The sequence below is a fragment of the Desmodus rotundus genome, chromosome 5 (assembly GCF_022682495.2).
Source record: "Desmodus rotundus isolate HL8 chromosome 5, HLdesRot8A.1, whole genome shotgun sequence".
Taxonomy (NCBI): domain Eukaryota; kingdom Metazoa; phylum Chordata; class Mammalia; order Chiroptera; family Phyllostomidae; genus Desmodus; species Desmodus rotundus.
Genome location: NC_071391.1, coordinates 158,506,844 through 158,578,932, shown reverse-complemented (window position 1 = coordinate 158,578,932; position 72,089 = coordinate 158,506,844). Strand labels below are relative to the sequence as shown.

General features: G+C 41.8%; 2 protein-coding genes across 2 annotated transcripts; both read right to left on the bottom strand.

Annotated features, from left to right (window-relative positions):
* Positions 1-21,582: 21,582 nt before the first annotated feature.
* RDH14 (retinol dehydrogenase 14) lies at positions 21,583-26,015 on the bottom strand. The gene is made up of 2 exons (XM_053925282.1): positions 25,540-26,015; positions 21,583-22,290 (listed from the first exon to the last, which is right to left on the bottom strand). The coding sequence occupies exons 1-2, from the start codon at positions 25,918-25,920 to the stop codon at positions 21,673-21,675; spliced, it is 999 nt and encodes a 332-aa protein (XP_053781257.1). The 5' UTR covers positions 25,921-26,015; the 3' UTR covers positions 21,583-21,672.
* A 2,999-nt stretch (positions 26,016-29,014) lies between these two features.
* NT5C1B (5'-nucleotidase, cytosolic IB) lies at positions 29,015-49,060 on the bottom strand. Its single transcript, XM_053924488.1, has 11 exons — positions 49,028-49,060; positions 47,174-47,263; positions 46,611-46,844; positions 45,932-46,069; positions 43,964-44,245; positions 43,685-43,891; positions 43,217-43,384; positions 41,434-41,563; positions 38,915-39,037; positions 38,336-38,520; positions 29,015-29,347 (listed from the first exon to the last, which is right to left on the bottom strand). Exons 1-11 carry the CDS (start codon positions 49,058-49,060, stop codon positions 29,015-29,017), a joined length of 1,923 nt encoding a protein of 640 aa, XP_053780463.1.
* Positions 49,061-72,089: the final 23,029 nt, after the last annotated feature.

Sequence of the window (72,089 nt, the reverse complement as noted above, 5' to 3'; positions counted from 1 at the left end):
AAGGCCTCGCCAGCCCTGGCAGAAGTAATGGGAGAAGCAGAATGCACCGGGGTCCCGGAAGAAGCATCCTGGAGCAGGCATCGCCTGGGAGGGGCATTCTAGACAGAAGGTCCCACAGCACCAGACAGAACAAGGGAAATTCAGAACACAGTGAATTTACCACCGCCCCCACTCCCTGGCCTGACCCAAGGTGGATATTTAGAAGAGATGGCAGGTAGAGTTAGAAAGGACAATTAATTAGGTCTTTACCAGGTAAGACAGTAGTTTTCAACTTAAGATGAGCCCTAGTATCATCTTTTTGAAAATACATATCCCCATCCCCAGAACTCCTGAATCAGAATTTCCAGCATGCATCAGAGCCATTGTTATTATTTTTAAATCCTTCACAATGACTTTGATGCTGAATAAAGGCTGAAAATCACAGAGAAAGGAAGAAAGACTTCCTAAGGCAGAGCCGAGTCCCAGATTTAGACTGATGAGTCCCGGATTTGAGTTCTGGCCTAGGCATGTATCACGCTCTGGTTTGGAGTGAACACTGGTGTGTGCCTAGATTTTCTCCTTTTTACAATGGGAGCAGTGATAGGACCACCTGCCTCCTTCAATAGGTCATTATGATGAAAAGCAAAATGTTGTATTTGAAAGCCCAGTGCAGTCACATGCGCCCAGGAAAACCTAGGTAGAGGCGAGTTGCTTCTCAGAATGGGGAGGTGGAGCAGGTTGCGTAGGAAAGAGTTTGGGGCCAGCAGGGCACCCAGGGAGGGCCACACACTGAGGATTGGAGGGTGCTGGGGGGTGGCTAAGGCACTGACTCGGGTGAGACTGAGCCAGCCCAGCAAAGGCAAGGCCTTGAGGACATCCATGCGGCCACAGGCCAAAGCATGCAGATTCTGTGTGAGTGAAGGGCAAGGCTGTTTTCATGCCTAAAAATAAAACAGGCCTCTCCCAACATTGGACTGGGTGCCTTGAAATACTGGAGGGCCGTGAGATGCAATTCTAATTTTATGACAATCATCTTTTTTAGTGCAAATTCGGAAGCAACTTTGCTGGGGAACAATGTCCACATATTGTGTCTTTCAGAATATTACCAATGATCCCAAAGAGATGTCAGGTGCAGGAAAACTGAGAGGCCTGTCAGGCGGGAGGTCCTGGGGCCTCTGACACTAGCATCTTCCAGCAGGGAGGGGAAAGAAGAGGGAACCAAACTCAGAAGGTTCAAAGAATTCCGATGTGTGATTCAACACTCCTCCTACTCCCACTTTGGTCTGACTCGGGCCTCTGCATCAATTCCCTCTGATCCCGAAAGAGTTACGGCCCCTCTGGTGGGGCCTGGCTCCCTGTCCCCCTTCTCTGGCGGGGGCCGGCTCCCCATCCTCCTTCTCTGGCGGCTACAGGACCCATTATCTCATGAACTTTCTCATATCCCTGGGAGATAAGTACTTCCTTATGATAATGATTGGGATCTTCATTTTACAGCCCAGCACGTGCAGACAGAGGGATGGTCCTGAAAAGAGGGAGACATTTTCTTCCCTTTCTCTGGACTCTGTCAAGTTCAAGTCATAAAACGGAAAGCACAGGAAACATCTCTGAGCATTTGCAAGCCCGAAGTAGCAGGGAGCAGCGCGGGGAGAAGGCAGGCTTGGTGTGGGTTTGCCGTGCTGTACAATGTATGTTCAGTTTGCAGGGCGGTGGGGGAGGGTCGTGGAGAGTTCCGTTTTCTTTTCATATGCCCATAAAAAAGATGGGGTTCCAGGAATAATCTCACATAGGCTTCATTTTGCATATGAGGAAATGGAGGTCAAAGAGGGGACTTGTTAAACAGGCTGTGGGGAAGAGCTGCCCCCGCCCCCAAATCCTAGTTGCATTTTTGTCCTGCTGTCCTTGCCTAAACTGTTACACATGCTGCTCCCTGGGTCGATTCTCTGGGCAGGCAAAGCCACATCCAAGGGTAAAGCTGCCTTTCCTCAAGGTCATCGTGAGAGCCTGGCTGCAGGCCGGACTTATCTGAAGAGTTGGAGAAACATATTGAAATTATCAAGACTTGGAACAAGGCCTTCATTTGCACTAAGCTTTCACCACCTTATCGAGTTCCTAGACTTGAACTTCTCAAGGTTCAGTCAGTCAGTTTTATTTGCCTCATCGGAAGCCCTGCAATCATAGCATAGGCTTATCCCTCAGGCTCGGGGCGAGGATTCTGGGAGGTGTGGGAGCCATGCTGTCTCCACGGCCCTCCAAGGACTGAGCAGGGAGAGGGGTTCTGGGAAAACTCCCCCAACAGAACACAGCCCCCGGGCCTGGCATTGGGAAGGGGCACAGCCTGGGTGGGAAGACAAGCCTTCAACACAGAGCTGTGGGCCTGGGTTCCAAGAACCAGCATGGGGTTGAGTACAGGGGGGGCCCCTTTCTATGCAAGTGATTTAGTACTAGAGACTTCCCACAATCGCCAATTTAAATAATTCAAAATTATTTTCTCATAGGCCTAAAGAAGGAAGGATGCATTTTGAGACTTATAAATGTATGAATACCATAAACAATTCAACTTTTTGTTGCTTTTGAATTTACTTTTAAAACAATAACTTCATCTTATGTAAGTAAAGACTTCCAGGAAACTTAAGAGATGTTTGTTCAGTGATGCTTTTTCTTATCTTGAGGTGAGCTCTACTGCTTTCCTAAATCCACTCTAAATCAACAGCTCGAGATATCCTGTCAGATATCTGGTCATCTTCATAGTATTTCATCCCATCTAATGTATTTCATAATGCTGGTATTCTCAGGAATGTTTCTCAGCAGAAGCACTATCATGGCCACTTAATGCACCCTTGGGTGGCATTGCTAGAAGCTATAGAGAAAAAAAATGTAAATTATAAGAACTCAGAGCAGCGAAAGAAATGGCAGCGAGAGTCCCCCTGCGCCACCTTCTTGGATAAACGACGGGAAAAACAGGGAAGGCTTTGCGTGTGCTGAGGAACGGAGCATCACTATGGGGCCGTGGTGAAAACTCGGTCCCCACCCGACTCAGCCCTACTGATCATATGCAGTTCTTAATTTTTATACATTTTAGAGATTCGAGTCACTCAAAACTTCATCATCTTCTGTGCTATGTTTAAATTCATCTAGCTTTCTGCCATACTGTGCAATATACAAAATCATGTAGAAGTTCAGAGACAGGAGTGGGAAAAATAAATATTAGAATCAGGAGTCAAACTCACAACTTTTGCTTGTGGGCAATTACATATATGACTTGTTGAGCACTGCACCCTCTAATAACGTGCCATTCTTACATTCACTGCACATCCGGGACGTCCCCATTGCCTCCGTCAGGGAAGATCACTGCTGAGAAAGCATCGTATGAGGTGTCCTTTTATTCGGTTCTCATGGCAACACCAGGATGCCAGTGTCTTTATGAAAAGCGGACACTGAGTACTTGTGCCATTTCTTTGAGTTCCTACTCTCTCTGAAATTGTGGCCTCGTGAGTTCTGGTTGCTTTGGTAGTTCCCAATTCCATTGTTTCTCTGCCAAACCCCTTACGATAGCCTCTTGGCAACTACCCTCTGCCAGGCCTCCTGGCCACTGTCCCTGCACCAAGAGTTGACAGATGCACCATATCAAGCTGTGTTCAAAAACCTGGGCCCATATCCTAGCTCCGTAAGTCTTGCTGCTTCAGTAGCTCTCTGCTGCCTTTTACTTTATCTGCTTTCTTTATTGTTCTCACCTACAACGGTGGTCTGCTACAGCTACTGCCTCATCACCGGAAGTGGAAGTCAGTATGCTTCTGAGATTTGTAGATAGAAATCTCAGTCATTCTTTTTAACAGATGGATGGAATTCACATATATAGTGCATTGTATTTATTCATAGGTGACGTTTGGGTGTGTTTCCAGTTGTGCCCTGTTACACATCATGCTGTAATGAGTATTCTTGCTGTCTTGTGCACATCTCTGAGAATCCCTCTAACACAGATGTCTGAAAGTGGAATTGCAGAGCCAGAGAGGACAGTCACTGTTGACTCCATTGCTTTTCGCCACTTTGCTTTCCAGGGTAGATGGAAGCATCTCTTCTGGTTTCCCCAGCAGTGTGTGAGTGTTTCTGTTTACCACCAGCTTTGGTAATGCTTGATTGTGAGATCCTTTATGTTTTCCTCACCAAATGAAAATGGATTTGTATATCCTTAATTTGATGTTAGTGGATTTTCAAGTTCATTTCATTTGGGGGTTCCTCTTCTAGAAATACCTATTCACCTCTCTGGTTTACTCTTCAGTTGGGTTTTCCAGCCCATTGGACCACAGATCTGACCCACGCCGGCAGTCCTTGCAGTTACAAATCTCAAAGGTGACTTCTTCCAATGGGCTCTGTGGGAAGCCCATGAGTGCCCTCATCCCTTCAGATATTACTACTTCTTACTGCTCTCCTATTCCCTTATCCCAACACTCCAGCCCGTGCTCATTTCTGACCTACTCCAGGAAGGCTTTTCACACAGACGTCATCCACACAGAGCATTCCCTCCTCTGAAATCTCTATCCAGTTTTCAGTGTGTGCTGCTGTGGTACAGTGTAGAACTGTGTTCTCTCCTTTCCTGCCCCCCAGATCAACTCAAAGCCCCACGAGGCCAGGGCACTGGAGTGCTACAGATCCTGGAAGCAAACGTGTCAGACACGTGGACTCTACCCTTACTAGAGTGTGACCTTGAACAAGCCACATAACCTCTCTGCACCTGTTTCTTCATCTGTAAAGATCGCAATACCGACCTCAAAGAAATACTGTGCAGACTAATGCCTTGACACCTTTATCGGAATGCCTGACCTAATATTCACTCAAAAAACTTAGCTATTTCTATAATAGTTATGATTTTGTATTTTTCTCCACCCTCGGTTCCTGAAGGGGAATTCATACATGCTAGGTTGACCTTGACTCCCATGGAAGCCTCTTATGTATCAACGTTCACGCTTTGTCCATTACCTCCTGACCATTGGCTATTTGGTCCTCTCACTCTCGTCCCTGGACTGCATGGTGGTAAATGTGTCCTAAGATTTGGGCAGTGCAGGTAGGGAGCATGTTTGAAGGTGGTGCTTCCAGGAGTCAGCATGGAACCCATAAAACTGAGATGAGGGATCCCACTGCCTTCTGCCTGCGTATGAAATTCTGGGACCCCCAGGCTATGACTAGCCTGGTTCTTGGCTGCTGCTCTAATTGTGCCAAGTTTATGAAGCATATTTTCCTTTCATCGGTTAACCCAGATCAGCAGCTTCTGAAAGTCCAAAGCTTCCATGAGATTATTTGCTTTGTAACCGTAAGACTCCCATATACTGTATAGCACTTTAATGTGCAAGGTACTTGCACGTCTAAGATGTCACACAGTCTCCAAAATAATGCTCATAGGTAGTCAGGAAGCATTAACCCCATACCACGGATGACTCAGTAAGGGGACTAACTTCCCCAGGTTCATAAAACTCAGAAGGGACAGGAATGGGCTTCAATTCAGGGCTTTGAATCCAAATGATGAATGATATCATTAATATTCGGAGTTCTCACTGTGTGCCACACCCTACGTTGAGTATTTTACTCATGTTATTCCATTTATACTCATTTCGCATGCCAATGAGGTAAGTCTACAGAGATGATGGGACTTGGCCCGGGTGCAAGGCTAATGACAGAAGAGCGAAAACTGAAACTAGAGCTCTGTGGTCCTAGAGCCATTGCTTTTACCCACACACCATGCAGCTTCCACGTCTACAGGTGATAAAGCATCAGAAGGCAGGAGGACACCTCACCTCAGGACATCTTAGATGAAGTGACACGTTCAGTCTTCAGAGAGAAGGGACATCCCCATTCTTGCCCTTCACCTGCTCCCCAGCTACCACCTCTCCCCTGAGTCCCAGGCTCTCTGCAGGGCCTGGTCTAGCTCTCTGGGAGCATCCGGCCCCTTGAGGGTGGAGACCTGGGCCTGAGCAAAAGGAATGTAAATTCTTGACAGTGATACTTATGCCAGCTTGGACATAGGGCCATCATTCCGGAGCATGCTGGAGAACTTTTAAATGTTTATCTGAGTGGTCTTCATGATGATACCCTCTTCAATGACATAAATTGTAAAGCACCATTTTGGTGTAAAGGAAACTAAAGAAAAAATCATCAGGAAAAAGCACCTATAGACTCCTCTTAGAAGAGCCTATAAACCCCATTCATTCGCACATCTGTTAGGCTGGGTGGTACTTGTTGGGCTGGGCAAGGAGACCTTTTTAAATGTTCCTCAGGCATCAACTACTGGATAGAAAATACCCTGATTGGGGGGGGGGGGTGAAGGAGAGCAAGGCCATTAAGACACGAACCTAGCTACGACTTCTGACTAGCTTCTTCTTGGACTGGAGCACCAACCTCCTAACTGGCTGTCTGCCAGCACTGTCTGTCCCAACCTTAATGTTACCCTTGTCCATGTGATTGCAATCCGTGTGATATACAGAGCTAACCGCGCCATTCATCCGCTGAAAACCTCCAGTGACATCCATTGTCTAAAAAACTGGGTCACCGTTACCTCCCATATGTGACCTTCGCACCATTCATGATTCCTGTCTCATCCGTCTCCCCGGTGTCTTCTTTAGTTTCTTCTCTCCTGCAAAGTCCCTGTGCCTCAGCCTATGCTTCTCCTGCTGCCTGTAACACCCTTCTCTCCCTTTTTACCCCAGGAACCCAAGCTCCCCAGACCAACTCAAACCCACATGCTTAGCCAGAGCTTTCCCACCCACCACCATTCGTTGTCCTTTGAGCTCTTTATCACAGACTCAATGATTTGGCATTACAGCTACTTTGTATGCATGTATTTATCTATACTGGCCAGACTGGGAGTACCTTGATGAGGAAAACAATTGGTCTTATTTGTCAATGTATCATCAACACCCAGCACAGTACCTAGAATATAACAGACACTAAAAAACAGTTAGTAGAATGTTTCTGCTGCCTAACATGTGCCAGGCCTAGAGATACACGTGCATTTGACCTACAGACAGATGGGACTTACACGTGTGTTAAGGGCTTGACTGGAGGGACCATGTGAGCTGGGACTCGTCACGCAGGTAGTGATTTTACAAAGGAAGTGAAAAGCAATTCCTTGCCTGTGCAGGGGGAAAACAAGGGGAAGAAGCATTCCTAGCGGAAAGAAGTGGCCCAATTGGAGCAAAAGAAGGCGCAGCCAAAAAAAACCTTCACAAATACTGAAGGCTGAAGTTTACTGAGGAGTAAGTATCATTTGCTGAGAGTGTTCACGTTGAAGCGAAGGTTCTTGGCTTGCAGTGTGGGTCACCTGCTTCCATGAACTTCCAGATAGCAGAATAAAAGGCGAGAGTCCACATATGGGATGACTTAAATTGGTGCGAGGGAATGTGCGTGTCACTCTGATCGGGGGTGGTACGTGCTGCGTTATTAGGCCCAGGCCGAGGCCACAGTACAGTCATAAATCAAGAAGCGGGTGTTTAAAAACCAGTGGAAGTGTTAAGGAAACATGAAGTGGCTGACCTGTGGGGCTGGGCTGTTACTCCCTACAAGAATTTCGATGACTAATGATGTGGATAAATAAGTGCTTAAATTTCTCATAACCACACGTGTAATTTATTTAATTCAGGGGGTATTATGCAGTTCTGGGAGCCCTTTAAGACAACGGTGAGCTGTTAGTTGGAAAAGATTTTCCACTCTTCAAAAGAGGCTGGTGCCTTTTTCTTCCAAACAAGATTTTTTCCCCTGATAACAGGGATTAATGTATAGAAAGATGGGATTTAGGAGTAGCCACCCATCCTTCTAGCTTAATTTATAGTTTTTGAAGTTCAACCCATAGATGATCATTCAATTGGGTCTTTGAGAGCCTTTAAAAAAAATTAAAGTAGTAACTGAGACAGAGGTGAGTCACACCTAAGGATTTATTGGATCACATTGACAGAAATTCAGGGCATTCTGCTGAGGGAAAGGCCTACGCCTCCTGAGAGGGAAGGAAGTCAAGTAACCGAGGTCTTAGACTAGCTGCCCAGCATGCGTTTAATCGGCTGTCACACCCCTGAGCCTCAATTTTTTCTTCTGGAGAGAGGGGCCAATCATAGCTACCTCACAGAGGATTGTGAAGGTCAAAGGGAAAATTCAGACGCCTACTTCCATACATGATATGCTGCTTAGACGTGTGTGAAAGACAGATATATTTCAGGTGAACAAGCAACATAAAAATATCATAAGGAAAGTTTGTTCTCGGCTCATTATAAACTACAAAATCCCTAACTGAAACGTACTGTTTTGATAAAAATCTTAGAAATAATATTTTAGCACTTTATGTTCTTTTATAAACATATGTGTAGAAATATATGTGTATATATATTTACTTTACTTTAAAACTGAAAAAAAGATAATGAGCTTAGGTCCAATGAATATATGATTGAAGTTATAGGTTATTTGCTTTCAGAACCCTCATACATTCATTTGACAAACACAAACAAATTAGTATTCAGTACTTGGCACATTAGTCTCAAATGTGTTAGGATTACGAGACGTATGTTGATTAACCATTCTCCTTGTTTTAAAATGTCAACCTATTTAAAAAAATATTGATAAAGCGCAGTCAGTATCCAAGTAAGTCCCCAAACACCGCAGAATGTGGACGATGCCCCCAAACACCGCAGAACGTGGACGATGCCCCTGCCCACAGAACTATTAGCTGGCAGCAACACTGTAGGGCCGGCTCAAAGTTCCTTTCATTTGTGGTGGCAGAAGTCTAAATTCAGCATAGAGCTGTGTTTTAAGGGTCTTAAAGTAAAATATAGACAGTGAAAATGTTGAAAACCACCAGTATTATAACTAAATGTTTTGGTTAAGGCACCATCCGAATCTAAGGGAATACTAGGATTGGGTGTCAGAGGGTGGTGGCGGAGTAACAGAAAAAACCAAGCAGGCCAGGGGGGAGTGGAGTCCTGTTCCCAGACACCAGGCTTCCCCTGAGAGCCAGCTCAGGTGCAGGATGAAGATGCTTTCTTCTTGGGGCCCGTTCTTCTCTATGTCATTCTCTACCATAGAATTCCACAACTCCATGTTCTCAATCAGGGCTACATGCACCAAAACACTTATTAGTTTGGAGATTGTGCATTTTAAAAATCATTTTAGCGGTCACTCTGTATTACATCATGCATCCTTGACTTACCAAACTTGAATACCAATCTTCACTTTTATATTTCTCCTGGATAACCAAAAACCTTTAGAACACGTGAACTAGTTATCCTTTCTTGGTTTCTATCTAAATGTTATCAGGTATGTTGTCTATTATTTTACATTATGATTTTATACATCTTACTAGTTTTATATGATGTTTATATACTTCTTCTTTTCTAATATAACTATCAGCTTTATATTTACTCAATAGTATTTTATTTGATCTTAATTATTTCCTGTATCTCAGAACTTCCATCTGGAATTACTTTCCTTATGCCCCAAGTGAATTGTTTAGAATGTTCTCTGCTATGATCAGCCATGACCAGCTCTCTTCATTTTGGTATGACTGTGAACATTTTTATTTTACAACCAGTCTGGATATGTATTTTGCTTGAGTATAGAATGCTGGGTTGGCGGTTGTTTTCATTCAGTCCATTCACTACCTGTCCCATATGTATGTATTTTGTATGTAGCCTTTTTAGATTGGCTTCTTTCACTGCGGATGTAAGGTTCCTCCATGTCTTCTGATGGCTGGATAGCTCATTTCTTTTTATCACTGAATAATAGTCTATTGTTGGATGTACTACAATTTACTCATTGATTCATATACTGAAGTGCATCTTGGTTGATTCATATACTGAAGTGCATCTTGGTTGCTTCAAAGTTTTGGCACTTATAAATAGAGATGCTATAAACACGTGTGTGCAGTTTTCTGCATAGATTTAAATTTTCATTGTTTACCTTTTCAATATTCTTGTTCAGAATTGGGCCTGTTGAAGTTGCGGATTATTGTTTTTCGTCAGATCTAAAAAATTGTCTTTCATTTTCTCTTCAAATATTGACTCTGTCCCAATTCTCTCCTTCTTTTTTTTCTATAATTCCAATAAAAATGTATTACATACTTTTATTCTACCTACCACAATTCTTAACCTCTCTCCTAAAATTTCCATCTTTATGTCTCTCTCTGCAGCATTCCGGTTAATTTTTTTCTGATCCTTCCCTCTAGTCCATTTCTTCTCTCTTCTGTTGTGTTCAGTCTGCAGTCAAATCCACCCTCTGAGCTTTGCATTTGTTATAGTGTTTTTCATTTCTAGCAGTTACATATTATTCTAAAAGCTATCACTTTTACTGATTTTTTTTCTCTGCTGAAATTTTCAAGTTCATTTAAAAAAACTTTCTTATTGATTTGAGAGAGAGAGAGAGAGAGGCAGGAAGGGGGAGAGAGAGAAAGAAATATTGATGGAAGGGAGAAACACCCATCGGTTGCCTCGCTGCTACCAGGAATCAAACCCACAAGCTAGGTCTGTGCCCTGACTGGGAATGGAACTGGTGACCTTTAGGTGCACTGGATGATGCCCCAACCAACTGAGCCACATCAGCCAGGGCTCAAGCTCATTTTTATTTCTTTAAACATATTAAGGATAGTTATTCTATCATCTATGTCTGATGATTCCTCTATATGAAATTTTGGGGACAGTGCTGCTGGTTCTCACTCCTGGTACCTGTACTTGTACCTTACTGCTTGACACTGCCCTTGACAAAATTATTTGCAGAGGTTTCCCAAGCCCTTTCATGAAAGAACCTTCTTCTCAAGAGAATTTGGGTGTTTTGTTTGTTTGTTTGTTTTTGCTGCTGGCCATCCAGGATATTACTAGTTCCTAATGATTTTAGACCAAATTGATGACTTCCGTTTTCTTGGATTGCTCTGGTGAAATCAGTTTGCACTTCTACATGGGGACCAGGGCTTCGTTTATAGCTTTCCAGGGACAGGTTTCCCTTTTTTTTTTTTAAATTTTTAAATAGGACAATTCTGAGGTTTAATCAAAAAATTTTACATGAAAAGCCTTCACTGGGCTCATCAAGCCCTTCCTTTCTAGAACTCTCTTTTGTTTTTTGTATCATCATTTTTTTGCATTTTTTCCCATTACATTTATCCTCCTTATATCCTCTTCAACCTTCACCCACCCTCCTCCCCTCTGCAATCACCACCCTGGTGTCCATGTCTATGAGTTGTTTTTCTTTTTCGCCTGATCCCTCCACCTCCTTACCATGGCCCCCCCCCACAGCTGTCAGCCTGATCTCACACATTTGAGTGAGATCGAATGGATGTTCCCTCTTCTGCTCAGTGTTGAGACAACTCCCCTGTTTCATGGGACAGCTGGGAGTATAATACACTGTTAATCTTTGCTCAAGCTTACCTTGAGTGCGTAGTCACTTAGAATTGCAGTTTAAGTGAATTTCGGTGTCCATCGTATCCCAGATTTTACCCCAGATTCTGTGCGGGCTTTCACTCCTATTCTCCTTCAGGCTGTAAGCAGTCAAAACAGAAGTTCACATTCATCACTGCGTCTTCTAGGGTGACAAATGTCTGCCAGGCAAAAGTAATTTTGTCTTTTCCCTTTTAAGAATCTTACCTTCACATTTACTTGATTCTGATCTAAGAATTTTTTCATCATTTTGTCAGTACTTTGCTGTTTTTAATATATATATATATATATATATATATATATATATATTTTTTTTTATCAGAATTGTTACTTGTCCTAAAATAAGATCGGTCCAAGTAACCTAGCCTGTCATTTCCTGAAGGCCAAAATCCCTGAAATAAATCTTTTGAAAAAGAAATATAAAAACAAAACCCTCTTATCTGTCACCACTCACTGTATTCAGAAAATTTTACATGAAATAATATTGGTATGTCAAGTGTATTATCAGTTGCATAGCAGGGAAACTATTCTAAGAATCTTTAATTAGTGGGTTTTCACAAATAGAATATGTGTAATGTCTGAATTCTGAGCAGATGTTGAAGACTTAAAACTGTTGTATTTCAAGGGAAATAGGCATTTGCCATAGTACAGTAATATGGTTCTTTTGATCATTGTATTATGATTTAACTCAGACATCTTTATTGTTTGTGCAATTTCTCCAAACCCATGAAATGTGATATATATCCCTCTGGCATGAAACCAGCACTCTGGATTGGGTACTGGGTTATTTAACTACCCTGATAAATAATTTACACTTGGGGATATTATGCAGAAACCTTTTCAATTAACCTGTGTTGACAGAGAAACTAAATATAGAAGTCAATGAAAAAAATTAACACATTCTTGACCTATCGCACAGAAAAGAATTCTTCCTTAAAATATTATCTACTCTACAAAATAAATATGTTAAAGGGAAAGATAAAAAATAGTAATGATTATAAATATAAGAATTAAGTGTCAACTTTTATTTTTATTTTAGGGACATTTTTAACTCTCACTATGCACATTATTTTAGTTCACTTAAAGAAGTGTCCAGAGGGTCTCAAATCTGAAAAGTTTTGGTTCAAATCCTGGTCTTATTAGGCAAGTCATTTAGGCTTTCTTTCTTTTTAAAAAAAAACATTTTTTTTTATTTATTTTTAGAGAGAAGGGAGGGAGAAAGAGAGGGAGAGAAACATCAATGTGTGGTTGCCACCCCTGTGTCCCCCACTGGGAACCTGGCCTACAGCCCAGGCATGTGCCTTGACTGGGAATCGAACTGGCAACCCCTTGGTTTGCAGGCCCGTGCTCAATCCACTGAGCTACATCAGGCAGGGATCATTTAAGCTTTCTAAAGATCACTTCCCTTAGCTGTAAATTAGAAATAAGAATACCTTGAAGTATTGTTACAAGAATTAGAGATAATATAGGTTAAAAATCTCACATAAATAGTAGTTGTTATTTTTTTAGAAAGAACTTTCTCCGGTGAGTTTAATTAAATCTCCTAATTTGTTCTATTAATTGACGATCTGTGGTCTTAGGGATTTGCAGTACTGTGGCATTATTTTAAGAAGAAAATAAGCCCTTTTAGTCTTTTTCATACATATATACTTTTCTGAAAATTAAGCAGGGGGCAATGTAAATGCATACAGATTACAGCAGAATTCATTGTGTTGGCTTTAGCAAGTCATATCTAGTTAACGGAAGGCAGACTGCTCCCTAAAGTCCACGGGAATCTGCAGAGCAAGCCCTGGAAGGCAGTAGTCAATGATTTGACGGCACTGCATAGAAGCTTCCAGGGGAATCTGTGGCCAGATTACATTTTTATAGTCTGTGAGCTTTCTTTTTAGCTTCCCTCATACTAATTCCAAATCACCATTGATTATAGTTGTCAAAAATCATGGTACACTTACCCAAGGCTTTCCCACTTACCATTGCCTAGGAGTGTGAATACTTATCGTACTTACCATTTTGAACGAGAGCGTGCAAGAAAATTCAGCATTACTGAATTCACAAGGCAGACGGGTCCTCTTCTCCCTGCAAAGGTTGACCACATACATTTTCTAGAGTGTAGGAAGAAACCAGTTAAACTAGCTCCAGCTACCCTGGCCATCGATAGGGCGATAGACATGTTAGTTTTTAGCATCAACTGACTAATTAAACAAGCAACCTAACATCTTGTGAGTACTTGATATACTACAGCCCTTTACCAGATGTTAGCAGGAGGCAGAGCACATTCAAATATTTGTCCCTGCTCTCAGCACACTACGGTCCGGTTCTTGAAAACTCACATCTAGCCTTTGAGTCCCCTCTTACCTTTACTTCTCTGATTAGATTTGCAGCAGATAAATGGAAATAAATATTCCTAGGGTAGCCGGGGTTTCAGTCATAAATGTCTTTCTAATCCATTCACACTACCCAAAGCACTTAGGCAGGATTATCCATCACAAGTCATTCTACAATCTTAATCAAATTGCCTGCTGAAGGAAGCCTAGTATTTATTACATTTTTCCTAAATGGAAAACAGCTGTGATAAATTAATGTTCAGCAGAAATCTCATATTAGGAACAATTCTCAGATATTCTCTCAACTGTCAGTCTTTCCAACTATGAATAATACATTCCTCTACCCCAACCTGTGTCTTTGAGTGTGGCTAGTTCACTTGGCCCCTCCTACCTTCCTGTGTGGTACACTGGATGGGAAATGTTTCCTGAGCCAGACTAGCAATATGTAAATGGTAAATGTATATTTAAAAAAGAAAATGTCCTTAGGAAGGTAGCATAGTTGGTAACAACAGAACACATGTTTACAAGGCTTACTTCAAGAGCCTTGCCCATCCAGAGCGTAAATCTCCCGCTTATGGGTTCACCTAATGCAGGCATCACTGCTAATGATGTCACCAAACATTCAACCTCAGAATTAGCTTCCTCCCCTCCGAGTCTGTAACAACGAACCCAAGGTTCTGATAGTAATTTGGCTCCCCACATGGATTTCCCCACTGGGATACTACGTGCTACCTGAAGGAAAGAGCATTCCAATTCCTCTGGTGGTCTCTCATTATTGACTGTCAATTTGAGGCTGCTGAGCTGAGGCCCAAGCAATGTGCTATTGTGATTTCACCAGGGAATGCCATGTGGGTGCCCCTGTTTTGTCAGGCCCCTCCCTTTCAAGCTGCAATACTCTTGATTTCTCTGTGCCTTCTCTATATGGTTTCAGTGGTTCATTTGCAAGGTGGTTTTCATTTGCAAATTTATGGGTTTCCCCACTCCCTCTGGTCAGTAACCCTGATAGTCTCCTTTCTTTATAGGAAACAAAATCCATCCAGATATTTGAAGTGGCAAGGATAGAAGGTGCCTACAAAACCATGGGAAGGGCTGGGAAAGTGTGATAGGTTATAATAATCGGAATAACTCCCAAAGTACTGCAGAACTGACAGTGAGGGGAAGCTATTACTTCTGCCATGATGAGGAAAGCGGAGCCTCCAGGGTTCCAATGGTGGATGTGTAAGTTACAACACCCAGCACCACAGCTACGGCTCAGGGATCAGGACCTGAGGTAGGACACCAAGGCCACTGCAGCCTCCCCCAGACGTCCATTAGGAAGTGAGTGCACACAGAATCAAGGGGCTATCCCACTGGCCTCTTGTCGTTAAAACACAAAACAAAATTAAACAAACAAACAAACAAAACTCTAGATCCACAACCTTTCTCGCCAGCCTAATTATAGCCAGAAACAGTGGGAAAAAGTCCCCCTTTTCAATTCTCCCTTCAAAATCTCACTGTAGGGGCATCTATTTGTTGGAAGCTCGTTGTCATCCAGAATATAGGCAATATTTTGTTGTTGTTGTTTATTGTTTTAAAACTGTCCAGCCTATGAGAGATGAAAAGGGCACTCTAGGGATAGGTAAGGGAACAAAACCAAACTGAATGCCAGTCAACCGTACCCCTCAGGTTCTATGTGTCTTATGCTCCTATAAACTCCATAGAAGTTATACTGAAGGTATCCTATCTTGCACATGACCACTGTTCACACGTGTGTGAATGTGTGGATAGGACCACAACCGTGCACTGGCGTTAGTTGTACTTTAGATATACTCAGTGTGATATACTGTGTGAGAGCCTGGCTAGTCACACCCAAGGAGGCTCCAACTATGAATAAGTGCATAATGAGTATATCATTGACACCCCATGTCACACACAGTACATGGCACACTCATTTGACTTCTTACATTTGTATTTACTTCGCCATCTCTGCTAGTACTTTTCTAAGTACAGCCCCATTTTTGTAGCTTCAATTATGTCTTTCAAAATATTGAAATATAGTTATCCTGTTTTCCAGTTCATAGAGACCTATAGAATAAAAATGTGCTTTTAGAGAAAAATAAAAATATATACATTGGCGTCTTCTCCACCCTTCTCCAAAAGACTCCAGTGAGTTGACTCTTGCAACACCCCACCTTCATTTATCTGTAGGATGGCTCTTGATAGCTTGTGTGAGCTTTTTAAAGTTCAGCCAAGCCAGCTGCACGATCCACACAAAGACAATAGCTCCCACACACAGGGCTACATGGATTAAAGAACCCGATCCATCAGTAAATCTGCCAGATGGCAGTGGAAGAAAGCTTGTAACTCTCTCACTTTCATTTCAACAGCAGCAAACAATGTTCAATGTTTAAAATAAACTCTTCCAGATGAGCTAAAGATAAACTCTGAGGTGGGTGGACTTGCTTGCTAGGCTGCAGCTCAGAAGTGTTTGATTACATTAACACAAAACCCCTGGGTAGAGCCCGCTTCTGTCAACAGAACGCTTAGACTCGAACACCTACTACATGAAGCCATTTCCTGTGCTTTCATGGGCCGGTGGCAGAAACTGGCCTTGCTTTTTGCATAAACTAATAATGATTACATATTTCTCTGGGCTCAGCATTTCCTCCAACAGTGTGTACAACTTTAAGATATACCTAAAATGCCAGTACTGTACATAGGTTTGCACAGATAAAAAACCTTTCGAATATATATGCAACTTAAACTTCTATTTACTCATTCATCCTACTGCTCACTTTACTGTTCTCACTGTAGCAAGAAAGGAAACATTAGTATTTAGAACCATTCTGCTAATAACTGGATAACTGTTTAGATTTATTGGGTAGAAAGAAAAAAGAAAAGGGAAAAAGGGAAGAAAAGAAAAGAAGTTAGGAACATTTTTGTAGTTGCTGTTTTTAGAAGACTTTAAAAGCTGCATTTAGACCGGTCTATAATACCTCATATGTAATATGGCAACTTCTAAAGATAAAATCACACACAGAAAAAGAATCCTGTTAAATATTCAGGAACTTGCCTATTTAACACAATGAGTAGATACTTTAAATGACGGAGAGAAGCGAACACAGGGCTGATGATGAAAATAAATTTGAGGCTGCAAAGACACTCAGGAACTAATATACCAACAAATAATTAAGTATATTAGGTTGTTTTGCCAAGTAAAACTTCCCAAATCTAGATTCGACGTCTTTGGGGAAACACAATTCATTGCGTGGAGCACAGCGATCGCCAGTTCCTCCAGACTGAAACATGGGTGGCATGTCAGTGACGTGGCTGTTTTATTCGATAGAAGCCCTCCTATTCGTGACATGGAGAGACTGAGCGAAGAACTTCATAAAGATGAATTCTATGCATCTCAAAAGTACGAATTAAACTTAAAACATATGACATATCCGTTCATCTGCCTATGTTTTGATATAAAGTTAAGGGCTTGTCTGTCTTTCTCAGTGTGAGTTCACTTGGAATTCCATTTTCTTGTACAGTACTCCCTTAAATAGTATAGTCTACGACTTCCAGCTTTTGTGTCTTTAAAATGCTGTCAAAATTTAAAGCCCCTTCCAAAGCACTAAATATAGACCCTTTTAGATGTTTATACTATCTATTTTTAGTATTTGACAGTTGTTTTGAAGTTTTATTCAACAGTAAGTTTCTAGTGATTTGCTTTCATTTAGTTTTTTACAAAGCACTCAGCTTACTTTTCACAGAAATTCTTTCTTTTTGTACTCATCATTTATTGGTTTGCATCATGATTAGTGACTGCAATTATAAATTATAACAAGCACACACAGCCGACACACACGCAGGATTGGCTAGGTGTTCTCAGCTGCCTCCGAGGATAATGCCTAGGCATTCAATAAATACAGGGTGGGGCAGAAAGGTTGGGTTACAGTTGTTCATATGGGCAATAATACAATGAATAATAATAATACCAGTGTAAACTGTTTTGCATACTCACAACTGTAAACCTCCTTTTGCTTCACCCTGTATTTGAGAAATGACAAATGAATGGTGCATAACTCACTCTTCCTATGTACATAACAGAACAGGTGGGAGCGGAAGTGCCAGGGGTGGCCTAGAGCGTACACTGATAGCCTAAGCATTCTCATGCTATGGGCCTCGCCAGTGTGTTTTACCAAAAAAAAAAAAAAAAAGGAGAATAGGTTGTCACAAGTCTGGTACATAATGGTTGGTTGAGTGTTTCTATTGCGCTTTGATTAAACACCTAACTTAGCAAAAACTCTTCCTTAAGGTCCTCCTGCATAAACAGCTTTCCATCTTACTTTCCTTTAGGAATAACCTACCTTCCTCCATGCTAACCTGTAACTAATTTAACTCACCATTGTCCAGAGAACGTTTGTGAAACATCTGATGCTGTCTGTGGGGGCCAAGCTCCCGAAGGGGGATTAGTAACATGTTCTTCAGTGTTGCTTAGGGCATTTGGAATCAATTAAATATTCAAATATTGGATCTCTCAGATCTCTAGCCAGGCCCAGCAAGTTTGTGAGGGGAGGGAGTTCAAGGCAGATAACTGCTACTCCTCACACCAAAATCTATAGCTGGAGATTTAAAAATATATACTCTCTAGACTCGCTGGGTCTGCAAGCAAATGGACGAGACTAGCAGTGGTAAGGGGGAACAGCAGGAGCCTTTTTAAGAAATAGGAGTGACAGTGTCCGGGAAAACGGCTGCTGTGCCCAGGGCCTTCAGGACGAGTAAGCAGGCCCGTCAGCATCAGTACGACAGAGTGGCCTGCAGGAGCTAACACTGGTCTTTACACTTGCAAAGGATCGTGAAAAGAATTTGCAACACAGACTGCATTTGGCCTAATAACTCTAAATGTTTACACTCTGGCCTTTTGTAAAGTTTGCTGACTCTTAGTTTACTTTAGTTTCTATCATATGTGCTAATATAAATATTAATAGTAATAACTACTATTACTATTAATAGGGATGATGAGGTGCATTGGGGAAGGAGAAACTGATGAGGGCCCACATGTGCCAGACAACTTGCTAAATGCTTTACAATCCAGGGGTGTCCAACCTTTTGGCGTCTCTGGGCCACACTGGAAGAAGAAGAGTTGTCTTGGGCCACGCATTAAATGCACAAACACTAATGAAGACAAAAAAAATCTCATATTTTAAGTAAATTTACAATTTTGTGCTGGGCCGCTTCCATAACCACCGTGGGCCCCATATGGCCCGCTGGCTGTGGGTTGGACACCCCTTTACATAGTCTGCCAATTCATTCCCTGAGCAATGCTGTGAAGAGGCGTTCATTATGTCAATTATAGAGAGAGAAGACAAGCTCAGAGAGGTTCAGTAATTGTCCAGTGTCATGGGGAGGGGGGCACTTAAGTAGTGGAGCTGTGGGTTTAAGCAGTGAAATCGCTTTTCCAACTAAATACTATTTAGACCCTCACTATGTAAAACAGTTACTCTCAGTAAAGTTGAGGAAGAAGACCCAGCAACCTCAGCCCTTTTTGGAACAACCTGTTTGGAATAGAAATCAGTATTTCAAAAGATGAAGCCAATAACCAGCATGAAAATGGGTTTCCAACTCAATTATCCCATTATCTGGCACATTACACGTTTCCCTCTAACAATATTTTCCTAAGGTCAAAGGAAGTATCAAAGTAGCAGAATTACTTTTTACTTATTTCTGTGCCCAGTGAAACGATTAGAAGTCAGTGAGCAGAAGGGAGAAAGAAGAGAACAGCAAAAGTTTAAATAATCTTCAAACTCTAAGCAGTCATACTATAGCTATTAGTCCTCGATTCCATCAAACACCGGGTGGGAAGGACATCTTCCAAATGGCAGCTCATTTTACCCTAATAGTTGGTGTTTCCAGATGAGTTTCTAGTTTTCCATCATGATAAATTAATATATCCTATTTTATTATGGTGCCACAAACAAGAACTCTGAAAGGCTCAACTCTTACAAAAGGCCCAAATCCCCTGAAAAGCATCAGGTATCAAAATGCAGCCAGAAAAGATGGTATTAAAAGAAAAGAAAAGGGGGCTCCTTTTTAATGAAGCCGAGGTGTAGGACAGATTTATTAGCTTCCATTTTTCCAAGTTGCATTCTGGGGTACTTCCTGCCCATATTTCTAAGCTCAGCAGATCTCTTTGTAGGATTATTTTTTAAAAATACATTTCAAAGAACATGAGGTGGCTATACACGCTACACCTGCAAAGACACACCTGTGATGATACAAACACAAAGTGTTCCTCATATTCACAACCTAAGCTCTAACAGAAAACAGACCTTCGGTATGATGTGCCAAGATTCCGCCATTCTCGAAAAGACCTGATACTGGTAACCAGATTTTATAAAAAGTCTTGAAAAGAACAACCCATCAGAGATTACCCCTGACTACAGGGGTCACTAAATTCAGTGTAGTTCAGTGTGTCCTTTACTGTCACAATTCCTGTTTCCAGTATTGAGAGATAGTTAAGACAAATCATTAAAATACACATTTTTGATGCTGTTAACAGATGCCTACTACTTTCTTACGTAGACTTTACTTTTATGTATACCGTTGGTACCTTATTTTTCCTTCAAGCATCATCATCAAATGTTTACTCTGTGTCAGGTATTATCCTTGATTCTTGAGGGAGGAAACTAATAATAAAAGCTTTCCTTGGAGAACTCCTATTCCAATTGTCTAATTGGATTTGTGAACAAATAATTAGTGCACTAAACCTCTACTAAAGCTGCCTCAAGATCAGTGAAAATGAAATAAAGAGAGAACTGGTGCAGCCTACAGGGAGATAGGAACACAATTCAAGGGAACGTTGAAGAGTATGTAGTGTTCCCAGCAAAAAGGAGAAGGGTATGCCAGATTGAAAGAGCAACGTAAGGAAAGGCCGAGAGTCGAGCGTTTGGCTAGTCTACACTGAGGCCTGGATTAGGCAATGGAGTAACCAGGGATGGGCTGTCCAAGACACTCGGTAGTCACTAGGCACATGTGCTTACTGAAATGTAAATTAAGATTAGAAATTCAGGTTTCAGACCTATTTCAAGTACTCAGTAACCACATACATCAAGTCTACCGTGATGGACAGTGCAGGGAATTATTCCCATCATTGTCAAGTTCTACTGGACGGCACTGAGTGTAGTTCATGGAGAATCTAAAATGTATATGGAAGAGTTTAAACTTTAAGTAAAAGTGGTTTATAAACTATTATATCCTACAGACTCCCTTCAGGAACATCCTGGGGACTCCACCTTGGCCGCATTGCTCTGATCTGGTTTATGAATCCAGCTTCTGCATCAAAGTTTTTTTTTTTTTTTTAAAGAATTCTGCAGCTTAAAAGAAAAAACTGGAAACTCACTGTTATGGGTTATTGGGAACCACCACAAGTTTTTAAGCAGGTAAATGGCACTGTGATACAGACTCGGGTTTTGGAAACATTACCTCTTATGCAGCAAGCAGGATACGTGAGAGGAAGAGACACCTGGCACACCAAAACCAGTGTATGCCCCTGAGACGAAGGACTAATTTCACGGAAGCTTCTAAAGAAACAGACAATTAAGAATGTGCATCAGTAAATTTATTCCAAGTAAGAATTATACACATATACCAGGTATTTTATTTCCACACAAAAACCAGTACTGCAACAAAAATCTTTAACACTTTGGCCATGAAACGCAAAAACTTCTCAAGGTATCTATGTTGAGTTCTTTTAATATTTGTAGTCCATGCTTGTTCAATTATAATTTTTAGAACATATTGTTCATTGCTCACTGTTTATTGTATATTTATACATCTTTTCTGAAATTCTTTTTCATAACTTCAAAATACCCCTATGTACCTCTTAGCAGTATTATTGTAAAACCAAAATTACGTTTTCAAGTATCCAGCGGGCGAGGCACACCATTTCTGATCAGAGCTTAAGTGACGTTCATTTTTTTTTCAATGGCTTACACTTCTTGTTCCTACTTTAATATGCCAACCATTACTTCACTGATATCCCAGAGCTTCCTTGCAACACACTCATCCATGGCTTTAGGCAACAGTTCTTCCTCTTTACAATCCCCAAAGTACTTTCCTGACACACCTTCCACCTCAGGTGAAGAGGCTAAATAAATGGAAGTCTGGGCCCCCTCTACTGGAGTTTTGAAAAAAGCCCAAGACACCAAGTTGAAGAGCGGTTTGACCAACAGCGGGACGTGTATGTGCCTCCCGAGATTAGTCCGCACAATACCGGGGTGCAGAGCATTGACGGTAACCTGCGTGCCCTCTAAGCGGCGGGCCAGTTCCCTGGTGAAAAGGATGTTAGCCAGTTTGCTCCGACTGTAACAAAAGCTTTTATTGTAGCTTTGTTCACTGTTCAAGTCTTCAAAGTTGATGTCTCCGTATTTATAAAGTTTGGAAGAAACTACCACAATCCTGCTGGGAGCTGAACTTTTGAGTAGTCCCAGGAGAAGATTAGTGAGTAGAAAGTGACCCAGATGGTTTACTGCAAACTGCATCTCAAACCCATCTTCGGTCTTCATATAAGGGCACTGGAAGATCCCTGCATTATTGATCAAGACGTCCAGTCTAGGCTCTTCCTTTAAATGGCAAAACAGAACAGCAAAATTATGAAAACCGGCCTTAAATGTCCTTAAAATGAAAATCTTTTAAAATTCTTACAAACTACTAAAATTCGATAAAATGGCTCCATGAGTTTCCAACAACTGACAAAGAAAAGAACTACAAAAGACTTGTATGCTTAATAGGGGCCTGGCTTTGTGCTTCTCGCATGTTTTCTGATCTACTGTCAGCAACTGATAAGCAAACAGAAGCACTGAAGTTCAGCGATTTGCCCAGTATCACAGGGTTCCTAAGTGCCTGGGCTCTTCATTAGGAAGCCAGCTTGTTTTTCTAATTGGGCTTTTCAAACCATAGCTAGAGAGTCAATGTGAGCTAGTGAGTGCAAACATAGCACAAGACAGATCAGCACTGTTTATTCCCAGAGCTACTAGGACCAATGTTAGGGGCAAGTCAGGACTGCTTTATTTTGCAGTTATTCTAAGGGTAAAATGGTACTGTGGGGATGGAGCAACTTAAGTCATTCCCTTAAAATTGGGACAGGAATAGAGGGGGTTAGGGATACAAATTAGGGCCACAGGACATCATGAATAAATCAAAGAAATACTTTAAAAAATTGTGCAGGTAATATAAAAATATGGGAAACAACATAACCAGTCTAAATACTAAGGGTCACAATAACAGCAAAGGAGATTCCCAGGAGATAGGACCAACACATGTCTTAACCTCTACTACGACTAGAAGTCAGTTCTTCTTCCCTGTATGAAATCAACTTCTTTCAGGCTTCGAGGGGCCCCCAACTTAGAAAATCTATATAGTCAGAACTTTGCCCTTTGACCAGATCCTGCTACATCTTTCCAGATTAAAGTACTAAAATTTAGACTGTCCTTAAAGGGAAATCTTTTCATTCTGTAATTCATATAGGTTGGTTTTCCCCAGCCCTTTTCTGGCTCCTCTCTGTCTCTTTTGATGGGCAGAGAAAAATAAATGTACGACATGTTCCAGGTGTAAAGACAGAGTGATGAATCCACGATTAAATTAATTTGAGGTCAAATTTCAAATTTCACTGGCCCTTTTGCCAAGTGTAAGTGAAAAGAAAAATGTGTTAAATTTCACAACTGTATCAAAGCCTACCCGTCAAAGGATTAACTATTTCTCATTCTGTCTTCTAAGCACCTTTAGCTTTTCCAATAGTCAGCTTCAAAAAGAAGGCAAAAGTTCACCCGTGGGGGAAAGAAAGGAGTGTTCTTTTTCAGTAATCCTTTGGAAGAGTTTCCTGTATTAATCATTTCTGAGCCATCATTCTTTGCTGGGCTTGTGTTATTTTAAGACTTTATCATCTACAATTTTTTTTTTTTAATTCTAGGAGATAAATGACATAAATACTGAGAATACCAACCTGTGGGAAATTTACATTTCCATTTCATTTAAAAAAAAAATTTGGTTATGGTCACTGAACTTGAGAGCCAGGAAAGAACTTAGTACTTAGAAGCAAGGACAAATTAGTTATCTCTTTATCTCCTAATTTTAATTGGTTCTGTCCTAACTGGTCCAAGGCATAAAATACATGTATCAAAAATGAGAGGTATATCCAGCCACATCTACATTTTAATGAAAAATAGGAAGACCCACTTTTAATGTTCCCAACATCTCTTCTGAGTATTAATTCTTATTTTTAAATGGTTTTACTTAATAATGAAGTAGGCATAAAAATAAACAACTCCCCCCCCAAAAAAAACCCAACAACTCTAAATCTGCAATAGCTCTCACACTGTGCATCAAGGTACCCTAGAGAGTCGCAAGGAACTCCCAGGGTGCTATGGAATATTTTACATTTTCAAGGGAAACAAAGGGATATGCTGCTCACCATCTCAAAAACTACTAGTGCCAGGCTGTTCACAGCTTTAACAATATATTGTGCTAAATGTCACATCTTTGCAAAGTTGTTTTTAGCAGTTGCTGTAATAAAGCGCATGTGTAATGTTAAAAATCAACATAGAACAAGAAACAAGGGTGGCAGCGTCCCATCTGATTCCAAAGTCAGAACTGAATGACATGTTTCTTATAGTAACTATGGTTACTGAAGAATGAAATAAACCTCTCTTTTTTTCTTTCATTATGTGTTCTATTTTTTAAAACACCTACTAAGTTTTTATGACATCAATACTTATTAGGTTATTTGAACCTAATTACTTAATACAAATAAACTGGTAGATATTTCTTTTGGTCTGAGGACACCATGAAAAAAAAAATTAGCAAGTTTAGGAACCTCTGCTCTGGAATCAAGAGTCTCCATTTCATACAGGCGTGTTTCCTACGCCAGCTAACTTTAAACCTCACTCTTCTGAATGCTGGCTGCGAGAAACCCTTCTACCTCAATTTCAAGGGAAGGACACCCCTCAGTGGCATGTTTACCATCTGAAAAAGAAATCCTCCACCTCACTGGCCGGCAGCAGGCATAGAGGAGTTAAAAGCAAGGGCTCTGGAGACAGATCCTGAGCAATCAACTTAGCCTACCTATGCCTTCCTTGCCTTATGTTGTAAAATGCAGCTAACAATGCCCACTGTGAGCATTCCATGACAATAGGCAAGGACACCTTCACTTCACTGAAAAAAAAAAAATCTGAAATGCTTGGAACAGTTAGCACAGAGAAAACCTTTATAGATGTTAGGTATTACATATTTATTTATTCCTGTCTTTATTTAGACAGAGCACATGGCCACTGGGATTCCGAGCTCCAGTTTATTTGGAAACCAGGCCAGAGTGTGGCTAAGGACGGTGCTAATGAGTCCCCTGGTGGCAGAGCGCTAAACTTCCTATCCCAGAAAGGGGGAAAAAAAGACTGTTCCAATGTCCTTGGCTAGCAACTTCCCCTCAGTACTCTGGGCTCTCTGAAAGGAGAGGGCCTGGTGCAAGATTCACTTTGGACACAGAAAAGGTGATCCGGAGACCTGGCTGATGATCTCCTGGGCCGTCCTCACATAACTGAAGGCAATTTTCGGATAAAGGCTTATTTTCCTCTTGGGCCTGTTTTTTTCCCAACATCCTTGGAAGACAGAAGACTGACTAACCAATTTTTCCAGCCTGCAACTCCCAAGACGCTTCCAAATCATGTGACTGCTCCTACTCTAAGCGTCAGTCATTCCCAAGGTCGCACTCCCAGCACTCGGGGAGGACCGCTGCGGGCTCAGCCCCTAGCCCGCCGGCCCTGCCCCAGCCCGCCGCCGAGGCCCAGCGCTGGTCTTCAGTTGGCACCCCGAGCCCACACCTGGAGCATCTCCTGGCAGAAGGCGCGCACGGAGCGCAGCGAGGCGAGGTCCAGCTCCCTGACTACGAGCTCGCCGACCCCGCCGCCGTCGGGGCCCCCGGCCGGGCGGAGGTCGCGGCGGAGCTCACCCGCCGCCTCCTCGGCGCGCGCGAGGTCCCGGCAGCCCATGATCACCCGCGCCCCCAAGCGCAGCAGCTCAGCAGCCGTGGCGCGGCCCAGGCCGCTGTTGGCGCCCGTGATCAGCACAGTCTTCCCGTGCATGAGGCCAGCGTCCCCGCCTCCGTGCAGCCGCCGGCCGCTGGCTCCCACGAACCGCCGGGTTGCCAGCCACAGGGCCCCGCCCAATGCGGCCAGTAGCGCTGCCACTGTAGCCACTGCCATAGCCACCCGGAGGAGGGCCCACCGCCCCCTGCGTGGGACTTCCGGAGTCCCCACGCCGCGTGGCCTGACGTTGCCACCTGTAGGCGAAGACCTCTGGGGCGCGTCACGTCGACCCCGATAGAGCGGCGTGGGGCATGCTGGGACTTGTAGTTTCCCTTCCAAGGGTCTCTGATTGGTTATAAGAAGATCTCGCCCTGGGTCACTGTGATCCCGTCGAGTCGTCTTCCAGCGAGAATGGAGGGTGAGCTATGGTCCCAGGTTTTCTGGCGGCTGTATTTCCTCCCCATGGACATCCCCGAGTGATGGTGCTTTCCCCATGTGAATGCCTATTGAATACTGTGAATTTACAAATCTCTCTGTAGGCTGGTTTACAAATCCTATTCTTCGGGGCTGTTTAAGCGTGTTTTCCGTTCAGGGCTCCTAGGACTTGTTCACCCTCCGTTCCACTTAATTCCACCCTCTGAAAAATTGTCCCTGCCCAACGAAACCTGAGGAAGGGCTCTTATTTTCCCCCTCACATGCCGCTAAGAACTTAGCAACACGAATCAGTTGGAGATAGACTAGACCAGGGGTTGCCAAACTTGAGCATCACATCAGAATCACTTGAAAGGCTTTTACAAACCAAATAAAATTTTCAGGGCCCCAGTACCAGAGTTACGAATTCAATTGGTCCCAGATGGGACCTGAGAGTTTGCATTTCTAACAACTTCCCAGGTGATTCTGATCTGGTCCCTATAGAAAAAGGTGTCCTCAAATGGTCTCTTTTGACACTGGCAGACACACAGTGGGAAAAGCTTGCACTTACTGTAAACATAGACTTTTGAGCGGGCCACTTAACAAGCACCTCCCACGCCCTCCATAAAACCCTTACATGTAAAAATGGGAGGGAAAGTGCTCAGTCCACTAGAATGTGCTTCAGAAATGTCAGGGCATATTGCCCACGGACTCATCTCCAAAGTGCAGACTTTGTGACTTTAGAGCAAATTACTCTTAAGTGGTCATTCATTCATCTGCTCACCCATTCATTAGGTGCCAGCCTTTGTGCCCCAGGAGGGTGGCAGAGAAATAGGGTGCTTACTGTTTGGCACACAACCTTTCACTGTCCCAGCCCCCTTCCACAATCTTCAGGACAAGAGATACACAAAGTGTACAGTTGGAAATAAACCCCTATAAGATTTTGATGAGCTCTCCTCTACTCCTTTACTTCTGTGAAGGATCTAACGTGCCACAATAGTCACAATACAAAGAGGGAAGGGGAAGAATGCTGGAAGAAGGTTTCTTAGCAGTGCTGAAATGAAGTGCAGAGGTGAGAAAGAGCACTGTTACTCGGGATTAGACAAGGCCCAGGAACAGAAATCACAGGGCGGGGGTGGGGGAGGGCTTTATTACCCCTCCTATAATTTCAAACTCCCTGTCAACCCCCTCCCCCCAAGCCTGGAACACATCTGTTTCCTCTCTCTTCAGTTTTATCCATTCTCCGTCCTTCAAAGCCCACCTCAGTGCTTTTCATTTCCTGACCACTTCCAACCCATGTAGATATCTGCTTCAACCTCCCACTCGACCCTCGCTTGGCACAGAGAACAAACAGCCCTCTAGTGTTGGCTATTTGAGTTTGCACATTTGACTTCCTCTGTGGTATTGCTAACGTTTTAAATTTCCTCAAGGATGGTTTCTCTCTGAGTCTCTCTTGGAGTCTTCACATTGGGGAATGCATAGAAAACACTGGGTACTCATTAGGTATCGTGACGGATATATTTTGGACTGGCTTACATCAAATTAGGAAGTAGATCAAAAGATGTATGTCAGCAGCGGTCTTCTTTAACTAGAACCAGGGTGGAAATTGCACACGTGGGTGGGGTAAGGTGGAGGTGGGGGGGGGGTGTAGAACAACCAAGAGAGATGAAGCCCCAGACCTGCTATGTAACTGCTGTGTAGCTTAAGCATGGAGTTTGATGGAGTGACTCATCTATTCAGGTTAGGTCCTATGGCCGTGGAATCAATCAGAACAACTCAATTTGGAAGGCTGTATGTGTAACACAAAGAAAAAAAATATATATGTAGCTTTTGAAGTAAATAAGACCTGAATTTGCCTCTTAGTCCTACTATTTATTAGCTGCTATTCTTGGACAAGCTACTTAATCTTTTTTGCATCTTAGGTTCTTTACTGATAGAAAAGATGGGTAACAATATTATATCACACACATTTGGTTTGATGAGAAAATGAGGTAGCATGGAAATATCCTGCCCACTATGCCGTATCATATAGTGGATTATGTTTAATAACGAACCAAGGTTTTTAAAAACAAAACAAAAATCACAAAAGAATGATGATAATGAAAGGTCAGGATACTACATTTCATGCCCCATTTTGAAGCTGTGGCCAAGGCTTACTTTGCTATACAAATATTGGGCCTACCTGCTGGGCCCAAAGCAAGAGACTTCAAAAATGTTGTTCACAGGCTATAAACCCACCAGATAAGCTTCAGAGAACCCTTCCTAGGGGTTTCTGTCTGGAGCACGCCTTAGAGGAAAGGCACCCTGTATGAATATCTTGCTGATTTATTTCAGAATGACTAGTGTCAGAATTGATACATATGCAAGTGGAATGACATTTTCATTTTGCATGGATTTAAAGGCTGGTCATAGAGGTGACAGACTGAAAAGTTCTAATTTTTTTAAGAGTACTTAACCCTACTCTTCCTACCTTGGAAGACCACTCTTCTATAATGATGATTTGTAACAACTGTATTTACCAACATCCAAAAATGAGCACTGCTTTGTAAGACCTGGTAGGCTTCTGACATAGCCCTTTAAGCATCAAGCACACGAGTTCTAAACTTGGCCTAAAGAGTCATCATTATGACTTACACACAATCGTAGGTGCAACGGTGTGCAACAGCGTGGACATCTCAAAAACAAGTAGCTTGAAAGGTCACTTGAAGGTTCAAAATATTTTCAAAAAAATTAAAAGAAAACTTTTTCAAATGAACTAAGTTCTGAGGTCCAATCTTCTGAAATACCTAATTACCCTGGAGATCCACGAGAAGTGGCTTCTGTAATACCAGACTCACTGCTTTATTGCTCCTCCCCATCTCTAATTGTTCAATTTCTGATTAATGCCATAAGGTACATGAGCTGTGGCGGTGCCAAATTTCTGTGCCCCTTCAATGTGGAACATGTGGTCATCAAAGAAGATATGGGGCCGTATTTTCACCAAGATGGGACCTTTGGGGGCTCCAGCAAGGAAAAGGGCTTCATCTATCTCTAGACCCCACCGGCGAAGGGTTTTCAGCACTCGAGCGCCTGAACTGGCTGCACTCCTGGCCGTGACCAGGTAGGTCCTGATAGGGCAACATAACCGTTGGTCTTTGGCATAAAACTTCTTTTGCAGTCTTCCTAAATCTTCCAGAAAGGCTTTCAAGGGACCCTGTAAAAGGAACATATGTCACAGCTGTGATCCAGTGAACCAAATGAAGTGAGTGCTGAAAAAGCAGAGGCATTCCTCAAAATAAATGTAGGGTGATCGTATAATTTACTGTCTAAACAAATATTTTTAAGAGTGAAAGAAGTTTCTATTAAAAGGTTAAACCAAGGCAACAGTCATATACTTTTGATGGCAAAGTGGGATACAGTTCAGTTTATTCTCAAAAGCACTATTTTAATTTGCTTTTTTGTGAATTGCACATTTTAACCTTATAAAGTATACTCTTTTATGTTGTTTCAGGCCTTGTTGGCTTGAGTCTAGCCTTGTCTTACATTCACAAATAGTTTGTATATCATCATACGACCTTTTATCTTCATTCCTTCTAAGCGCTTAGTTCTGGCTGTAGATCTATGCTACAGAGCACAGAACTGGGTTTTGCCATGTGATCCAATCTGGAAGTCTCAATTTTTAAAACAAAAGTTGAGTTTTAGGACATTTATATTTATTGGAATTACAAATATACATGGTTATGGTTCTTATGATTTTTACTGTACTTTTCATGTGTAAAATTTGCAAGGATTGTTCACGAGCAAGTGTCTTTTTCTGTGTGTATGTGTATTTCTTCGAAGATTAAGGGTAGCTTATATTAGTTCCTTCTATTGGTTCCGTTAATAACCATAACTTTGTACAGTACCCTTAGCACTCTCTTTTCTTTTAAATCCAGGACCTATTATTTTTTATAATGAGAAATGATGAATTTAGAGTACTTCTTTACCTTTCTCTTATCCTCTTTCTTCTTCAGCTCTCCAATTTTACTTGTTTATATTTGCATTACTGAAGATTCTCATATTTCTATTTATCAGCTGTATGTTTTATCCTTTGATCCGTTGTCATAACTGAAGACATCAGCATACTTATTCTCCTTAGTCTCTTCTGCTCCATGTTTTTCCAGTTTTCTAGCTATGTAATTTCTAAATAAGGGCACATCAGTGTGTACTTTCTTTTCCGCTCCGTAATCCCTGTGATTGTTGTAGTTTTGGTTCTCTGATTAAGTATGTTCTAGGCCCATTTGTGCCTCTATGTTTCTAGTCATCTACATATTAGCCAAAATGTGTCCTCTAATACTTGTTTTGTCAAGAAAAGTTATGGAATAAAATTCCCTGAGAATAGTGTATGTTCCCAAATGTTGACCTGTTTTCTTTTTACTTGAAGGAAATTTTGGCTGGATATAGAATCTGAGATTTACATATTCTTTCCATATGCTCTTATAAGTAGCGATCTTGGAAGTCTTTACTTTAAATCCTTTTTAATCATTATTTTTAATTACAGTTTATATTCAATGTTATGTTGTATTAGTTTCAGGTGTACAGCATAGTGGTTGGACAATGATATATTTTACAAAATGTTTACTCTAATATTTCCATTACCCACCTGGCACCATCCACAGTTATTACAATGTTATTGGCGATATTTCCTATGCTGTACTTTACATCCCTGTGTCTGTTTTGTGACTAGCAATGTGTACTTCTTAATCCCTTCACCTTTTCACCCAGTCCCCCAACCCCCTTCCCTTCTGGCAGCTACCAGTCTGTTTCAATTTTGTTTGTTCGTTTATTTTGTTCTTTAGATTCCACATGAAAGTGAAATCATATGGTATTTGACTTTATCTAACTGACTTATTTCATTTAGCATAATACCCTACAGGTCCATCCATACTATGGCAAATGATAAGATTTTATTCTTCTTTATGGCCAAGTCATATTCCAGTACTCTTCATGGCTGAGTCATAGTCCGTTGTATAGACGTCGCACAGCTTTTCACCCACTGGCTGGTCTGCTGATGGGCACTTGCATGGCTTCCGTATCTTGGCGACGGTAGATAACGCTGCAGTGAACAGCGGGGGTGCCTATGTTCTTTCGAATCAGTGTTTGGGGATTCTTCAGATATTTACCTAGAAGTGCAATTTCTGGGTCACAAGGCGGTTCCGCATTTTATTTTTTGAGCAGCCTGCACACTGTCCCCCACAGTGGCTGTGCCAGTCGGCATCCCCACCAGCACCAGCGCGCCGCCGTCTTTCACACCTGAGTGCTGCTGTGGAGAAGACCGAGGGCAGCTGGGTTTCTCTTCCCCGCAACCTGTGGGTGCGGGTCGCCCAGAGAATTACTTCTTCATCCTTGAAGTCAGGTAATTTTACTAGGGCGTGTCTCGTGACCATTCTCTTCTATTTTCCTATTACACATGTGCCCTTTAATCTTTTAATAGTTTAATGCATATATGAAAATCTGGTAATTCAGGATCTTTTCTTGATATAATATCTCTTTATATCAAGAGATATACCACATGCAACCCTTTTCTCCTCCCCCCAGAATATAATTTCAGTGTTTTTCTTCAAGGATTCCAATTATGCATATTTTGGATTTTCTTTACCTGTGATCTAGTTCTGTCTTTTTCCTTCCTAAATCATTATTTTTCAGTTCTACTGATTTCCAGAGTATTACCATTTAACATTTCATCATCTCTCTCCTAGTCTTGCCTTTCCACTTCATGACACTGCTTTATTAAGTTTTTTAAAGTCATGGTAAGTGTTTCGTCGCAACTTTCACCTATACTTTGGCAAGTATTTGGCATGAGAGTTCTTCATATGTTATTAGATTTTTCTCTTCTTTGCCTGCCTTTTTCTTGTAGTATCTTCGCCTATGTTCTGTGCTTGTTCTCCTTTTATTACTCGTCACTGGAGTAGATTGGCTTACCTAGGACGAATTAGAGGGTTTAAGGGAAAGGCCAAGGATTGTATTTTAAGACTGTCTTATTTCACAATCCAAACTTTCCCTTCTTCTCTGTTGTCATGGAAACAAACCATTTCCTGCAAACATGGCTTATCGATGTGATCATTTATTTAGTTTTGCTTTCTCAGAGGCTACATATACAAGTGAAAAAAACAAGTGAAAAATTTACTTCCTAAAGGTGAAAGGCACACACATAGGTGAAAACACTGTAACTTTTTTCTGGGTGGAGAGCAACAGCAGCACAAAGGGTCTAGTGACTATTGGCAGGAGCCTCCTCGCTCACAGGTGGGCTTTGAAACCCGGAGGAGCACAGTTCTCCTTTCTGACTTTGAGTACCTTCCAAAGGGGATCCATGGAGACTGGTCAGTTTACATCACCATATTAAAGCCGGGTATCCATATCATCCTTTCTTGCTTTTATTTTTGGGTATGTTTTATAATTTATATATTTGTACAGTAGTTTAAATATATAATTTACCGATAAAATGTAGAAATATGAGGGAAAGTTACTCAAAATAATTCTTGAGGAGCTGTATGATTTGAAACATAGCAATCTGTCTGGAGGTAGATAGCCGGAAAGACTGTTACTCATAACCTAACAATAAGAAAACGCCAGATAGTCTAAAAAATAGAACTTTTCTTGAACCTGTTAGAGAGCTGAGTTAGGGCAACCAACTAACACGAAATCTAAGGGACAAAAATCTCAGGGAAAGTCTGAGGTATCTTCAAGGACAGATGGGATTCACGGACCTGCACATTTTTGGCAGAGCACTGAAGGAGGCATACCAGATACCATATAAGCAAGTGTGAAAAATTCAGGTTATTTTAGAGAACAAATTGATAAAGGCCAAGTGTGGGCTGATGAAAGCAAAGAAGTCCTGGAAGGTACAGACATAAGAAATACACACTCCTCACAGGCTTCCCCCCAGCCACCCTGTGGACCTCACTGGTCACTTATGAGACAGTCTGCAGGCAGGGTGGGAGAGGAAAGAATGCAGTCTCTGGAGGTGCAGGTTTGGAGGACAGGAGCAGCTGTCACTGTGAGAAGAGACTCATTGTCCTGTGTCTCCTAAAGAACAAAAGTCTTAAACTGCTGAAAGAAAGACTTCGAACACTGCTACCTCGGCCCCTCTCCAGGGCACAGGTAAAGACCCACCACTAAAAGGGAAGGGAAAGGAAAACCCTCCATTCCTGGGAAGGGGACAGGGCACTGTTACGGACCCAAACCATTGGATAGCTCCCACCGCTGGAGGAAAGGCAAGATCAATGACAAAACTTCACCCCTAAGGCCTAGAGAGATACAGGAATTGCCTTAGATTTGGGCTGAACTAGGACAACAGAGAGTGCCCCCCACCATCACCAAGCTAGCCGTCAGAGACAAACAGCAACGTTTGGGAGAGGGGTGACAACACGGAGACCCCGTTGGAGGCACAGATGCAAAGGGAAGGCCTACGGCTGAAAGCGGAGCAGGACGGACCCTCCAGCACCCTACCTGAGGAGTTTGAGGCCTGTGCGGAATGAAGGTAACAAGGGCAGCAATAAAAAATACACAGCTACTTAAACTCCTGATTTAGTTGTTTAAATCCATCACACTAATTGTTAGCAGAAGAGGACACACGCCTATAACCAGGCAAAAATACTATTTACCAAAACCTCTACTGTCACCAAACTATGAGTGGAAATTAATCAAAGAATTCTGAGACTACACTAAAACAAAACAGTCAACTTTCAAGAGCAAGTGATTAGCAGCAGAAGAACCAGCGATCATCTAGATGTCATAAATATGATGGGGAATTGAAAGTAACCACAATTAATATCTTAATTGAAAGGTGGACTAATCGAAAGGTGGATGACATGCATGAGTACACTTGTAATTTCAGCAAAGAGGTGGAAAATATAAGAGTTGAATTAAAAGCTGGAAACAAAAATTACAGTACAGAAATAAAGATGCCTTTGATGGGTTTATCATTAGAGTTAACATAGCTGAGGAAAGAATCAGTGAACTTGAAGTTAGTTCAGTAGAAATGACTCAAGCTGAAAATGAAGAGGAAAACAGTTACAGGTTAAAAAGAACAGGGCATTGACTCACTGTGGGAACACACACCCAGACATGCAGACACTCACACCACCATATTCAAACTGCTGAAATACAAGCAGACAGTCTCGAAGGCAGCCAGAGAAAAATACACACATTACACACAGACACTAAAGACAGGAATTTGGAACAATTTGTTTTCAGAATCTGTGTAAGTCAGAAGACAACGAACACATATCTTTAAAGGGCTGAAAGAGAAATACAGTAAATGCAGAGAGCTATATCCAGACAAAATAAAATATTTTTCAAAACAAAGGAGAATAAAGAGTCTTCAGGTAAATAAAAACAGAGTTTTTGATAACAGTGTATCAGTTCTTCTGGCTGAAGGAATGTGCTGCCGGGGAGAAACCTGAATCTATAAAAAGAAAGAAACATCCCTGGAAATGTTTAAAATGGAGATGAACACAAAAAACATATTTTTGTGTTACTCATACTCATTCTAAAGATAACTGATTACCCAAATTAAAAAATAGTAGTAAGGTGGTGTGAGTTTGTAAGTGAAACTGAATGTATTACAACAGCATGAATGCCGGAGGGAGAGCATGCGCACACACCGCTGTGCACTCTTACATTGCGCAGGGTGTGGCGTGACACTGTTTGACAGCGGACTGCGACCACTTCAACTTGTGTACTGTAAATACCCAGCCAGGGTAATAAGGCAAGAAAGGTGAAAGACATACAGAATGGAAACATAGAAATAGAACTGTTTTCATTCACAATCAACGCTGCCTACGTAGAAAACCTCAAATCTGTGAACATCTTACTGTGACTAACGAGTGACCTCAATAAATTTGCAGGACGCAAGGTCAATATATTGTACAAAAACGAATTGGATTTCTTTGTATTTGCAATAATGATCTTGGGGCTTAAAAACTTTAAAAAGTATCATTTATAATAGCACCAAAAGTTATGAAGTATTTAGGAATAAACCTAACAAAATATGTGTCATATCTTTATGCTGAAACCTACGAACTTCTGATGAAAGAAATCAAAGATGACCTAAGTAAATGGAGAGATATACCATGTCAAGACTTGATGTTTACGTAACTATTTTCCCAAGATTAAAATATAAATTTAACACAATCACAAAACAAGGGGCAAGCTCATTCTTAAATATGTATAAACATGCAAAGGAAACCGAATATCCCAAAGATATTTGGAAAATAATAAATCTGGAGGACCCACACCACCTGACCTTAAGACTAACTATAGAACTATGATAATCAAGACAGCGTAATATTGGTATACCTAAAGCAGTAAAAATGAACCAGTGTTTTGTAGCAATATATAAGTTCATTAAAAATAGGTCAGATTTCAAAAAACCCCCTGAAATTATAAAAATTTTATGCAAAACATAGGAGGAAATTTTCATGACCTTGGGTTAGGCAAAGAATTCTTCAATATGACATTAAAAGCACCATTCAAAAAAACCCAAACTGATAAATTGAACTTTATCCAAATTACAAGTTTCTGTTCATTGGAAGATATTATGAGAATGAAAAGACAAGTACAGGCTGACAGAAAATATCTATAAAACATATCAAATAAAAGACTTGTATCCAGAATATAGATAGAACTGTCAAACCTCAATAATAACAATAAAACTCCCAAACACTCCAATACAATGAACAAGAGATTTGAACATTTTTGCTGAAGAGTACATGTGATGGCAAATAAGCACTTGAAAAGATGCCCAATATCACCTGTCATTAGGGATATGCACGTTAAAACCACAATGAGATACCATTATGTAACACCTAGCATAGCTTAACCCAAACAAGCAAACAGTAAAAAGCAACTGACAATGCCAAGTACTGGCAAGGATGGATGCAGAGCAACACACTCTCGGGCAGTGCTGTTGGGAATGCCAAGGGGTATGTTCACTCTGGAGAAGAGTTTGGCAGTATCTTACAGAGTTTAACACGTACCTTTTTGCTACCTAGTAATCCTCCTCCTAGGTATTTACCCAAGGCAAATGAGAGCTCACGTTTACACAGAACCCTGTATACAAATGCTTACAGTGGCTTTATCTAGGAACGCCCCAAACTGAAAACACTTAAATATCCTCCAACAGGTAAATGGATAAAGGCAATGTGGCACATCCACAGGACAGAATACTTCTCAGCAATGAGAAGGAGCAAACTACTGATGCAAAGAATGACGGGATGCATCTGAAATGCATTATGCTGAACATGTCAGATTCCAAAGATTGCATGCTGTGGCTCCATTCATGACATCTTGCAAAGGCAACACTGTAGGGACAGAAATCGAACTAGTGGTTGGAGATACGAGACTAAGGATGACTACGAAGAGGCACAAGGAAACTTTGTATGTTGGGTATTCTGAGTTTGATTGTGGTTTCACAACTGTATGTGTTTCTAAAAACTCTTAACAATCACTCAATGCAAATGATGAAGTTAACTGTATGTGAATTATACTTCAAAAACTCTGATGAAAGCACACACAGACACCGAACACACACACACACACACCTGGAGGTGACTACTAGAACGGTGAGACAAGGTGGAGATCAAATCAGGAGACATCCCTTACTGTCACGGTATCACATCGGAGGCTTATGAACTACACTGAGAGTGGCCAAATTAACCCTCCCCAGCTGTCCCACTTGCTGGTGACTCTGATCTCCTCTATTCGAGACAATTGGGACATTTCTACGGCCAAACCTCGTGGCCAAAATACTAGAAAGCCTTGGGCAGGCATCATACCTTGTGGCATTCTCGTCAGTGGAACACATCTGGTAAAGCCTGGTCTTTATAGGAAAGCTACCTTTTCCATGTTAAAAAAAAACACCCAAAAAACAGTAACTCTATCTACTGCATAATGAAAGCAAGTGTGATTAATAGAAATTTGTTGGGTATTCCCGCAATAAGTAGTGTTGGGTTTCTCAATTTCAATTGTTTAATGGGATATTTAGATGTTTAATGCAAAAAAAAAATAACTGCTAAAAGCAAAATCTAAAAGAAATTTTAATTAATTACCTGGGATGAGAAAATGGTATTTTAAGATTACCTTGAAGTAATTCTTTTTTTTTTTTTTTTTTAAGATTTGGTGTATGTATGTTCTTTTTTTGGAGATCTTCCACATTTCAGTAATAGTTAAAGGCTAATAAACAATGGGCTCTGAATTTCAGCAAGGCAGACATATATAAAATATAACAAATTATTTTCTTCTCAACAGCAAAGTTTGTTGACACTGAACAACTTCATCACATGAGAGCAGGTCTTCCAAAGGGGCTACTTAGGAAGGCGCATACAGTTAAACGCACAGACAGAGTTTAAGTGTCACTCGCTGCCATGTAAGGTGAGTTAGTAAAGCTTTTCAGTTTTCAGTCAGTCTATTCATACTTTCATAAATAAAAATAATATTTAAGTTTATCTTAAGTTCAAGAAGAGCTGGAACAAGGGTCAATTAAATTTCTCGGTGAGATTCATAGATTAAAACTGAATGATCCATTAATTCAGATTCAGCTTGGAGAATATTTTGATTCTTCAAATTTCCTTTGGTACAGAAGTTGTAGGTTTCATTCATTTCATACCATGACTTTAACACTTCAACTTTAGTTGTGGATTGATTCCAAAACACCTGCATATTCAGTTTCATTTTGATTAGGTTTTCATAGTTTGCCCTGGTTTGAGGCTCATTATCTGATTCATCGCAAGCCATCAGTTTTGCGGATTTTCTCAATTAAGCAATGCCTTCGTTGAGTTTGAGGTTATGGACAAAGCAGTTCAGCAAATGTTTACTGACCTGTTGGAAATGGCCTTACTATTTTGAGAACCTGTTATGTAGAAATGGCTTATCTGTAAGCCGTAAGACCTGTTACTCATAATTCGGAGGGGGTGAAGTCATTTTCATAAGATCATTAGAAACATTTCTAAAAGGCTAGATAAAAGAAGGCTAAAATTAAAAAAAAAAGTAAGCAGTGGAGACTTCAAAATGAGGAGTTCACAAAAGAAAGGGAGGAAACTGCGAAGCATCAGAAGGGAGGAGTGGCTGGCCTAGAATAATCTAAAAGCCATCCCAGTGAACACGTACTGATACCTATTGGGAAATAAGCAGATCAAAGTTAATTAGAGCTCCTTGAACCTACCTGAGCCAGAGACTTATTGTCAGGTACTGTGTCACGTTGGAAGTATTTATCCAGCCCGCGGTCCTTGGTGAGGTGTTCAGACTCCTCACAGAAGAGGACGGCGTCCCCATCGAAAGCCACACGGAGCTGCGTGTCACAGTAAGATATGTCTTTGGCTCCATCGAACATTGTCGCAGCGGCGATCCCTGGTAGGTGGACCATGGGGACTGGTTAATGTTCCTCTCGGGGCCATGCTATTTAGTTTCTACCATTAAAATAACAATAAAAAGCCATCCCAGATCTAGTGTTTCCTCTGGCTCATTCTCTGATGACTCCCCGCCCCTCCATAACTGCACATCTTAAAACTGTTGTCTACACACCACCCCCACTTTTATAAGGGATGGGAAAGTGTAAAATGGGTTACAAGAAGATCACTGAGGATGTCCACTTCCAGGAAGGTCAAAGCTGTAAAAGACAAACCTAAGGGTTGCCTCTTGGTGGAAACCAAGGGCGTAAGCCGTAGAAACATGGAAGACCCAATGGAAGTAACCACTAGCACAAAGCTCTCTATTAACTACTGGGATAAAACCAAACCCATACCTTCTTTTATTGCTTCCTGTACTTTTTCAGAATCTGAAGAAAGATACAAGTTGGTAAGATAGGACTTCAAATAGCCAACGGGGCTTTTTCCACCGGTCAGACAGAAGCGGTCAATTAGTAAGCCTGTTATTGGGCAAGAAAGATTTTGTTATATCAGAGGTTAAAGACAATATACTTACTGTAAATGTGAATGATAGTTACCTTAAGAATAACTGAGTGCCTACTTAGGTTTTAGAATTACCTTCTTAGCATCGATACTGGAAAATGAAAATTACCTTTTTAGCACCAAAGTTTTATATAATAGTAGATGTGTTTGGCGCATAATAAGGTGTGAGGTCCCTCCACATTGACCTTGCGGATTTAGTCTCACAACAACGGCATGGTGGCGCTATTATTGCCATTACAGAGAAGGAAACCCAAAGTCCTGTCTAAGTCCACCGGCTCGCGCTGGCTCTGTCCTTCAACCTCGGCCTCCTCACGTGCTGCAAGGCCCGGTTAAAGCGTGGCTCTGTTTTAAGTACCATTTCCCTCTTTCTTCAGGGACGATACCACAGTGATAAAAAGTTGTGCTAGGAATTGAACAACTCTCTAAAAATCACAATAAAAGGTCTGAAATTGTCTCCATTTCCTGACTTGAAATTTTAAATGGACTTATAAGCAGACTAAACAGTAATATACTATCAATGCCCTTCAAATCAACGACTTGAAAAGAAAAGTACTAGATGTTGGTGAGATGTTTGTCAAATAAGCACCCACATACACTGTGGATGAAAAGTATAAATTGGTACAACCTATCTAAAAAGTAATTTGACAAAACATTTCAGAAGCTTTTAATAGGTTTATACATTTTGACCTGGGATTACTTTCTTTTGGGGTTTATTCTCAGGGAGTAATCTGCAACTCTGAAAAAGATTTGTGTAGAAATGTCTCAGTGCAAGGTCATTTTTAAAAGCAAAACATTCAACGACGTGTGAATAATTAAATAAAGGGCGACCCTATGCATGTAAGGTTTGTACCCGTTCGAAGTGTTTTCAGATATGTCATAAACTGGGTGGCTGCACATCATATGGAGCAGAATTTTGAGTGCATCACCTGTATGCACCAAGAGAGTAGATAGGATCCATCGACAGCCGAGGTGCAAGTGTTTGTAGTGGTGTTAACAATACACGCTCACTTTTTCACGTAAGCCAACATTGGGCCAAACTGGCACAAAACTGCACTCTACAAATCTTTAATCATATTAATTTAACAATCAGAAATTATGTGGTGGCACTGGGGCTTTAGACATGACTAAAACATTGTCGTCTTCTCAAAGAGGTAATAGTCACTGAGGAGCTGGGCTTGTAAACTTAGTTATAATGTAACAAAGACTATAGCAGAGAGATACACAAATTGCCTAAACACCCAGAGAAGGCAAGTGACTAATTCTTCTTCCAAGTGAGAGGTTGTTATGCCATGAACAAGGCTGCTGCATGAGAAGATCAGGCTCAGTTATTAGCAGATTTAATAGGTAAATAACAGTGATTTTTTTGTGTTACTTCCTTTGATGGGCTCATTGTGATGAGGCATAGGTAGACCTAGATTGCCAAATAAATCAAATACTAGCTGCACGTTATTGAGTAATTGATCTATGCCAGTCGTGTATGCTAAACCTTTTACGTACATTCTTATCATCGTAAACACTATGAAGGCCACAGTTTTGAAAGGCAAACATGTTTTAAAGTATGTCACAGTAAGGCATCAGCCTTATAGTTAGGATACTATTAAACTCATAACTTGTAATGTATCCTGATTCCTTATAAATATGCCCCATTTAAACGAAGAATTTAAATATGCCAAATTTACACCTTATTTTGGCTTGACATGCCCATAAAACACTAATATACTGTCAGTGTTTTCCTCTGGATGTCACTTAAGAAAATTGGCTAAAAGTCCCCAAATAAGAAGTCAGGTAATTCCATAACAGGAAGAAGGGGACTTTCTCTTAAAGTCTCCTACACATTGATGGAAATGCTATGAAGAGACTAGAGTTCATCCAATTTTGAAGGAATCAAGACAATTTTGCTGGTGTGAGTCCAGATTTGATGTGGGGGGGGGCAGCCAGGGAGAAACAGATTTTAAGAGTGGAAAGGAGAGGTGAAACCCTTTAAGCCTTCAACATGTATCTGCGGTGAGCAAGGAGTTTGATCACACAGTGCAAGTCCCTGGGTTGACGGCTCCTTGAAGTCAAGTTCAGAAGCGAAAAACATAAAACAGAAATATATTGCAGGACCTGGGATTAAGACTTTGAAATTCACACTTGACAAGTTAAGTCCAGAGCTTTGGGCCCAACTCTGTGCTGAAGTTAAAAATGAACATGGCCTCTCTTGTTCTGACATAGGCAAATAAACATTCCTCACGCAGAAGGGGGTGTCGGTATCAAAGACACTGCATTAGTTAGGCCACAGTTAGCAAAATAACATGGCTTCTCTCTCCTGGAGCAGCGAGCTGTTCTTCCACATGGTATTTATTTTACTTACCATAGTGATTGACGCTGTTTATAAGCCGCACTCCCACTTGGGCATGGTTATTAGTCATCAGTACAATATCAAATAGGTCCTGTTCATCCGGATACAGATCGTGGAGTCTAGTATTGACATGCTGCAGGGCCTGTCGGTTACAAACATGAGCGTGTGCAAAGAGGGCCAGGCAAGGTGGACGTTGGGGGTCTGGAGAGAAGGGGTCTCATCAGTGTCAAATTCAAGCTTTGAAGACTTCACTGAGAGATGATAGCTCCTTTAAGGCGGGGTTCTGTCATTCATTTCTGTATGTTATGCCTCTCACACACAGGACTTCAGTTAATGGTTAGTGAACATATAGGTAATACTTATTTGTTACAATTTGTTACAATTGTTACAACATTTGGTCTACTAGCATTAGCTTTGTTGGGGAGGTAGAGAGAAGGGCCAGGTTAGCCCTTTTATGCTTTGTCTATTTTTTTTTTTTGCTTGTTTTGTAAAACCTACCTTTCTTGATCATCTGACTTTTTTTAATTTTTCAATTACAGTTGGTATCTGATATCATTGTAAACAAGTTTCAGGTGTACAGCACAATAGTCAGACAATTATATAATTTTCAAAGTGATTCGCCTGATAATTCTAGTACCTACCTGGCACCATACATACTTATTACAATACTATTGACTGTATTTCCTATGCTGTACTTTACATACCCGTGTCTGTTTTGCAACTACCAATTCATACTTCTTAATCCCTTCCCCCTTTTCACCAGCTCTCCAAACCCCTGTGGCAGCCCTCACTTTGTTCCCGATATCTATGAGTCTCTTTCCTTTGGTTTTTTCATTTATTTTGTTCTTTAGATTCCACACATAAGTGAAATCATATAGAATTTGTCTTTCTCTGTCTGATTTACTTCACTTACTGTGATACCCTTTAGGTCCAACCATATTGTTGCCAGTGGTAAGATTTCTTTCTTTTATATGGCCGAGTAATATTCTATGGTTTATATGTACCACATCTTTATCTAATCACCTGTTGATGGGCACTATTTTTTATTGTGAAAAATAATCTGCGTGCTAACCTTGCACAAGGGCCACGCTAATGGTCTGTTGTTCCAACTTTAGTGCGTGTGTTGCCAAAAGAGTGTTTGGTCTGTTTTCAAACAGGAGTCTTTAGAATAGGTGGCTGGTTTCCTCCCGTGCTCCTCCCATGCCCCATAAGGTCTACTGACAACTAGTGGGAGTGTCATTTGTTTCTGCCTGGTTATGATGCTATTGTATACTGTTTGTTTAAGTTTTATAGAGGATCACAGTTATAAGTGCTATATATTTCTGTATAAATTTAGAGCACCTTACTTTATTAATATTATGCCGCTAAGTGCCAAGAACATCTTTTTTTTCCTTTTTTTTTTTTAATATGCTATGTTTGGGGCAAAAGCAGCAAAAGTGAATTTCATCTTATTTTAAGGAGGCATTTTATCTCTGCCAGGCTCATAGCTGCAAACTCATTGCTTCTGGCTGCCACTCCTTCTAGGGAAGGAACAAAGGTTTCTGTGTTACTGGCCTCCCGATTAGGACTCCACTCAGGAAAGCTCAGCATCTCAAATCTAGGGCTGGAACCAAGGGTCTGGTCTGGAAGTGTCTGTGAAAGCATAATCCAACTTGGGGTCAACTAAGAGGGTGAGAATGACAAAGGTGGCTTAGGGATTATAACCTATAAAGGATTATAAAGGTGGTTTAGGGAAGCTGGATGAGATCCCATGCGCAACCCAGGGCCTAGAGACAACAGCAGCTTTGCCCAGTACCTTGATGAAGCGGAAGGCAGGCCCAGGGGTCAGGATGACGTTCTCGTTGGTGAGCTGATACTCCATGTACTTTTCTAGACCCTCTTCCTCATAGATTTTCTTGCCATCCACCATGTTGAAGAGCGCCTGGGATGACACCGCGATGGTGATGGCATGCTTGGGTTTCGGCTGCAGACAGAGGTGCCAATGGCGTGGGGGGGAGGCAGTCACATAAACCAGAAGGGATTGGAAATGGGGCTCATCCCAGGGCACTATGGGACGAAAATAGCTGGGCCCTTGCTTGGAGCATTGGGAAGCTGGAGACAGCCAAGGCCTGGGGCCCTTCACCTTCCCCTGCTCCCACCCCCCAATCCCCAGGCTGAAGAAGGGAGATGTGGGAGGGATTCCCCTACTGCACAGAGAGGAGACTTGGGCTGTGGTGCTGAGCAGAGGGGCTCTCAGGTACCGGGGTCTGCGGGCCCTGCTCACCGGCCGGGGGCGTGAGCAGCCCGGGGTCTTCTCATACAGTGTCTTCACGGATGACCAGTAGGCTTCCTCGTCATCATTCTCATCCTCCCGCTGCCGAGACAGGTCGGGCATATAGTCACGGTCCAGCTGGGAGGAGTAGGTAGGCCTGCGCTGGCCATAGGACTTCCAATCGCTGGGAGGCGTGCGTGGATATTCCCGCTGCTGCATGTCCCGGGCATCTCGCACGTCCCGGGCATCCCGGATGTCCCGGAATTCCCGCAGGTCCCGGGAGTCCCGCATATCCCTTGAGTCCCGGAACTCCCGCACAATGCCGTGTGCCCAGGCTTCATGGTTCTCCTGCATCTTGGTGTTGCGCCTGGACCCAGACTGGGACTGAGGCTGAGACTGAAGCTGAGCCTGGGGCTCAGGGGGTGTGGGAGGGCTCGGGGGGTCTAGAAACACTGGGGGCGTGTGAGCCACAGGTGGCGTAGATGGGGAGGCCTGTATGGGCAGCTCCTGCGTGGACTCTTGCTGGCTCTGGGAGGTGGATGATGTCTGGGAGGTTGTGGAGCTTGTGGGGACCTGGAACAAGAAGATGGGTGTCTGAGTTACATGATCGCCTGGCATCCCTGTCCCCATCTCCAACTGAAGTCAAGGAGAAGGACCCATGCCCTTTCCTCTGTTCCATTCCTAGCCCTTAATTGGATCCTGGTTCATCTCAGCTCTTTTAAGTGGAGTTTAAAGGGGCTTAGACATGCCAAGTCTCCAGATATTAGATATTTCTGTTAAGTGGACACAGACACAGCCTGCTTTCACTTCCCCCTAGTTCCCCTATCAGCATGTCACTTTTTTTTTTTTTTTTTGAATAGCTAGGTCACAGGCCCTCTTTCTTGCCCTTAGGTGGATGGCACACAGTTTGCAAAGTTCTGTCACATGACTTCTGTATGTACACCTGCCCAGTTAGAGACCTCCAGGTGGGCTTGAGTAAGGGCCTTGCTTGCCCTGCCTCCATCTGTGACCTCCACATGACCAACTAGACCAGATGTTCCCACCAGAAGACTCTACAGAACACCTTGGAGCATTGTCTCCACATTTGCCCTGTGGTGAAGGCAGTAATTGCAGGAAGGTTGCTAGGCTGGAGAAACTGGTGTCTTCCCTTCGCCTCAGGACTTTGTGTATGTGGAGCTCAGCTGGAGAGAAGGAGCCATTCTAAAGAGAGGACTCCTGGGCTAAGATGTGCAGTAAGTTATTAAGCTTGCATATATTATTTCCATTTTTATGACAGTTTCACATGTTCTAAAAGGCGGGTTTTTTGGCTAGATGATTGAGCCAGTCCCCACAGAGACAGACGGATTGGTGAGAATACATATTTCCCAAGGGTGGATATGTGCCACTCTCTCTGCCACCCACAACTTAATCTTCAAACCAACTTTTTCTTCTTGTAAACTAGCTCTGTTAGCGTTATTCATGTGAAGTCTTAGGCAAGTTACTCTGTGTTTCCTTCAGCTGTAAAATATAGGGAACTGTTCCGCGTTCCGTGGAGAATGTAGCCCAGCCCCTACCCAGAAAGGCCAGTGAGGAATGAGGTTGGCCCACAGGACCCACACCCACGGATAGGTTCTCCCGTGGGAAGTCAGGCCTGCATTGTACCTAAGCTGCTTTGAGGCTTACTTTGGCTAAAACTCCCTCACCCTGAATTGAGGCAACAAATGTTTACGGCATATCTTTAAAGTAACTTCCTAAAATCTGTGCTAAACCTCCCAAGTACAGTGTGTAGCCAGTTCAACCCCTTTTCCCCTTGATCTGCAACATCCTTCTCTTTGAAGTAATTAGCAACATTCTTTCCTTTGTTATCTGTAAAAGGTAATCACCTACAGCAAACCTGGGCATAGTAAATGAGGACCATCCTTGATGTAATGTACCCAGAAAAGCAATAAAAGCCTGTCCAGGCAGGGGTCTGGGCCCTCTCTCTCACTTAGAGATTGGCCATGCCGTCCCTTTTGCTCCACAGGACTTCTGTAATCCATGTGAATTTGTTCGTCGCAGACACAACACACGGACCCCGTGGGCTGAGTCCGCATCAGTAAATAGGGCTCACAGGGGGTGTCTTGTGAGGGCTCAATGACCTAAAACATGTAAAGTAGGTAGAACGGGCCGGCAGGTAGAAAACATCAATAGATGTTAACTGTCATCATTATCAGTATTATTCTTACTATTATTAGTAGTATTATGCTAACATGTCCTCCATCCTTTCATCTCCTTCTCTACCTTAAGATTGGCACTCTTGCTTCTGGGCTCATCTAATGATGGGGCTCTGACAGATGGGCTTCTTGAAGTTCCGGACCACTGGTTTCGCACAAGGTACCCTCGAGAATCTGTCTTCGGCAATGATAATTCTTGTGATCCCTTTTGAGGAGAGAAGAGACCCAGGGGTATAAAACCCCACCACCCACTCCTCCTGTGCATGTGCCTACAGAATAGCCATGCCAAGCTAAACAGCATCACACACTGAGAAGATCCCTGGCCACTACGACCCTTAGTTCAGTCTTGGTCCTTGAGTACTAGTCTAGCTCTGGCCCAATGCTCACTTCTCTGAGAAGCAACAAAGTGGGGATCCACCTGGAAGAGCATTCAAAACCAAGAAACAAATCTGTATCTCATATTTTTTCACTTGTCACTTTTATATGATACTTAGTAGAGCTGACGATTTTTCCTCCCTTTCCCCACTTCTTCCCTTAAGAATAAGCCCATTAACAGATGCTAAAAATACATATCCACCATTTTTACCAGAATACAAAGATGAGGGCAGGTGGGCCTAAACAAGGCTGCAACAGGACTCCAAGGCAGCTATGTAAGAGCAACTAGAGCCCTCTGGGAGGAATAACACTGAAGGAGACCATGGAGAGGCGAGTGGAAGAGTTTCTATGCCCCAGACCCTTCCCCTCACCCAGTCTGACTGCGGCTCCCCTACAAAATCAGTAGTTCCATCTCTGCTCACCCTGATCATGGTGATCTGCTGGCCCTGTTCCCACAACAGGCACATGTGAATATAAATACGTATTGTGCGGCAGGGGCCAAGAAGGACTGTTCCCTCAGCTGCCCTAAGGCAGTGTCTACACGCCAGGTGACCACGCATGGGGCAACATCTCAGCCAGTGATTCGGATTGACTGCATGCCTCATCTGAAAGATTGTGCAGAAAATGGTCAATGCCATGGCCAGACACCCCTTCCCTCCCTGATTTGAACAGAGACCAGTCTCCTCCCATAGGCTGAGCAGAGGAGGCGGCTATGGTTTCTACACCATATTTTCTATGTGAACATGGGAATGTGTACTGCAGGGAAGGCAGGGACCAGCTTCTCCTAGCTATTCCTTTACCTCTCCATGAGGGGCATTATATCCCTTAATACACACCTCAGTAGCTCAGTCTCCCAGAACTCCCTGCCCCCAATATTTTCTAGTATGCTTTCTGCTTTTTAACTCTCTCACTGACAATGAGGAGGTCTGCTCACCTGAGTTCTCACACGAGCTCCTGATTTGTCAGAGTCCCGTCTTTTCTCTGATTCTAGACTTTCTCTTGAGTTTTTCGTTCCAGACTCATTCTTAATGTGAAAACAAAGAATGCTTATTAATTTCAATCTCAGGGGCATTAGAAACCTGGCACTTGGGAATAAAAGGATAAATTAAAATTACCATCTGTCTCTTTGCCAATATCAAAAAATATATAAAGTTTGACATTATTTTTTACCTTGTTTCCTAAGCATGGGTAAAAATAATACACCAAAGAACTCTATAAATTATTTTAAGGTAGAAATTCAGTGCTTTATACATTGAAGTCATGAGGTGCTTATCATTTAAAAAATTACAATATGGGATACCTTGCAGGAGAATTTTCCAGGGTCCAGCAATACTTGGGTTTAAATGTGAGGTTGCTCACATAGGCTACCTTTTTCTTTCCTGCATTACTCTGAAGATCGCCACGCATGGAACTTTAACTTCTGCCATGCAGAATTGCAACTTCTCTTACTTTCTTAATAAACCATGGGCCCAATGTTATGTGGATCTAAGCCTCACTGATATTAGTCTGATTTTTAAAATCAAGGACCATGATGCTGTACTTAATCCTGTTTGGATCTATTGCCAGGCATGCCTTCTGTTCACATTATCTAATTACTCATAACATACTAATAGGGAGACTGTGGAGGAGAGCACAAGAAGATAACTCACTTCATGGACACCTGTGCAAATTATTGTTTTCACTTCCAATCGAGAGAAATGCTGTTGTGTTGGATCACCATTTGTACTATTCAAGCTAATTTTGTAGCTATAATGTGATCGAGATTAGTATTATTTATCTGTTGAAGAAGCTCAACTTCTGGTTTAGATGAGGGTGCTCGGGGGCAGTCTATTCATTTCTTTGTTCTCTGTGCCTTAGGCTTAGGAATAATCTGACCAGTATTAGTTGAATGATTGAGTCTGTGGCAGCAGGGAATGGCATAGTTGCATGATCCTAGAACTAATCCCACAATTTTTCATCAACCCTGCACCATCTCCATGAAGTCCTGGCACTTGTCACTTCAAAAGATATTTTAAACCCAATCCCTCTTCTCCGTGCCTATTATCATGGTCTTGTTCCAGACCTCAGATCATCATGGGTGGGTATTCTTAAAATACAGTCTTTTGCTAGGTCTCATGGCCTCAAATCTTCCCAACTTCTCGACCCATCCACACCATTTATTTAGGGTGACATTATAAAACATGACTATAATTATGCTTCATTTCTGGATACATTTTTCATTCACTAGGATAGACAGACTGAGAGCCTTCTGATGTGTCTTGTCTTCCTCCAACCTGCATGCCCTCCACTTATGCTTTACATTCTTCTTTGCCAAGTGCCTTGTCTTTGTCTATATACCACTTTATTTACTTGTAACCCTCTCTTCCCTTTAATATTCTTCAAACCCAGATCAGTGTGACCTGGGAGAAGTTCCCAGAGTTAAGCATTCCTCTGTGTTGGCTGTGTCTTTCATATAAACTTTTACTGAGCACTGCATTGTGTTTTGTATTTTCTTTCCTATTGGGCTGTGTAATCTTCAGAGGTAGCCGCAGTGTTTTTACCTCTTACCACTAACATATGAGCACATACTCAATAAGGGCTGACTTATTGGTTTGACTTATACTATATGCTTTAATCTCCTTCTTCCCCATTCTCTTTATTTCCTTTACTTCCGTCTCCATTTTTTCTACATGTAATCATCATCTGAAATGATTGGATTATTTCAGAGAAGTTCCAGAAGTAAATGATGGACCGACGGCTACTTTCCCTTGGGTCTTTGGCAAGATTCTAGGATGTTTAATTCACTTACCTTCTTTTTCTGTTTCAGAGATGTTTGACTCATTTCTTTAACTATTGAAATTCTTTGGTTGTTACACAGGTGTTCATCTCCCCAGCTCCATTTCCTGTTGTTTCTGTTGCTCAGTCCAGGCTCGTGTGTAGAATGTCAAATTTATGACATCACATGTGATTCCGTAGTAACAAACTGACTCTGAATACATTACTATAAAAATACCAATATTCTTTATTCATATTTGAGTACATCCGTTTTTTTAGGAATTGATATCTAAACAATGTTTAAGTATTTAATATGTAGCAGTATCACTATTACTGATCCTTCTTTTTAAATCTCTTTTTAGCATTTCCAGGTCACCAATACATCAGTCCAGTTTGTGACTGTACATTTGCTGGTACTGTGAAAATTAATGGCAAACTCATTTGTGGGCCAGATCATTTGTTATCATTCATCCTGACAGATTTTTGGGAACTTTCTGCGAATCTGGAGAATAATTTTGACAGCTGAGATTTTTTTCTAAATATGGAGCATAGACTTGAGTTTAGTTTTAGTGTTGGGTATTTCTTTCACAGCAATATCATTTCTGTTTCACAAGGTCAAAGCAGTTTCCCCAAGGCTAGACACGGTGTGGTGGATAAAATGATCCTTGCACTGTCTTTGCTGCTGTCTGTGCCATCCTTAAAACCTTAAACACACACTTGTCCTTCGTGTACACACAGAGGAGAATGTGTCAAATCCAGTGCCCAACTTGGGTTTGTAGGCTTCAGTAATGTTCTGCATTTTACAGTTCTGATTTTATCTTCACTCAAGTTCCATGCCAACCCAAGTTGGTCAAACCCTCATGGATTGAGTCAGATTTCCGACCTCTCTTCATGGGAGTTGATATCTTAGTTTGAGTGTCAGGAGAGGTTTGGGACAACTTTCATCAAAGTCCTCCGAGGGGTCTTCTGGATAGTAAAACATGCAGGTTCCACGGTAGACCGCCGGGGTCCTTTCACTTCCCAGATCTCACTGTGATCCTCGGCAAGTTGTTTAATTTTCATAAATCTCAGTGTCCTCATTTATAAAATGGAGATAATAATGGTATCGACATCAAATGATAGTTGTGATAGTAGGAATAATATGACATAATTAAGAGTGACTGGCATTCATAAGTTATTAATCAATGTTAGCTATTTTATAATTTTGCTACAGCTATCTTACAGAATTCAAGTAGAAACATCTTTAATTCAATCCCCACTATACTCTAGGAACAGAACATTAAAATTACCTATTGTTCATATACTTCTATAACCAATCAATGTCAGTTTGGTGATTCTTCCCGTACTATTAGTGACAGAGCAAGAAGACAGGCATTAAAGTAGCAGCTGGGAACAAAAGCTGGAGAGCCCCGAGTTCTACAAAAATCTTCTACAAAACAGAACAGGAACATTTTACAGAGTGCATTCTCCATCCATTTTTGGCAAATCTTTCTGATTCTTACTGAGAGGAATATGCCCTTTCCCTTGGCAGTGCTAAGAGGATATTTTAGAGGGATTTATGGGACATGGTTCCCACCTGGCCATTTTCCTACTATTTACTTTTGGGGGGAAGTTGTGATACTATTCAAAATTCCTGGAGACACTACTGGGAAGGTTGCTCAAATAGGAGAGGATGCCATTCAGAACTCACCAGTGAAGAAGAGTTGTTTTGGAAGTTCATATTTCTTGATTCAGTCCATTTTGATTACCCACATGACTCAGAGGTTGCTGTGCATTCAGGGGGCCAGAGAGCTCTCTCTCTGTGGGACACTGCAGTGAAATGGGTTTAATGGATTAGGAAAGAAAAAAAACACAGGACACTTGTACTTTAGAAAATAATTTGTGAAAACTTCCTCGGGTAAGACTTAAAGGGAATAATGGTCTATAAAATATAAGGCCTTGAAAAATAAAAGTGCCACTTAATTTTTGTGTAGGTTAGGGCTCTGAGCTTTAATCCTCTCATCTGTAAAATAGGAATTAAATGCATTATACATCTCAGAATTTTATGTAAAACTTGGATAAAAATCACGCAAGTGCAAGTACACAGCACAATTTGTAGTCAGGTCTTAACACATGCCTCCAAGACAATTTTTGTTTTAAAAAATTCTGCATGGGGAACAGGGGGAGAAGGTTAGTTGTAGGATTGCCAAAGGGCTTGACAGTCAGGTGGGCTAATTAGAAAGTGGGGACCACTGTCTCATAAAGGCCAGGGAGCCTGGTGCCAGTGTGAAGTTGGGGTCTTGCTCCTTTTAAGAAAATCATGAGGAGTTTTTTCCACTTTTCATTTAGCTTAGCCAAAATGGTCCATGTTCACCCTTTTTCCCCCCATCCTGCCTTCAACACTCACTTTCCTAAGTAAAGTTAACAAATGATCCCATTTCTGCCCTTAGTAACAGCCATTAGCAAGAATGTTCAACACTCACCAGCATTAACCAAACCCTAATTAGCCAAATACTGCCTGCCACCCCTTACAATGCACACCTTTCTTTCCCCATGCCTGCTATGGCTCTCCTAAAAGAAACATTTGTAGAACTCCCCTCCTTAGCCCACTCTCCCTCACATCATTAATCAGCTGGCTACACCTCACCCAAAGGGGGAAAAAAATGATCCAGTTTCCTGCTGCATGCCGGCCAGATGGACAAGTGCTACGCAGGGCTTAAATGTGTGCCCTCCGCATGGTCATGGCACGCCCACTGCTGCACCTGGAACTGGGGACTCATCCTGGGTTTCGCAGAGGCTGTCTCTAACTGTCCTGTCCGGTCCTGTGTGATGTCCTCTTGACTCTATGCAAACCCTGAGTAGAGCAAAGCAGGCCATTCCCTCCTGGCCTGGGACCTTCAGCTTACTGTTTATTGGCTTGCTCAGAGAACCCATGATCTGCGGCACGAAGGGGGCAGAGAGACTTTTTATATTAGGTAGCCTTATTGAAAGAAAGAGACACAGAGAGAGAGAGTTGAAATGGCCACTGCCCTGCATTGTCACCAAGTTGTTTCCTGCGCGGAGGTGGCACGCACCAGGAGCTCCCAGGCAGTATGCCCACGTTCTTGCGATGGGCAACGTGTTGCTGAGAAACAGCTCTGTGGTCTGCAGGCTTGGCTTTGAATGTGCGTGATGCCACTGCCCAGGGGTCTCTGCAAGTGGCTTAGCCTCATGGCCTGTTTCCTGATTTGTAAAATAGGAATGATAATAATACTGACCTCGAAGGAAACAAGGAATGTGGAGGCTGAAGCAAAACGCCTGGCACAGAACAGGCACTTAGGAACCATCGTCTTCCCAGATCCCCTGCCTCCTGGTTCACCTGCATAAACAAATCTGAGGGACTTCGGGGAGGATTTTATCTGGACCGAGTGACCACCTAGGGAGGGCCTTGCCCTGAACTTCAGTGCCTCATGAACAGGAGACTGGAGTCTTGTCTTTTTGTTTTCTTTTGGCCTGTTTTTTATTTGGGGTCTGTGTGATTTCCTGGCAACAGCTCCGCTGGTGGTGAGAAAATATGTGTGTTTGCTATTTGAGGAGCAAGCAGCTTGTTTCTAGAGGTGCCCCTCCCCCACTGTTGTTTCAAAATGTAGGTCAGTGATACACGTCCCTTTGTGTAGCACAGCTCAAAGTAGAGTCCCAAGTCTAGTCCAGCTTGGATTCTGTATTTTTAGTGATGCATGTGGACAAAATTGTCTTTTATGATATTTTTCAGTTTTTTGAAGTTTGGCTTCAAGATTGATTGATTGACTTTCCTTTCTTTTCTGGTTAGTCCCCTTGACTGCCACATCCTCTTCCCCAGTAAAACAACAAAGCTTCCTTCTACTCCTGTGTTCTTCCCCCTGTGAGTGGTACCCCCATTTTCCTGGCAGCTCAGGGTAAATCCTGGACTTTTCTGTGACTGCTGCATCTTCCTCCCTGTCACATCCTGTGATCAGCATCTTTTACTTGAGCTTCTTAATATCCTTCAAAACCAGCCATGTCCTCCCATTGTCCCTGCTTTAGAAAAGTAGCCTCAATGGGGAGATCTGGGTATTTCACTGAATTTCTTTTTTACTAATGCAGACAAGAGAGTTTTGAAATGACCAAGCTAGTGGCTGCTCTTACCAGAATTGGATGTCCCCTGATGCTCCTATAACATCTTGTACATCCTGCTATTATCAAGTACATTCCATGACATTTCATCATTTATCCGTCTGTCTCTCCTGCAACACCTTGATTCTGTTGTGTCCCCGGATGCAGGGTACTGCTGCCCTGCTTCCTCACAGGCCTCAGTGATTGTGTCTGAAGGAATGAAGGAGGGGTAACTAACTTCTGACCTAGGTGGCTTTCTCTCCGTAGGGCACGTTTAGCCCATTCACTTCCAGGCCTGATCTCATGGTGTGAAACTGTAGCATAGAGAAGAAGGGGCTCATTTCCGAAACAGGATTTGCAAGGCAATAGATAGATTATAAGCAAAAACGTATACTGAGAAACTTCTAGGTGCCAGGTGAGTGCTTTATGTGTTTATCTTATTTCAGTTTAACAATGACTCAGTGATGGAAGAAATAGGAATCTCACTTTGAACATGCAAGTTTCATGGGAGGTAAGTAACTTTCTGAGAAAAAGAAGACACCAAAGTCCAAACTCTGGTGGGTCTGACTTTAAAACTTGAACTCTTTTTGCTTTGTGACTCTGCCCACCAGAGTTTGGGTGATGTCAGAGCTATGCCAGGTAGAAAAATCAAGATGAAACAGAACATAGAAGTTAACTAATAAATTAAATTCTGTGGAGGGGCCTCACCAGGATGAGTGAGGTTATCAAGCAAAAACAGCACTGAATACAAATGGTTGTTGTACTGGAGAGGGAGTGGGACAATTCCAGTGGGACAATACAGGCTTTTAAAAATTATGGATTGATAGAGTAGATGATATTTCAGATGCCATCAAGAAAAATGAACTCTTCTTAGAAATGAGGAAACCAAGGTCTAGAAAGAAGAAAGACCTTAGAGTCACACGGCACGTTGATGATGCAACAGAATTAGCTACCAGGTCTTTGCATTCTCTCTCCTCCTACTACACATAGCTGCATTCTTTTATTTCATTTTCTTGTAGGTCAGTCCATCTTTCTCATTTGCTTTGATTCAACAACAAGATACTCATTGGGCAAAACATTATACCAGGCGCTGGAGAACCAACAGCAAGAGGAGGGTCTGGGGTTAGCAAAACACTTCTGTGTTTCTCTGTCTCTCTGCATCTCTCTCTTTCTCTGTCCCATCAATGGCCTCCACCCTGAGTGCAGACAGAGGTCAGCACACGCCCGCGTGTGAGTACGGCCCTTCATGTTTCACACTCCTTATTACTATGCATATGCTCCAAGGCTCGGTGTCACACTATGCGGTGCCACTGATAAATCGGAGGCGCAGAGCAGACGAGAATGATCATGAAGAGGGAGAAAATGTCCAGATGTTAGTAGCTCACAGCGTCTGAATTTAGAGTAGTGCTCTCTCCCAACGCCGTCACCGAAGGTTCGCCTTCGGTTTATTTGTGTTATCACAACAGTGACGATGGAGTTAAATGCAGCCTTTGAAGAGAGGATTTTTGGTTGTTTCATTTATATTCTACTGTTCTTTCATTAAACATTTCTAAATATTCACAGGGCCCGATTCTTACAAAAATAAATCAGATAGACCTAGGGTTCTTGCCAAGTCAAATATCTACGGTTTCTGGCAATTATGTAATTTCCAACTCTGCCGCAGTAACTATTGCTGATAAGTCAATCGTCATAAAGAGAAATGTTCCAGACCAATCTTTATTAGTGTGTCCTTCACTGATATGTGCAGTCTTACTTTTCTTAAAGCAGAGTTGTAACTTTTTTTCAGTCCCTAGCGAATAGCTTCTCATCATAACAATTTATATCTGGATAATGTCATCGTACAATGCAGAAATGGTAAATTAAAACCCATGAAATGAGGCTCCGCTGTTATTAATAAAAGCTGCTCTGGTTTTCACCATGTTGTTATGATGGCACCGTTCTCTAACGCCACTCTGCCGTAATGTATTTCTGGCAGGGCACGTCGATTTGGCCCAGACAAAAGCAACATTTAGAAAGTTACTCTGTGGAACTTCTCTGGGAAAAAGGAATTTGAGAATCGTGTGCTCATTTAAGTACCTCCTCAGCATGGAGGTTAAACACATTATTGATCAGGAAAGGCTTTTATGGGGAGAGGAGCTGTGCTGTTCTGTAGTAAGGGTATATTTAAAATAAACAAATGGAAAATACCAACATGCTATTTTTTTTCTAGAGCAACTTACCTGTTTGGTGCAGATAGATATTGTTTAAAACACTTATATTAAAGGAATAGTTACAGACTGACTTTCTTCTGTAGTGAGAGCTCACGTGCTATGACCTTTTTTTACTGGGGTTGTTATAGTTTGTAGACTATTTTACTCATATTTCTTCATCTGTTTCCTACAATAGGCCCAGGGCATCATGTATGAGGAAGCCAACACTCACACTGGGCCCCAAGCAATGTTCTTTACAGTACTGCTAGCAGGTGGAGGCCCTGAGACTCACCCAGACTTTCTGCCCCACGACCACTCCCCACTCGCACCCTGAGCCAAAGGAGAGAGACAATGGGTCCTTCTGTGATGCGCAGCAACAGAGTGTCGCTCTCCCAGTGGAGGGACTCAGGAGATTAGCCCAGCTGTCACTGCTGTGAAGGGAAAGCAGCCTGATGGAGTCATCTTCGTTTGGATGCCATCCCCTCACAAGACAGAGTGATAGCCGAGATGAATTAAAAATCCTTTCTTGCCTCACACTCACGTGGCTTCAGTGAGGAGGGAGCAAACCAGTGGATACCAGAGCCCAGAGCCCAGACTTTGAGGTTCTCTAACAGCAAGCTTGATTTGCAAGCTGTTATCAGTATTGTGTTGATGGAAATAGTACATTTCAATTTTTCAAAGCCACTGATTCTTGTCTTCTATAGAAAAACAATGCCTTTCTTTGCCAGTATTAGTAAAATGCATACATACATTCATAATAAGAAGATTGGAAAGGAGGAAAAATAATGTATTCCTAAAGGTTAGGAGTGACTTCTTCCAGGTCTCTGCTTCTTTGGGTGTGCTGTGGGGCTGGCTGAGTGGAAACGCCCAGCCACAGGGTATTTGGAGACAATTAGCTTAGAGAGGTAAAAAAATTCAACTGAGAAGCCAGCCTGGGTGAAGAAGACCAGAAATAGAGTTTCTACAGGCTCTTAAAGCAAGTGAGATATAACTAAAATGTATAGTATTGCCAAGGGTGGAGATACAAGAAGATATGCTAAATACTCACTGGGCCAACATGGGCTTTTGATAGATGATATATATGTATATATCATGTGATATATTGTATATATATATATGCAATAGTTTTGAAAGCAAATGATATTTAAGTTGCAAAAATTAGAATACAGAAAGCATGATTTCTGTTTCTTGGTTTGCATCCCATTAGCACGAGGCTAATGCTGTAGATTTCCAACTGTTGGGCAATAGTGCTTGTTCTCACTTTGTGTGTGTGAGTGCAATTACAGGTGAACAGGGCAATTCTGTGGTGAATAAGTAGAATCGAAGGGTGATAAACATACAATTTATCAGCTTGAGTCTTAGGTCCTTTTTATGTGATTGAACATCAGGAGTTAATGATGCTGTTGTCTACTTGTCTCTTTCTCTTCTCCATGTGAAGGGGCATGTCTTGGAGAGTTGAGAGGAGGGGAAGTTCTCCAAGGAGGAACCTGGACCTGCCCTTCTTGGTCCCTGTTGGCTTATCTGGTTAAAAGGTGAAATAGTGAACATACCCCCTCCTGAGGCCCTCTGCTGGATTCCTTCCTACTCCTGCTGATCTGGTTCTCAGAGTTCAGTGTTGTTGCTGATCTTCCTCTAAAACAACTTTCCTGGTAGTAAGGCACCCAACGATGAGTAGCTAGCTTTGGAGGTTTGGGGTCAGGACTTTCTAAAGGATCCAGAGAGCCACCTGGCTATCAAAGTCTTCTTGGATATTGAGTCCTCATCTATAGTGAGGCCGAGGGTTTGAATAACTGCATCTCTTGCTCCATATCTTTATTTATTGTTCATAAAACAATGGGGTAACAGCCATAGGTTAATAACTATACATCAGTTGTCCAAGCGCTCTCTTTGGCCTCGCCAGCCTCTGTTTCACTGTGATCACAATGTGAGAGAACCATCTTTGGGATGAGAAGAAGGAAGCCAGGCAACTCTTCCTTGCTTCTTCCAGGGGCAGCAGGGATTCCTATGGCAGTCCTCTGCTCTCCTGCTTTCTGTGCTTGAGGGAGGAACCCGCACAGTTGCAGCGAGGGCCACTCTCCACGGGGAAGGATTGCTGGCTCCCACGTATTTCATTTAGGATTAGTTCGGGAATGAGGGCGGTCAGAGTCCCTGTTGCTCTTGTTTTATCTGGGACTATCCAACGGGAATGGGGACAGGGAGAGGTCTGCAAAAACAATTATAGTGCGATGCACACAGCAAGTTTACAAGCTTGGAAATTCTTCAAGTGTCCTCCCTGGGAGTGTTTGCCTCTGAATGAGAAAGCTCTAGTTTTAACTTGAGGAATTTGGTTTCTGGTTAATTCACTTGTTCTAATCCCTCCTGGAACTAGAATAATGAATATTCACAGAGAGAATGTGGCCTTCTGAAATGCTGTTATGAATGGGGTTGTCAGATTGAGCAAATAAAAACTCAGGGTGGCTACTTAAATTGGTATTTCAGATAAACAAGGACTGATTTCTTAGTGTAAGTGTGTTCCAAATGTTGCATGAGTCCTCTCAAGTATTGTAAAGAACATACATATAATAAAAAATTATTTATCTGAAATTCATATTTGACTGAATACACTGTATTTTATCTGGCAACTGTAGCCATGAATACTTAAAAAGTGATACTGCTGTTATTCACAGAAAAAAATTTATTTGATCATTGATTAGGTTCACTAGAATCAATGATATATTAGATATGTGTCTCCATTTTAGGTAAATTACATTAATAGGATAAAATACCTATTTTCTCTTTTACATTGTGGAAATAATGGAGACACCCATGAGATGTGAATGTGTGTCCATTTCTTCTCTGTGTGGTAATGTACTATACAAGTTAGGTTTGTTTCATTCAACTCATGATTGAAGAGTAATACCCAATATGAAATTCTTTTTTATTTTATGAAATTAGTACATAAAGTAAACATGATGAATTGTATGTACTGGGAAAACTGAATAAAAATAGTATTATCCTGATTATATTAATACTCTATGTTCCTTGTGGAACATTTGGGAAATATGCAATAACATAAGAAAAAATGTACCTGTAAGAAAAAATGTTTCTTTTCTATTTTATAATGCTTGTGACTACACTTTTTTTTTAAAGTTAAGATTATTCTGTAATACAATTTTGTTGCCTTTTTAAAATGTACCATTACCCCAGGAATGCCTTTTCATGGCATTAATAGCATTCGGGAAACACTTTAATGGAAACATACTATTCCTTTTCCTTATTATTTCCATTTATTTTTCTACTCTAATGTGAAAACGAAGGTACTGATGCATAGCTGTTTGTTTCCATAATTGTTCACTATCTTTGGAGATATTTCTGAAAGAGCGCTGACTTGATCTAGAGTGACGTGAGCTATTGTTGCCAGGGCTGTTAGCTGGAAGCCACCCTGCCACATCCGTCTCAGTGTTCCAGCTGGAGGGACCCTCCTGGGCACTGCCGCCCTTCCACCCCTACTCACTCCTTCGCACAGGAAGAGGCGTGATTTATCCCGTGGAGGAGTTCAGAAGCAGGCAGTTTGGTTCAGTTCTTTCCAGGTGCTGTTTCTTTCAGACGTGGCTGCCCACATAGAGGGTAGCTCCGAGTTTTCTCTTTGCCACGTGGTCAGGTTACCAGGGCAGACTCCGGCTGGCTGAGCAAGCCTACAGTTGTCTACTGTTTATGGCAAATCGAAGTTGGGAGGGAATATTAGAAAATCCACTGTAGCTATTCCGCTAATTCGCATCCTCCTCTCTAGTACTTTTAAGAAATAAAGCTGATGTTTGGTCTTTATCTCTCTGGTAGCCACGCCTAATTTTCAACTAGTTCCAAACTCAAATCAAGGAGAGGTTAGCTTGTCACGAGTTATAACCCCAAATGTAAGATCATTGACCAGGAATAATTGAGGACCTGGCATTTGGAGCTCTAAACAACATGAGCTGAGCAAGATTTCGAGTGCCACTAGCCTGCACCTAAGGCAATACAGCTTTCTTTGCGTAGACCTTGCAGTCTGGGCCTCTAAGCCGGGCAGTTAGCATGGCACATATTGTAGTTGTGCAGCTGGGATTATGAACTGGTTCGGGTCATACAAGCTCTGATCTGATAAACAGGACTCATGTGGTCCTTGATCTGATTTACAGAGATGTGGTTTGCGTGAGATGGGAATTAGCTTCCTGGGAAAAGGAGTCACTTAGGTCCTGTTAACAATAATTGTAGAACCAGTATATAGGCTTTTAACTATTTGCCGATGAAAGCTCTCTCTCTCTCTCTCTCTCTCTCTCTCTCTCTCTCTCTCTCTCTCTCTCTCTCTCCCCCCCCCCCCAGTGGAATTTTTAGCTTGGATAGCAGGCCAGGACTAAATACTTCAAAGACAGATAAGTTCCATGAAGAGAAGACACACTAGAGGCAGGTTCTGTCAGCTCTATCTCAACCTTGCAGAATTCCAGAGACAAAACATATTTTGTCTGAAATTTTTACTTCCCAACTCTCTCCTACCTCTCCTTATTTAACAGCCCAACTCTGGAGTTCCATCCTAGATTTCTAGATATTTCAGTGCCAGACCTCTGAAAAGCATTTCATCTGCCTCATCTTCTTTATGGGGCAGATCTAGTTTTGGGGGGAATCTGAAGCTTAAGAGAAGGGATACAAAATCATGAATACAAAATTAGGTATGAGAGTACATATTAAGAGAACATAAAATAAAATCACAACATGTTACTGGAGGCTTAGAGATCCTGATGCTTATTTTTTGAAATCTCTGGGCCAATTTATAAGAAATGCTTGTCTAGAAATGCTCCCTGATTGAAGGAAATCAAAGGCCTTACCTTTCTTCAGTGGATCCCAGAACTCACAGTGGGAAGGCCTGATGCTTAAGCTTCACTAAGCTTCATCACTCTGTCTCTGTCTGCCTCCTTGCCAGCTGCCCTTCCAGACCCCGTTAGTTCTCTAAGATAGCATTCAGCTCCTCCCAAGGGATGACAGCACACCTCAGAGAGAAGTTCTCCACATTCAGAATTCCAAGATGCCTCATGAAGAGAAAAACAGCCCAACCAGAACAGAAGGGGTCCCTTTACTGGGTACTATAGGCTGATTGGGCCCCCCACTCCATTCATATGCTGAAATCCTAATTCCCCAGCAACTCTGATTGTGAGATAGAGCCTGTGTTTGAAGATAGAGACTTTAAAGAGGTCACTAATGTAAAATGAGGCCATATGGATGGACCCTAACCCAGGATGACTGGTGTCCTCACGAGAAAGGGAGATTAGGATACAAAAAACAGGGGAAAGGGGATGTGAAGACCTAGGGAGAAGGTGACCATTTAAGCCAAGGAGACAGGTTTTGAAGGAATCTACACTGCTGACACTTGATCTCAAATCACCAGCCTCCAGAACTGTGAGACAGAATGTTGCTGGTGTTTAAGCCACCTAGTTGGTGGGGCTTTGTCCCACCAGCCCGGAGAACCGCTGTAGTGGGATAGAGGCAGGAGGAGGGGCCATTGCTTTACAGCATGAACGCAGCTAAATCAGACAGCTTCCGAGACTGTGAGCATGCAGGGAGAACGGGTGGGTTATCCTGAGTGCCAGGAGCCTGCAGCACTCTATGTCCTGAGGAGCCCTTTCTGAAGAACTGGGTCAGCTCCTGGTGAGCAGCTCCCACTGGCAGCTCCGGGTCCTCTGTCTTGCACTTTCTTGACTTGCGTTCCAATCTGTTACAAGCTCCTCATAGCCATCCCTCCTGCTGCCTTTTCAGAGCTCAGTCCTGGAGGGGGTGACCACTGGCTCCAGGCAGTGGCTGTTTCTAACTGTGCCACCTACTGATCCGTCCTCTAAATTCATGCTTAATCACCTGCTACTCAGCGAAATGCTGAATTGTTCAAATAAACATTGCTGGGAGAGCTAAGATCAACAATTTATGCCTGTGTGTTCACAGTCACCCCCAAAAGAGAGTGGGGAGGCCCTGTCTTTTGGTCTCAGCTGTACTATTACCACCCCTGCCCATCCACTGTTCTCCCTCTTCCCCATGCCCATCCCTGTCCCGATGCCAGGGTGGGGTAGGGACTTCCTCTTTGGAATTCCCGTAGAGTTAACCCTGAGCTTCATCCTAACCTGTTACCACACTAGATTGTGAATGTTTATTCACAACACCTCCTTTACTAGGCCATACTTCCTTTAATTCACGGGTCGTGTCTAATTCACCTTCGCATCACTCGGGGCTATCACAATGCCTGTCAGAGAGTAGGCGCTGGAAAACTGGGGCTGAAGAAAGCTCCTTATCCGAAAGAAAAAAAATGACTTCTACCCAGTATCAACCAAGAACATATTCTTCTAGGCTTTGCTCCGTGTAAGTTTTTCCTTTAGGTGACTTCTAATCAGCAAACATGTGTCGAGTGCCTACTATGCCCCAGGTGGTGTGTTAAGATGCAGGAATAAAATGATGAATCCCACCCAATGGGTTGAGTTAGAGCTTCCAGGAGCTTGCAGTCTATCTGAGAGAGAAGACAAGTTCAAGCATGACTCTCACACAAGTGCTCATCAATCTAAGAGGGGTGGAACAAAGCATCTGAAGGTCAAAGCGGGAGAAGGTGACCTTGGCGTTCAGAAGGGACTCCAAGAGAAAGGCTCCTGGGAGAAGGTAACATTGAGGCAGATGAGCGGGTAGTGCTAGGGCTGCCATAACAGAGCACAAACTGAGTGGCTTAAATGGTAGAAAATTATCTCATACTTCTAGAGCCTATGAGATCAAGGTGTCAGCAGCCTTGGTTCCTCCGAAAGGCTCTGAGGGAGAGCCTGTTCTACATCTCTGGTCTAGCTCCTGGTGGTTCGCTGGCAGTCTCTGGCATTCGGTGGCTTGTGGCTGCATGTCTCTGATCTCTGCTTTTATCTTTGCGTGGCATTCTCTCTGTGCAGCTGTCTGTGTCCACATCGCCCTTTTTATAAAGACAACAGTCATGTGGAATCGGGCTCACCATACTCCCGTGTGACAGCGTCTTAACAAATTACATCTACAATGACCCTAATTCCTCATATGGTCACGATCTGAGATACTAAGGGTTAGAACATCAATGTATGAATTTGCGGGGTGCACAATCCAACCCATAACAGGTAGGTGTCAGGAGGCAGAGGTTTATAGGGGGAATATGAGAGGGAAGACCCTCCTGGAAGTAAGAACAATGCATAGCTTCTGCTTCTAATAAACACTTGATGCTTGATGTTCGAATTACTCATTTCCTGATGATTCTCTTTGCTGCCCTTCTAACATTTTGGTTTAGTTCCCTCTGCCCAGAATGCCCTCCTTTCTCTCTGTCTTCTTCTTTCTACTCCAGCAATGTCTGTTGAGTCCTATCTGGCTGTGACTTGAAGAAGTTACTCCCTTCTGGACAACCTGGGGTTCTACCTTGGGTTTCATGCTTTAGGGCCCCAAGATGCCTTAGTCTGGCGGCCTCAGGGAGCTCTGCAGAACTCCTGTTATATTTGACAAACTGCACCCCTCCTGTGGCGTTCATGCTTATTGCTGTGCATTACCATCTTTCCTTTGTCCTTGGTCTTAAGCTTGGCTACAGCAGAAACTCTACATCAAAGCATTGTGTATAGCCTTTAGTTCTGAACTGTAATCAAGGAATTATATTTACGGTAGGCAGAAATCTAAGATGCCCCACAAAGATTCTAACTGCCTGGTATATACACCATGTGCAGTCTCCTCCCCTTGACTTTGGGCAGGGCCTTCGCATATAATGGATTCCAAAGGTGACAAAGACTTTTACAATTAAGTACCTTAACCAGTTCCCTTTGAAGCAATCACAAGAATTATTACACTGTGACTGACCTAATCAGATTAATTATTTAAAAGACACCGAGAACTTCAGAGTCTCTGCGGAGTTTAAAGGAGCCACGGTAAGTCCTACAGCTGCAAGGAAAACAAATTCTGCCACCACATCAAGTGTTTATTCCCACTAGATTTTAAAGTATCCATGGTCATGGCATGTATGTCATTTACCACTGATCTCAGGCCCCGGCACAGTGCTTCATATATAATAGATGCTTAATAATTATTTATTGACCAAGTGAACAATCTTTTATGATCTTGTCAAGTGAATATGCTTTTACTTCTCTATGCACAGTCATTATTCAAAATAATCAGTGCTGAGGAATTTTTGACATTATGTGGTTTTGGCCAGTTAATAAACCTTACCTTTTGGATTATTATTAAAATATCGGTCTTATTTTCTCTAATGGGCTGGGCACAGCTAATGGTGGCCCCATCTGTGGAGCCGGAGGGCTTAGGGCCAAGTGGACTCCTCAAGGATGCTCAGGCAAGGGGGCATCCCTTTATTGGAATCATAAAAACAGAAGGGTTGTTGAGAGGAACGAAGGCTGAAGCTAGGAAAGTGGTAGCAAGTGACAAATTCAGCAGGTGAGTTAAAGATAAACAGGAGGCACCAAGTTTGTAGACAGATGTTAGAAGGCAGTAGGGACTCAGCTGCAAGAAAGGGATCTCAGAGAGTGGGCTCTCCGGTGTCACATGGTACCTGGTGTGCCTGCAGGCAGGGCAGCGGGTGGGGTGGGGGACCTAAGGAATCACACAGATAGGGGAGTTTTTATGCCCTAAGGGGACCCCTGCTGTGGAGTTATAGGATAATATTCTGTGACATTTACAGTGCTCATCTTGAAAATGGCCATAATCAGATAATTAACTTTAAGTTCTCTTGTATTTACAAAATTGACAAACTAAAATATTTTCCCATGGACTCAATGTTATGAGAAGGCCGATTAGATTAAGACAATTCAAGAGCATTTTTAAATGTGTATTTTACTAAGAATATCACAGAAATGTTTATATGGTTTGTTTTTTGGGGGGAAATCAAGCATACTTTATCTTTTCAGGGTGCTTTATAGGAAATAGTTCTAATATAGGTAATATGCTTACCAGTTTCTCAGTCATAAATTACTAAAATACTTCTGTAATACCACTATTTGCTTAAAATTATTCTTTTTGATATCTTTATCTTGTGGGAGTAAGTGCATTAATTTCCATTTTAAGCCTCTATTTGATATTAAAATTAGAACAACTTGTTCAAAACCTGTAGTTTTATCTTGAATAAATATTGCTAAATTTTAATTGAGCAACTGGCTTAAGTTTAGCTTTGGAAAGCCACCAAAACCTTTCTCTTACTCATTTATTTCTCTTGAACCAAATCCATTTTCATTTTCTTCCTTAGTGAAGTTACTTCATTAGGTATCTCTTTGCCCAGCTATAAAAGTGGGCATCTTTTTTTTTTTTGTAGTGTCTTATTTTAAATAGTGCACATTCTATGCTTTTATATTCAGGAGCATTTTGTATGTGTATGGTGCAAATTGGCCCCATATTACATTATTACCACACCCTTGATTTTAGGGCTATAAAGAACCCTTTGAGGTCATCCTAAACTGTCTCTTTCAACCCACAGATGGGGAAAAGTGGTCCAGAAAAGGTGAATAGTGTGTCCCACCTCACATGACAAGATAAAGCTGGGACATAACCAGGACTCTGATGCTGTAACTCCCTGTACCACAGTGACTTTTCAGGTATACTGTGCTATCTTGCCTGTAGCATTTACTCATTTTAGATTCCAGGAGAGACCACTTTCCTGTACTCAAAAAAAGCATATTATATATAGTCTTATGAAAATTTCAAAATTAAATTTCATATACTCCAAATGGCTTAGCAGAATCTTTCAATGGAAAGAGATGTAAGATCATTTATTTCCTCTCAAACTTTGATGAGGTTAACTTGTAGTGATGTTAAGAAGGACTAAATATTGAGGGCAATGACACTGAGACTATTCGACCACAGAACTTGGTTCTACAGCCTCCCAACCTGCACAAGTGGAGACGACTCCTGACCACACTGTTTGGTTGTTCATGCTCCTGGAGCCGGGGGGCAAAGACAATGAGACTTAGCCTGTTGACTTGTAGGACGGGGTAATTACAGAGTTTAAGGGGCAAGCAAGTGCACTGTTGTAAGTCTAGGCACTTCTATGCTGCGGAGGTTGGTCAGATTTTAACCATTCATTCAAGAAGGGTTTACTGACTTCTACATTCAGACAGACAGGGATGAAAGCTGTGATCTCACACTTCCAACACTCCTAATTTGAGGTATGAAGGAAAGGTGGCAGGGCGAAGGCTGGAGGCGAGCATCTGGTATATCAGAGCCCTTTTTGCAATGAGAGGAAAAGCCAGCACCATGAGAATGATTTCCCTCCATCTTTGCGGTTCCATTCACCCTGGGTCACTGTCCCTGTGCCACTTCTCCCCTTGCTGCCGCTGTCCTTGTTGTTCCTCTTTATCCCCCTCCTTGCCAACTTTGCTGTTGCCCTAAAACTATTACAATTGTTCCATGGAAGGACTCAAGGTACCATGCTGAGAACCTTCATGTTTTCCAAGGAAAGTGCTGTAAAAATTGCACATAAACAAGAATTACTGTTTTAGGCAAGCTCATCCCAGACAAATCATCCGTGCTACCAGTTTCTGGCACAGCCCTATCGCTCACCATCCATCTTACTCATATCTGAGGCTCACGTACTTTTCTTACCTCATGTTCTTCCTTCCCTCCTCATTTTCTGACATTTCCAGCTCTTGCCAAATACTTTTTGGTTAGAGGTTGTAAAGCTTACTACCTGGTCTGTGATGTCCTCCGTTGGATTGAGATTTATATTAAGTACTGGAATTCTATAGTGAGGGAGTGGTACTTGCATATTTGCTGGTCTTAAAAATTTTGCTGTTAATGCAACTGCTGCTCAAACCTGGAATGAATGGTTAAAGTGTTTAGGTCAATTATTGAACCACAAACACAATTTGTCTTTAGTGAAATGGAGTTTCTTTACAATGGCAGTTGGGGGTGAGGGACAATGGCTGGGAGCCTTGCAATCAGAGCTGAGTAATGGCTGAAGTTTCATGTTCCTCCCTTTAGTTCATAGAGAAGTAAGAACAATACCCTATTTTATGTGTGTGCTTAGCACTCTGCTAAGCAGTTTAATGTGGGTTATTCCATTTAATTTTCAGAGTAACACTATGAAGTAGATACTATATTCCCATTTCATAGATGTGGAGACTGAGGCTTATTGAGTTTAAAATAAATGCCTTGCTTTGTCACACATCTATTAAGTGTCAGTCAGGATTGAACCCAGGTCACTCTGTTTCCAAGGACTAAGCTCCTCATCCCTGCATTAAACTTGGATTTTCCTTAATTTTATTGGATATTCTTTTATTTTCTCTTAATGAGCTTTATGCCCTTCTCTTCTCTCTTTATCCATATGTCTTTTCACAAAGACAAGTCTTTCTCAACCAATGGGCAGCTCATAGAATCTCAACATGGTGAGTACCCCTAGATATGATATAATCCAATTCCATTATTTTGCAGATCTCAGCATTAAAGCCCAAACAGTTTAAATGTGTTCCTCCAAAGTACACAGCAAGGTCGTGGTAAATTATGAGCCAGAATTTATTTCTCCTGATCCCAGGCCCAATGTTTTTGCTGCAGAGTTCTAGCAAACTCAAGATAAAGGTTGGGGGTTAGAGAGAAGACTAATTTAACTATAAAAAGAGAAATTATATATGCACTTACTTCTATGTCTATGTTAATAATTTATGCCTTAAATATTATTGGTGGTAAAAACTTGGGAGGGAACTTAGACTATGTAATCCAGCAGACCTGAATTTAATACACAGATCTGCTAGTTATTAGCTATGTGACCTTGAAGCTTAGACTCTGTCTTAGTTTCCTTATCGGTAAAATAGGGATAATGATTATAAGTTTCTAGTGGTTGGGAGGATTAAAGCAGATAATAAATATGAGGGTTTAGTGAAGGGCCTGCTGTACAGTCCATCATATCATAAATGGTAATTCTTAATGATAATATTAACATGAAGTCAATGGGAACAACTTCAGCCACAACCACAACCATCCATTGGTGAATTCATCTCACTGAAATAGAAAATGCCTCGTTTCTACTGAAAGTCAGTAAATTCCAGGACCAAATAGACACATTGCATTCTTAATTAACCAAGATAATTAAGCCTTGACTACATCCTGCTGACCCCACTGACTGATTCAGAGAACTCTCCCAAAGCAGCCAGATAGTGCTAAGTAGTGAACCAGTCCTTAAAGTTCAAGTACATGGGCTTTTACTGAATATAACCAAATAAGAGGTACATGTTGTCATGACAAGCCATTCCTATTTCCCTTGCCTTTGGGTAAAAAAAAAAAAAAGTGAATTCAATACATACATTGTGCAGTTGGTCTATGGGCAATGGAGGCTTCAAGGGAGAGAATAATATCAGTAATGGCAATGCCCTGAATGTTCAAATAAACCTAAAAATAGAGACAATTCATGTCTGTCAGTTCTCCCAGTTAAAGGGCTCTAATGATATCATGGACAGGAGAAAACAGATGTATGCAAGAGTGTCCATTTATTTTTTAAAAGGCCATGGCTGAAAAACCTGGTTTTATAAATGATAACTACAATAAAAACACCCTTATTTTTTCTTTTAAATGAATAATTAAATATAGTAGTTGGTTTTTCTCTTATTAGGAATGTCTCAAATCATAGAATAGTGGGAGAAATATTAAACAATTAATTCTTACTGAATTCAAGGCAATGACACCAGGCATCCTAGAAATATGGGCTAGGCTCTTTCTCCTTTTTTTCATTTAATTTATCTTTATTTTTTTAAATATATTTTATTGATTATGCTATTACAGTTGTCACATTTTCCCCTCCTCACTCCACTCCTCCCTGCACACCCTCTCCCAACCACATTCCCCGCCTGTAGTTAATGTCCATGGGTCATACATATAAGTTCTTTGGCTTCTACATTTCCTATACTATTCTTACCTTCCCCCTGTCTACTTTCTACCTACCATTTATGCTTATTCTCTGTACCTTTCCCCCCTCTCTCCCCCTACTCTCCCCTGTTGATAACCCTCCATGTGATCTCCATTTCTGTGATTCTATTCTTGTTCTAGTTGTTTGCTTAGTTTGCTTTTGTTTTTGTTTTAGGTGTGGTTGTTAATGACTGTGAGTTTGCTGTCATTTTTACTGTTCATATTTTTTATCTTATTTTTCTTAGATAAGTCCCTTTAACATTTCATATTATAAGGGCTTGGTGATGATGAACTCCTTTAACTTGACCTTATCTGAGAAGCACTTTATCTGCCCTTCCATTCTAAATGAAAACTTTGCTAGATATAGCAATCTTGGATGTAGGTCTTTGCCTTTCATGACTTGGAATACTTCTTTCCAGCCCCTTCTTGCCTGTAAGGTCTCTTTTGAGAAATCAGCTGACAGTCTTACGGGAACTCCTTTTTAGGTAACTGTCCTTTTCTCTTGTTGCTTCTAAGATTCTCTCCTTATCTTTAATCTTGGGTAATATAATTATGATGTGCCTTGGTGTGTTCCTCCTTGGGTCCAACTTCTTTGGAAATCTCTGAGCTTCCTGGACTTCCTGGAAGTCTATTTCCTTTGCCAGATTGGGGAAATTCTCCTTCATTACTTGTTCAAATAAGTTTTCAATTTCTTGCTCTTCCTCTTCTCCTTCTGGCACCCCTATGATTTGGAGGTTGGAATGTTTAAAGATGTCCTGGAGGTTCCTTAGCCTCTCCTCATATTTTTGAATTCTTGTTTCTTCATTCTTTTCTGGTTGGATGTTTCTTTCTTCCTTCTGGTCCGTACCATTGCTTTGAGTCCCAGTTTCCTTCCTATCACTATTGGTTCCCTGTACATTTTCCTTTATTTCACTTAGCATAGCCTTCATTTTTTCATCTAATTTCCGACCAAATTCAACCAATTCTGTGAGCATCCTGATTACCAGTGGTTTGAACTGTGCATCTGATAGGTTAGCTATCTCTTCATCACTTAGTTGTATTTTTTCTGGAGCTTTGATCTGTTCTTTCATTTGGGCCATTTTTTTTTCTTGGTGTGCCTGTTAGGAATAAGAGGCAGAGCCTTAGGTGTTCAGGGCGGGGCAACCCACATCGCTTTGCTGTGACATTGTATGTGGGGAAGGGGTCCAAGAGGGAACAATGGCACTTCCTCCACTCTCTGCAGGCTTTCAGTCACTTCCCCCACTACCACAAGCAAAGTGGGCCCTTTTCTTAGAAGTAGTGAGTTCACAGTTCATCTTATAAGACCTAGTATCTCCTGGGCTATGTTTTATACAAATAATAGCTTACTGAAATCTGCTTGTAAATTATCTTTCAGTTTACTTATATTAATTGTGTTGGTGAGGCTTTAGGATTATCATTATTACAAAATAGTAGTTTGATTATTTTAGCCCAGTGAGAGTGGAATCTAGAAACAAGGGAGGATGCTTTGAAAGGGAATTTAGGTCAGTGCAAATTTTTAAAATTAATTCAATGTGGAATCTTGGAACTAGTTCCTAGAGTCTAAGTTGATTAGACACTGTAACAATACATCGTTCAAATGTAATAATGGATATGTAGAAACTGGCATGTATTTGGCTCTGTTTGATAATATTTTAGAAGAATCCATAAATATTCTATGCTAATAATGTGATTTATCATCCCTGAGTCATTAAAGCTATAAGTTCAGGAAAACTCTAAAGAGATGGAGGGTAAAAGAGAGATAGAGGTGGAGATAGAAAGGGAAGAAAAAGAGGAGGAGGAGGAGAGGGAGAAAGAGGAGGGAAAAATGTGACAGAGGAGGAGGAAAAGAAAGATGGAGAAGGGAGGCGAGGAGACAGAGAGGGAACGGGGAGGGAGAGGTAGAGAGAGGAGCAGGAGATAGAGAAAGATTGAGAGAAATGCATTGAATGACATTTGGCCAATGTCCAGAGCAGTGTCCAATGCTCACTTTAGCTTTTTCCCTGTAATCCAAAACTAAGAGCAAATATCATTTGGCTGCTGCATCTCAGAAATAGGAAAGGGCTCTGAATCAGTCACTCTTGAAGACTTGCCTGTCTTGTGAGGTGTCCTAGGCTTTTATGAAGGGCCATATATCTGTTCCTCTGTCAGCACACATTTGTCATGTCTGTCCTTCTTTCCAGAACAATGCTGTCTCTACTTGCCTTTTTGTGTCTTAACTATTTTCATTGCTGTGTAAATATTTCATGATTTGGAATATTTCCATTTGCAGTCGTGTCATCTTCAAGAAATTTGAACATGCTAAGAGTACACGTTATCTTCAGTTGTGATGAGTTGATTCATTACCGGACACTAGTTAGCCAAAGATAGAAGCAATTTTTGTGCAATTAATCATGTTTCCCACAAACTCTTTGGTAGTTGTCAAAAAAGGAAAATTATACAAACATTTCATCCCTTACTGTCATCGTAATGTTTGAAGAATGTCTCATGCTTTTCAAGGAAGGTGTGGCATAATTTAAGAACAATGCAGATTTATTAGTGCATAGCTTTAAAAAAGGAAGTAGATGCTACACGTTCAACCCAAAAGGAAATCACTTGACATTAGTAGGACGATCTATATAAGATTTGAGTATATTTGGACGGGAAAATGATCTCCTCAGTTACATGTATTGTCTTATACAAACAATTAGCTTGGAATTAGGGAGAAGAGCCTGGGCAGGTTGGAATCTATGAACTAGAATACAGCCAGGTTTTGAGCCTGGCCAGTGAACTTCATACTGACTGCCTTATGTCAGTCTTGCACACTTTAATGTTCATGAGTTAGTCATCTTCTGCGAAGTGGGAATGTGAATTACATTCACTCACCGAACACTTATTTATGGGATGTCCACCATGAATCATAAACTATGTTAAGGCATTGAGGGTATAAAGATAAGTAAGATAAATTCTTACCCTTCTGGAGCACAGATGATAAATGAATTGAAATAGGCTTCTAAACATGGTCAAGGCAAATGGTAGTCCTGGGACCCAGTCCAGACTCCATCTCCTATGAGCTGGGTGATGCTGGATGAAGGACTTTGCCTTTCTGAGACTGTTTTCTCAACCAAAATATGGGGATGACAATGCCAAAAGTTCTCTGAGAAGGTTGTCACTAAGATCAAACAAGAGTGGAATAGAATAACAGTGTTTTGTAAATGATGAAGTGCTAAACATATGGGAGGTACTTTAGGGAGAAAATATGGTACAATGGAATTGGCATGGGTTTGGGTCAGTAGATTCAGTTCAAATAACAGCTCCAGCACTTAAAATTAATGTGAAATTGAGTTGTCATGAAGACTAAATACAGTCATTTGTTCATTAATTCATCCATCCGAGAGTGTTCACAAGTACCCACTCTATGCCACACACTGTTTTAGAGCTAAGATTGGAAAGCTTCCTGTAGTTTGATCACTTCTTCCTGTTATAGATCCTAAACACAGCCCTTGATCTCATGGTTGTTTGATTCGAGTGGGCAAGACAGGCAAAGCACATGTCCACGAAAAGTGCAAGATAACTGCAGGTACCCTGGGGAACGACTGCAGTATCCTCCAGTGCGTGGCAGTGAGTAGGAACTTGGTGAATGCTCACCGAGTTGATAGATGCAGAGATACTCTGTACTTGTTCTCTAGTGTCTGTAACTGTGTTTTCTTCAGTGTGGAGTACACAGTGGGCATTGAACAAAATACACTGAGTGAATTTATAAAATCTCACTTATAAGTGCTGTACCTCAACCAGATTCTGAGGCCAAACATACTACTAAATGCTGATCTCTTGTGGGGTCATTTATTATTTTCAAGTTGGCAGTTGGTATTTATTAGCTTCCAAGTGAATTCTGACTCTGTTCTGGGACTCTGGGAACAGCATAATGTTGTTGGTGTTAGAGTTTTGAGAGGTACCCTCAATGTCACCTGC

Excerpts from the sequence above, each read along its gene's own strand:
- RDH14 (XM_053925282.1), bottom strand. The coding sequence starts at position 25,920 with ATGGCAGTGGCTACAGTGGCAGCGCTACTGGCCGCATTGGGCGGGGCC. Across the intron at positions 22,291-25,539 it reads TCTGCCAGGAGATGCTCCAG|GAAGAGCCTAGACTGGACGT; the intron begins GTGTGGGCTCGG and ends TGCCATTTAAAG.
- NT5C1B (XM_053924488.1), bottom strand. The coding sequence starts at position 49,060 with ATGAGTCAAACATCTCTGAAACAGAAAAAGAAG. Across the intron at positions 44,246-45,931 it reads GCAAGAGTGCCAATCTTAAG|GTCCCCACAAGCTCCACAAC; the intron begins GTAGAGAAGGAG and ends TTCTTGTTCCAG. Across the intron at positions 43,892-43,963 it reads AGTTCCGGGACTCAAGGGAT|ATGCAGCAGCGGGAATATCC; the intron begins ATGCGGGACTCC and ends GATGCCCGGGAC.